The sequence below is a fragment of the Cygnus atratus genome, chromosome 7 (genome assembly GCF_013377495.2).
Source record: "Cygnus atratus isolate AKBS03 ecotype Queensland, Australia chromosome 7, CAtr_DNAZoo_HiC_assembly, whole genome shotgun sequence".
Classification (NCBI taxonomy): Eukaryota; Metazoa; Chordata; class Aves; order Anseriformes; family Anatidae; genus Cygnus; species Cygnus atratus.
The window spans coordinates 20,123,419-20,192,003 of record NC_066368.1 but is presented as its reverse complement, the minus strand read 5'-3'; the positions used below and the strand labels follow the sequence as shown (position 1 = coordinate 20,192,003).

Genomic DNA, 68,585 nt, shown 5'->3' with positions numbered 1-68,585 from the left:
CAAAATTTTAGATTCCTAGGTGCAGCTGACCCAACATCTAGTTGCAAAGACCCCAAGGGCACAAGCACCTCTGCCACCTAAAAGGAGCACGCCAAGTTAGCCTCATGCTCCAGCTTTCCCATCAAGCATCGGGTACTGCTCAGATGTCTGGAACAGCTGCACAACGTGGAGATGGTTGCCAATAACTGAGGATACCTCAGATTTTCCAGGAGACATGGGATGACCCAGGCCACTATAAGGATATTTAGCATGTGAACCTGCAGAAATTCATAGACACAGCAACAGTGCAGCATGAGAAGGGATTTTGATCATTCTCCCCTCCCTGCAGCACGGACATGTTCTGAAGTTGGATTCTGCACCCCTGAAGGCAGGGGCAATTTCTCCTTCAGCCTCCAGCTACCTGGGCACTGTCCAGCTTGTCCACCGTGTGGATCACGGCTCCCAGCTGCAACACCTTCCCATCTGCAGCTGGAAGGTCACTTTGCCACCCCATTGCAGCACACAGCACCCTGGCAGGAAGGTCAGCCCCTGCCTGAGGACAGGGTACAATTCACTCCAGTTGGCTTAGGGCCATGGCAGTGCCAGGCCGCAGCCTTCCAGCAGAGAACAAGCAACGGATTCATCTACACAGCGGCACTAATATCCCCATACAAGCTCATTTATTGAACTGTCTCAGCCTTCTACGGTACTGAGCCAACCCTCAGCATCGTGCTGATGTGGCAATGCTGCTTTAGGTCTGCAAACAGCTCTGCCTTCACCCTACCTCATCCCATCCTCTCTGGTGCATGGTATGGACACTCACTGGGGGAACTGACAAGAATCTGCCATGTGATGATTAAAAGCTCTCTATCAAGTATCATCCACCTGAGCCTGTCCTACTGGTGAACTCTGCCAAGAGACACAGTATTGTGTTTTGCTGCTGATGGCGTGAGAGGGCAAAGACACACGTTTTGTCACTGCAATGCAATGTGATTCAAAATCTTGAGTGCACACAACAGGCAGGAACCCTGAAAGACCTAGATACTATCTGGGCTGTTCGTGATTTAAAACAGTCTTTCTAGAATAACCAGCATTAACTACATTGGTTAGACTTCATTTCTGCTGATCTCCTGCATTCTCTCTGAAAACTCCGAGATAACTCCAACTGAGATAAACTGTTTAAGACCTTCACCATGTGTCCTTCTTATGCTACATTCAATAAAGAAACATTACTTCCTATTAATGGATATAAACAGTCCTGGCTATTTTCTGCTGGAAAAATAAAGCCCTACTACAAAACAACTCCCACCCCTGACTGCTCACAAGGGAGCACACAACTACCCTGCGCCAGAGAAGAGGCACTGAAGCCATTAGTAGTAACTAGCCTGGGCTCACAAAGCCAGTGTTCCTCACCATGGATACATGAGCACAAGCCAGTGGAAAGAAAGCCAGATCAACTGGCCTGGCCACCACTGCTCTGCTAAGCATTTATAGCCTTTTGCTCAACAACACCGCTTAGCATCACCAGCACAAAATCAATATTTCCTTAAGAATGCTGGTTTGGAGAAACTCAGCATTGACTTTGGCAGAGGTCACTCCCAAGACATGGGGCAGCATGTCTGTCACATGGAGTGCTCGCTGCCTTTTCATCTGCTGGAAAGTGCCTGTTAACTCTTCTTCTGCTCCAGTCTTCTTACCTTCTAGAGATCTGATGCAGTCAGCCGGTAAGGAGCAAAGACATTTTATTCCAGGTGAGTTCACTGCACTCCTTTTGGACTTGGGCTGTATCAGCTCTTAGGCCTGTACCTCAAGGGCAAGCTTTTTATAAGGAGGAACCAAATAACAGGGAGGTGTTGGAGTGAGGTTGGGGTTTTCCCTCAGCAACTTCTCTAAAGACATCCAGCCTGATACTAGTGGGCCCTGCTGACTTATGCCTATCATGTACGACAAAGACCCAAGCTCTCGTGGTGAATAGTGGGTATCAATGCTTCATAAGAGGGTGTGAGCTTCCATTTGACTCTGGGGAGCTATCATTTGCCTGACTACTCCTCCCAGAGGCATAGCTACATTGAGCTAGGGGTGGTTTTGAGCAAAAGATGGCGGCTTCCAAGCACAGACACCTCCTTCCATCTGTCCTGCTCTTTATTCTTCTTGAAGAGTTGGTTACCCTTCTTGAAAAGTTGGGACAGTCTTAGTCTAGGACCTTTCATCCACCAGGAGTCTGTTCACAGCCTTCTGGGCTCAGCTCAGGCCTTATTACTTGTCTAACAGGAACACGAGACTAGAGAGGATCCCTTAAGTCACTATATCTAGTCTCCTGCCTTATGATACATGACCCCTTTATGCAAGATCTTTACATCACATTTCATCTGACTACTAGTTTTTCTCCTTCACTACCTCCTGTGCTTCTGTAAAAGCTCATTTCAACGCTTTGCTTTGCACAAAGGGTCTTTAGACCTCCCCAGAAGTCCTAGGCAGAGTGGTCATTTGTGGGCTGCTCCTTCCTGCTGTGGAGGGTATTTACTTTCATGCTAAGAGGAGAAAAAATAACTCTAGAAGTATGGCATTCCTTGGTTCCATGCTGAGGGGATGGAGGATGCTGTAAAGCTTGATTATAGTAGATTAAAAAATATGTTAGGGAGCCTGATCCACCCTTTCTTCATTCTAGGTAGGTGGCAGAGCATTTGCAATAGCATTTGCAATAGCATGTAGAGTGGCCCAAGACCTTCCCCTCATGACAACACACTGCTGTAGGTGAACCAAGGCAGAGATACAGATGCCACTTCCTGGACCAGACAGAAGCAAGTTCCCCGGGAAGGCCCTCTACAAAATCATTCCCATTTGTTTTCCCTTGATAATCCCAGCCTACTAATCTTTCTTCTCCAACAGCTTTTCCCTCCAGCCTCTCTGTTGGAGGGTGATATTTTTCCGAGCAGCCTGATTTCTTCCCAACTGCCTTTGCAATGAAACCAAGATTTGAAGGGAAGCCTGGGGAGAGGGAGGGAGGAAAGCATGACACGTTCAAGCTATAGTGAAATGACATATCCATCACAGCTAATGGGAGCCCACATGGCACCCCAACTGGATCCTGCCCCACTGCCCGCTTTCCCAGCTGGATCCGCTGGAGTTTCCTCCCTCCCCGGTCTCCTCCCCACATTTCTGGTGGTGTCACTCCAGGAGAAGTGGCTGATCTGATTGGCGAGAGAACACGAGGGGTGTCAGGGAAGGTGCTCACAGACATTTCTTGGCTGCCTCAAGGAAATAAAGGCCATCGCTGAGCCTGTCAAAATGATTAATCGCTTACAGGGAATGAGGGGGAGGAGGGAGAGGGAGGGAGAAGGAATGGGAGGAAGGAGAGAAAGACAGATGGGATGGGGAGAGCTATAAACAAACAGCAAAAGCAGAAGACACAAGATTGCCTCTGTGCCGGGGAAGAGGTAGAAGCAAGGGCTGGGCTTGGAGTGGCTTGGTGGCAAAAAAAAATTGGTCCTTCAGAGCCCTAAACTCCACTTGGAGTTTCCCACCCCTGCTCACCCTGCAGACTTGCACCACCCCAAATACAGCCCCTAAGGGCTGTTCTGCCAGAGCAGTGTCAGACCCGACAGACCAAGTGACACAGCTCTGCAACTCCCCAGCTCCACAAGCATCCGCAGTTCACAGGAGCTTGCTGCCTCAAATGCCAAGGAAGGCCTTACTGACCCTACACCCTCCAGCCCCACAGCTAGTAGTGGCTGGCATTTGAACTAACCACCCACCAGTACCACTAGTTTTTTGCTGCTAGAAGCATTTTACCCCAGTGAAAGAGATGGGTAAGAGTAACTTCTGAGAGACTGCCAAAGACATGAGTCCTGGAAGAGGATGTTCAACAATCTGGGGACAATCAGTCCAGAACCCCTGGCACTAAGCCCTCCCACAGCATCCACCCCTTGGATGCTGCTACCCACCCCACGTGCCCTCCCTGCAGGCACCAGGACTGTCTGTCAATGCAAATCAACAATTTGACCTCACTCCTCCAGCTGCTTTCAGCTCAGCTAGAGCCCTGACACAGCTCCCCACATGAGGCCAGGGGGGCTTCAGCAGCTTAGGGAGTGCAGCAGATCTCATAACACAGCTTACCTCAGCACAGGATAGCATTCCCTCTTTCCTGGCTCTTCAAAGGGTTACAAAGCCAAACCCAAAGGTCCTACTTGTCAAAGCATTCAATGGCCAATGCTGACTGTTCAGGAAAAAACACAGCTGAAACTCTGAGATGAAAATCACACCTAAGGCTCTGGCCACCCAGTTCAGTGACACCTCTTACAGCAAGGGCAATACCTTGTCAAGTCAAAGCCTGGGCGTTCTCAGGGCTTACGGCATGTTTGTGAGGTATTCCGACAGCAGTCCCACATCACCACAAGCTACCTTACCATCTGCAAAAAACGTGAGGATGAAAAGAAGAGGTTGAAAATCCAAGTGCTATCATTTGTCTGAACTTGGAGTCAGCTAGGAGTGGGGTGAAATAGATTCAGCTCTCCCCTTTGGAAATATCTGCTTTGATTTCCAGTCACAGAAAGAATAATCACCCTGATGGAGACCTCTGCCTCAAGGGAATGACCCAGCCTTGCAAAGACAGAAGCTGTCACTGAAATCAATGAATCCAGTAAGCTCCAGTCTTGATAAGATACACCAAGCAACCTTGTTTGCCCCACAAATGGTCTGTCATCCTCCCTCCCAAGTTGTATTTGTTGATCTAATCAGACGCAGTGCCTCTTCCTATAAACCACACTAAAATATCTAACATGACAAGACTTTGAAATACATATACAACATGTCAATTTTTAGAGAACTGAGAATGAGAACTGCAGCTTTCCACTGCAATAACACCCACTTCAGCTCACATGAACCCTACCCCTACTGCAATATGCCTAAAGCTCCCAACATCTGCTGTAACACCATGATATCCTCATGTCCTTTGATTTTAGCTAGCCAGCCAGCCACTCACTCCTAAATACCCTTCCTGTGCTTAACCTTCACCCTGCTGTTTGCCTGGGCAAACACTGTGTGCATGTACGTATGCAATCAACTAGCTACTGCTTTTTCCAGCTGCTGAGTGGTGATTTTTCCTTGCAATCACACCCAGTAAAGACACTTAGCTTTCTCTACCCAGGCGCAAGTTACTGCCATGGTTCTACAAGTTGTGTACATTTAAGGTGATTTTCTCTGTGTGACAGTGTTTGGCGGAACCAGGAAATGGTTGTGGAGCTATAGGTGGAGATACTGATAGACTTATTGCATTATATATATTTATTTATATATAATGCACAACTATTTCTGTTTGGAGAACTCAAATACCTTACCCATTTTTCCCTTTTCTCCATATATTTCCCAATAGATTGAAAGTTTCAAACAGGTGCAAGCTATTGTGACAGAGCTGATGGAACAGTCTGGGCTATAATTCTGAAGGCAAACTAGCTTCTGGGTTGAACATCCCTCTGTGCCTTGCTGGCCACTGGCTTACTGATCAAGTTGAGCATTAGGTAAACTGATTACATCCTGCTTGTAAAGTCTAGCCTACCAAAACTAAAATACTTAGTGGCTGCTACGGGAGTTTTAGCTTGGATGTTAGGAAATACTTCTTTACCGAAAGGGTTATTAAGCATTGGAACGGGCTGCCCAGGGAGGTGGTGGAGTCACCATCCCTGGAGGTCTTTAAAAGACGTTTAGATGTAGAGCTTAGCGATATGGTTTAGTGGAGTACTTAGTGTTAGGTTGGAGGTTGGACTCGATGATCTTGAGGTCTCTTCCAACCTAGAAGTCTGTGTCTGTGTCTGCTAGAGAGGCATAGCTTTGTGTTCAGTAAGGAGAGACCCCAATACGTGCTCAGTATGTAGTGCTCTAAGTGCTGTTCTAGTGAAAGTATGGGGTTTTACGAAGATGCCATACCCCTACAGATCTGTTCAGCGTAAGCACTGCACCTCACCTATCCCTTCAGTGACACCTTGCTCGAACAAGACTATAAGCCTTCATCTGAGGGGTAGGCATCTGCTCAGTGTGAGGTAGGTGCTATTCTGTTCACTATACCTCTGTTTGTGCCTCCCTGCAGTAGCAGTCACACAGGACACCTTCAAGGATGACAGCTGTAGGAAAAACAGGTAACAAAGAAGCAAAAACCAAATACATATACTTTATTGTGCATAGCTGTCTGATGAGCTAAGCCAGCAAATGACAAACAAAGAGAGGTCACAAGTACCTTCTTTTATTTATCTGCCATGCAGCCCATCAGGTTCCTCCTTGCTCTTGTGGGCAATAGCATTATCAGAAGAGCTGGAACTGCTTTCATGTTGCTCATCCTACTCTTTCCATGTGCCAGTCAAGGCCCATTCCAGCTCTGCTCTACACCAGAATCTGCAAGGCTGCCTGTAAGGTTGGGGGAAAGGAGTCCGAAAAGTTTAACAAGTTGATTCTGTGCCTTCTGCTGGCAGTGTGCGGGCAGGCACTGAGAAGGAAGCACAAGGTGTTGATGGGGCAAGGAGAGGGCTCCAAGATACATCTCCCTTACTAAGCATACAGGTGACACTTACTGAGCAGCATGGGGAAGATTTTGCCCAGCTGCCTTCCTCCACAAGCCTTTCATCAGAGCTGAGACCCTTGCTGCTGCTCCACATCTAGGCGGAGGGGGCTCTGTGGAGCAACGGTAGCACTCAGTTATGCATCTCATGGACTTCACTGTGGCTCTTGTGGCTGCCTCCATTGTTTGAGGGATATTCTCCCCCCCCTTCCCTCCTTCTAACAAAGATTCTGATTAATGATCGCTCATTCCTAATTGTCAAATTTCTTTTCCTTCATCCTGTGTCTAATCACCAGTGACAGAAGCCATTACGCAAATGAGAGCAGACGACTTCTCACAACTGTTCTCTTTGGTAAAAGCCTTGTAATTTAAAGCTCTGATTTGTAGAGGAAAGCTGCGTTTCCCCAAGGCGTCCGGGCATCTGTTCCACTTACACTCCACGAGCCTCTACTTCCGCTCCCTCCCCCCACAATTAGTCCTCTGCTTGCAACAAATATTTGACTTTGCAAGGCAGTAATTAGAACTTACTTTGCATGTGTTTGTCACAGTAACGTCTCTTTTCCTTTCCTTGAACAGGAACTCCTTCTTCACAGCACCAATACAGAAAATCACCCAGGGATGTTGGTGCCTTCAGAACTTCCTGGGACAAGGAAAACTTCCTGGTGCAAGGAAACCCCTCGTGCACATGTGGCAGAAAGGAGTGCCAAGGCTGGAGTGTGCTGTCCCCATTCCAGGGCTTTAGAGCTGAGTAGCTGGCTGTGTTCAAGGTCAGCTTGCTCCTTGCTAGGAACTGCCCTAAAGAAAAGCAGCGGTAGCTTTGCCCAAGGCCTGCCTTTATTTCCCTCAAGGGCTGCTTTAAAGCTGAAGGTCTCACCCCTCCCCCCCGTGTTACACTGCCCCAGCATCAACTATTTCTGCACCTGGTCCCTCTGCACCTGGTCCTATTCCTTCTCATGTCTGACCCTGACCCTGTCAAGGCTTCACCTTGGACCCATTAAATGCCGCAGTTCGCATACCTGTTTCCTCTCTTTCTCTCCACGACCCAAGACACTTCTGAGCTTTGTGGTACCAGCCATGCACGCTACTCAAGAGGGACACGTACAAAAAAGACTACAGAATCAGACACATTCAGGCAACTAAGCTCAGAATAACAGAAGCAATTGTGTGTCAAAGAGATGATGATCCCAGCAGGCACGGCAGGGAAGGGTGAATGCCCATGGCCACAGAAGTCTTACCACTTGTCTTTCCTACTCCCTCCACATTTCAAACTATCCCTTGAGGACGTGAGGAGACTGCCAGTCCCGGTACCCCAGGGTCAGACAGCTGTCTGTCTCACCACCACCCCCAACATCCGTATCCTCTGTTCAACTTCTCCCCATTTTACAACACATTAGAAATTTGGGCTGATTTTGCCAACAATGTTTCACTGATGGTTAGATGCTAAAATTGCTGTAGTTATCACCAGCATAACATGATCTATGTCTTTGGTTTGTAGAGAGGACTCCACCACCCAAGGCTGCTAACAGGGAGCAGAGTTACACAAACAGGAAACCTCCCACCAAAATCGCCCTGACTAAAGCATGAATCAGATAAAGGATCAAACAAAGGATGAGATATTCCAAAAGAGAAACAACTGATGGAACTCATTAGACCTGACCATGTAGTTCGCTCCATTGGTTTCATCAGCAACCAGAGCATAGTGACAGCATTCAAGTCAGCAGGGAGAAGAATTTGTTCCTTACCTAACATTTGTCATTTAAAAAGTTCAAAGATATCATTTTATTCCCAGCTTTCCTTTCAGGCTGATGGGAGTAGTATGGGGAAAAAAATCATGAAGACACAGTAATGCAGTTGGTATTGCTGTTTTGAAGGCAGCTTTGGAGACCAGCAGCCTTCAACAGCGAATAACAAAGTGAAGTTAGGCTGAAAAGTATCTCCATACACACATCTCCTTATACTGCTCTCCTATACAGCCACTCACAAAACAGAAGCCACGCAGTTCTGTTGTTCAACATTGGTTGTATTTAAGAACTACACTTCAGAAGGTACCGTGTGTTTGTCACACCCCACCCCCTGCACACACACACCCCTAGCAGAGAACACACACAGCTTCCCAATACCATGGCAAGGGGCATTGAAAGCACAAGGTGAAAACGGAAGGGGAGAGTCAGTCCATCAGTGCATTGTAAATGAGCTTTCACGAAGTCAAGTGCAGCAAAAACTGTTCAGACACTTAAAAAGTTAGACCTTTGGCAAATAAAGATAAAAAGGATCCTAAAGTTCTGTAAGTACCATTCTCTCTCCACATGGGATGTGAACTCCCACCCTGAGCTTCAAGAGTTGATGGTGCCTAACAAGTAGTACTGGAGACTACTGTGTGCTGAATAAATAGCACAGAGACGGGATTTCATTTGAGCATCTTTCAACCAAGGCCAGAGACCGCACGTATACCCAGGATTCCTGGGAAGCTCTTGCTTTTGGCCAGTCAGCAGCCTAACTTTCTTCCCCACATGCCCAAAGGCTGAGCGTTGATAAGCATCCAGCTGAGTGACCTTCGTTTGGATCTAACCACAGCTCTGGATAGTCTGCAACAAATAACACGGCAGTCAGACTACTCGGTGACATGGACATATTTCTTAATCAAGGGCCCTGTAGCTGCCAATTACACTTAATTTGTTCTGACCTGTAAGCAGCCATAAAACTATCCCCCAGGACTTCCTGTTCAAGAAGTCCTTCACCTTTGCACGAGAGAAGCTCACGGCAAGAGGTGCATGAGCTGTCCCAGAAAAAGATGGAGCCTGAAGCCAAAGGCAGAGCACTTCTTGAGCACCATCTTCTCAACACTTATCAGAATACCATGTCAGGAAAAAAAAGGGAAAATAACGGGAAGTCTCAATAGAATGTTTGCTATTCTCTGCAGTAAAATACAACAGCTTCTTCCACCTCTAGCTCTTGGGACCCATTACAACTGCATCAAATATTCAAGTCCATTACACTGCCCCAAACCGGGAAGAGCAGTGCAGTGGACCATGGGGAATAAAAAGCCAGCCTCCATATGAGCCTAGGGCTTCTAGCGGCAGAGGTGGAAGAAAGCAAAATAATTTTTTACGATGATTGCCAAGGACTCAACCAGAAGCTCCTCTTGTTCCTGTGCCCTGGTCTTGCCACTTCCCAGCCTGCCACATCAAGCCCCAGAACACAAGAAGGATCAAGATAAACTTAACCACATTAAAACAGAAAGCCCTGACCTCTTTCAAGTGACTGTACAAGGAAGAGAACCACACACTGTCATGGATTAAACTGATGGACAGGAGTCATACAACATCACACAAACATGCGCACAAGTGCACAGCCACACACACTCGAGTTCTTGCAGTTTCAGTAAAAAGGGCACTTCCCACGTTAGTCTGAGGAGCCAGCACCCCTGGTGGGGAGAAGGGAGGCTCTGTACCTGTCTGACATTGTCTTGACAGTCTCTCTCTGTGCCCCTAGAGATTTTTTTTTTTTTTAAAAAACATGTGGCTTAATCATTCACGACTTGAAATTTGGCGTGGCATTTATGCATCTCCCTTCATAATGCTTCGTCCCCTTTTAACCACACTACAGCTCCACAAGAGTAGGAGAGAAGCCTTCACTCCCCAAAACTGCTGTCAGAATGAAGGAGGTTTATCTAGACTCCTACAACACAGACATTTGGAGAGCACGGGATCTGGTGCTCACATACTAGATGAATTCACTTCTCTCTCTCTACCCTGTGCAAAGTCCCAAGCACGAAAGTCTTGCGTTGAAGAAATCGAATCATTTGTCCAGTTGCTCATCACGCACAGGCCAGCTCACATTTTCGTTTCCACTATAGAAAAAGGTGCCAGAGTTGAGCATGGCTAGGTCCTCTAATAACAGAGAACTGTGAAACCTATCACTTTCCATCTTATATCCACTGCAGGCACCAACACATAAACCCAGCCAGGAGGCCCAAACCTTATGAGGCTGAGGAAACAAGATCAATCTCATTTCCCCTCCAAGCTCTTCTTCAAATGCCTGAAAATCCTGAAGCAACACACCCGAGTGCCAGAAGCCGTGCTCCTTGTTGTGGCAAACAGGGCAGAGGAAGGGAAAAAAAAAAAAACAAGTTAGTGAGCATGAATCCAGCTTCCAATAAGTGCAGACTCGTTCTTGGGAGGTTCTGTTAGATGACAGTGAAGGATGAATGGGGTACTAATGGTTTTGCAGTTCCAGTAGCCCCCTTCGTTGTAGTGGGGCAGGGACAGGGATGGGCCAGGAAACCCATCAGTCTGTTAAGTGCTGCGTGCAATACTAGCGCTCAGTATCTTCCATTGCTTGTGAACAAAGCAGCTCCAACATCAGTCACCCGGGGCAGCCAGGCATTAGTCATACCGTCCTTTAATCATCATATTCAACAAGGGACCGACCTGTTCAAAGCAAAAACACAGTTAGCCAGAACAGTTACAAGTGGCAATTGCACAGCCTGCTTCTCCCACATCAAGACAGCTTACGAGCTGAATGGCCCAGGGCAGAGGATGTCAGTATGCAAACTGGTCCTAAGGTACACTGAATCGGTTTCTAGGTATCTTCTAGATAACACAGTAGGGCACCCAGAGTTCTCAGTCAACACTCAACTTCAGTTGCCACCAAACATCGCGTGCGCAGCATTGGTTTGAAATGTTTTCACTTCCCAGCACAGATTTATGATTTCTCAGTAGATGCTACTAAAAGGAGCCAGTAGGCATCGGTTGCTTTTTGCAGGTGAAAGAAGGAATATTCTTACCCACTGAATCCTCTCTGGTCTTTGGGGTCACCTGGAATGAAGATTAGTACTGACGGCTGGAAACAAAACCTTGCAAATCTAAGACCACTCCTATTTCTCAGCACTGCCTGAAGGAAGAACTTCAGCATGCTATGGTGGTAAGATAACTGCGGAGGAAAGGCCTGACCTCATGCTACTGAACTAAAGAATAGTTCCTGCACAGTGGTAAGGGAAATAGACCACAAAAGCATTTCTATTCACATCCAGTATTTCCACTTTCAGAATAACATGAGATCTTCAAAAGCATGTATTAGTACTGCAGCGTACTGTTTTTCTGAAATACCAGTTGGTTAAAATCGCAGAAAACGCAGAGATGACTGGGATGTGTTAAGGGGGAAGCACATGACTTTACTGAGAAGCTGTTTTCCAATTCAACAGATTTGGATTCAACAGGTAAAATGGTTTTAATTTTCCTCAAATACTGGGCATCGCTGCTGCATAGGAGACTTTTGACAGTTTGAGAGCAACACTTCTCTGGCAGCGCCCAAAGCAAAAATACACCTTCCCCCATATATGAAAACAGTTATTCCACTGCCTGTAGTTTTTCAGAATTTCAAGTTAAGGAGTTTGCTTTTTTTCTAGCCAAAGGACATTCTGAATACAGCATGAAGAACCAGTCACAGCAAAAGAGGAACACTGCTTTCTCCTACCCACGCTGTGACAATGCCTGCAGAGCCAAATAAGCAGGCATCTTGAGCTTTGCACTAACCTACAACCGTTTCAACAGCAGCGACTATTTAGTTCTCTTTTGTACCTCTTGTGGATTTCCTAAGGCTTCTCCCAACATCTTCTCAATGTTCCTCATTATCGCCACTTTCTGATGAGCCTTTAATGGATATTCAATTCTCTTAGGGGTTGGGGCACCCTGAAATACCAAAAGCAACTCATTGCATGCTTACTGAATTGACAGGTTATTCCACCTTCTCCCAGACACCCAGCTCTTTGCATACCACAGGAAATACAGAAAGTAGCTTTCAACTTTCAAGCACGGGATTTGGAGCAATTAAGTTATTGCAATGACAACATGCGCCAATACAGCTCTATTTGAAAAAGTACACTGGAACAGATCTACCCAAGCTGCACAGGAAGGTGCTTGCACTCACCTTGTACCAGAAGTTCACAGTGATGGTAATCCCGCCATTCAGGAGAGACTCAATATGGTGCCACCTGCACAGACATAGCAGGGGAAAAAAAAAAAAAAAAAACCCTATTGCTACAGCTTATAGGCAAATATTTAGCAAACATTATGTGTTCAAACTGCATTGGACAATCCTGGCCCTATACATCCACCACAAAGGCCACAGAACTTCTGGAGAACTCTCCTTATTTAAATACAGACCCTCTTCTTGCATGTCAGTAGAGCACACACACAACAATGTAGTATCAGGGAGAATTACCACTCCCATCCTAAAGATAGGAAGCAGATTGGCCCAAGTTATCACAGAAAACATCATACTTGCTGGAATGGCAAAATTTTCTTAAGAGCCATACCAAGAGTTTAAAGAGAAGAACCTCTGTTAAATCTGTTTGCTGGTCACAGCACTGTTCCCACCATCCTTCTTACCAGTACATAGGTATGTATAGTACATCCCCCGGCCCCACCACCGTCTCATAGCCAACCACGCTCCGGAAATTTGGAAACTTCTCATAGTCAGGATTGTCAAAGTCCACCTAACACAAGAAAAGAGTTAGAAACTCAGGAAAAACTTCCTGCAGTGAGAGCCCTCCTTATTAGGTCTCAGTATGAAATCGTCTTGATCTTTCCTTTATGGTTTTTACATCCCCATTTTTCTTAATTCCATAACAAGTGCCTGCAGTATCCTCAAAGTGCCACCACCTCAAAAGGAGTCCTGAAATTTGTCTACAAGCAAATCTGTCTTTGGCCAAGTGATCAATGAACCAGAACAGAGGAAGCAGCAGCTGCATACCAGTTTTTTTTGTTTGTTTGGTTGGTTGGTTGGTTTTTTGTTTTGTTTTGTTTTTTTAATCAGTAGGAGACATTTATAATCCTAATGCTTGCAGGTTAGGAACTGAAACAAACAGAAACTCCTCCAGTTCTTCCATCTGTTCTCAATGTTAACAGATCTGAACTCTGGTGTTGCCAAAGTTCAGAAGTGGTATGCAGCTTTAATTCTAGCATAGCTTCTTCCCACCTAGCATCTTCATAAATGCCCTTTTTTCCCCTGATGAAGCCGAGAACAAATCTGCTACTCTCACCTGGCTCTGTCTGTCACATGGATGGTGCACAGGATAAGGGTAGAGGCATTCAAACTGATCAGGAGGGAAAAGGATACACCTCTTGTAACCCTTAATCTGAGCAAAGAAGTTCTGCTGCTCGTCGTAATGAGCTGGCGTCACATTCCCTACACAGAAAGGGCAGAGGATAATCAAAACAAGACACTCATGCAGTTATAAGAGACTGAACCAAGTTATATTCCTTGGTAGAGTGAAGACAGTAAATATACTTCCATATATCAAGAAAACTAAGCAATGAAAATGACCCCAGAAATGTTACAAACTGAACATGGCATCAGTCAGCCTTTATTGAGCAGTTGCTACCCCACTTAACAATTGCCATTCTAAATCCATATTCAGCAACTTGTGCTCCGCAGGACTAGGATCTCCAGCTTGTCTCCATGAACAGCAGATGGCAAATGTTGATGAGAAGTTTTTTCATAAAACAATGTTTAGCAGATAAGCTGTGGAATGGACTTTATAAAATTATTATTAGTCTAGAGGAGTCTAATAGTCTGATTTTGAAAAACGTCCCAGTAGTTTTGCAAAAAAAAAAAAAGACTAAACAAATCCAGTCATTGTGGCTTCATAACACAACTGCCCCTGCTCAGCCTAAGGCACTGATTATGAAGCTTGACTATCACCACTAGACGTTAAGTTTAATCAAATCTTAAAATACAGTGAGTCATTTCACACCCCTCTATTGTTTTCAGGCTGTTTGCCAATTCAGATATTGCTCATTTGGCTTTTTTTTTTTTTTACATGTGTTTTCTATTAAGATATATTTTAGAATTAAGATAACGGTTAACCCCATAACTTCATTAAATAGATCACTAGTACACACTGGTTCACAACAATCCCTTGTGGTTTTTTTTTGTGCAGAACCTGCTGATAATAGGATTTTTGTTGATCATATTATGACCTACATGGAAGTGTTGATGCAGTACTTTTAAATGAGGTTCTCTCTTCTCAGCTAGAAAAGCACGTGTTAAAGACAAACTGCTGCAAGCTGAATATGACTTAATGCAGAGGGGAAAAAATACCCGCAGTCAGAACTGAACAGCCACGAATTGCAGGGTAATTATAACTGGACATACGGATATGACGGCCACATGGATTATAGGCCAGCCCACTCCACAAAACTGTGTGCATTCCTGGCGCAATTGTTGAGATTACTTTCTACTGGAATGCTCTCCTTGTCAAGTGCAGTAGTACCTCTATCTCCCAAGGCACCTGCCTACGAATGAGTCTCCACAGGGATTTGGAACTCTACTTTATCCAGTTATATTAGGGTTTATCCATCTTCAAGTTCTCCAGCGCCCTCTATTCAGTTCTGAATTGACGGAGAATTCCTTTTTAGCATGGTGCACCAACTCAATTTAGAGCAAATACCTCATGGAAGAACCAATGTTTCCTCCGGTGGAGAAAATCTCGTTGGGTAACTGGTCACTCCTAAGAAAGGCCCGGAAGGCTAACTTTGCTCAATTTGTAAACTCCGACTCCAGGCATTTAAAATCTACTGTATCTGAATTGTCCAACCAAAAAACAGGTTTCAAAGTACGATCAGCTATCACTGAAAAGCCAGCCCCGAGAGCATCACGCAGAGCCTTTCCAGGAGCAGGAGATTACCTCCACGCATTCTCAGCAAGCAGGCTATTCCTTTGGGGTTCTTCTCTTTTCAACGCGCATTGAATTGTGGCAACAGTACCCTTCCAGCCAAAAGCTTTAAACTGCTTGCTTGGAAGGAACATTTAGAAACTAGTGCAAAATTAACTTTAAAGACAAACTTTCTCCCCTTCTCTAGTAACAGGAAGCCGCTTACCTTCCATACCAATAAGAAGCAAGTTAGAAGTCAGTTGACCCCAGCCACGTTTCCCTTGCTGTTTGTTAATCCAATTCCAGTTGAAGCCAAGGAAATCCACCACAATCTTCCTTCCAACTGTGTCATTCAGGGTTTGCTGCAGATATAGCCTATATTTCCCCAGAGGAAGGCAAGAATCAAATGTTAAGCATTGTAATGAACATAAAGATGCATCTCTGCATCTCTTCAGAGAGACTTTAAAAACAGAGAGAGAGAACTTCTAGAGATTCTGTTCTATCAGCACCATAAACAGCTGTGGAAAGGAAGAGCTTCCAGAAGTCCACAAGCTTTGCCGAATGATTCTCTGGTACAAAATGGAACAGAACACAACCCCGCATGAACAATCACTGGGGAAAAAAAAAAATCAGAATTTTAGATCAAGAACAACACCTCACGGTGCAAGAGGAGGAATCCCTTACCAGACTGGCCACTATCCAGTATCAAAAACACCCACGAATGATCCCCAGATAAATGTCACCGCTTCCAGTCCCCTGCAATGAGTTACCTCATCTACCACAAGCGTGTGAGGGCAAAAAAGCGCTCAGGAAACACAGCATGTTTCCATCAAGCCTTTCGATCTGTAACTAAGCTCCTCTACCAATAGCATAGTCTGCCAAAACCAAGGGATGTGTAGAGCCTTCTCTATCCAAACCCTGCCATGGACAGAGAAGAATCTCTGTAAATATACAATTTGAACAGTTTTGATTATTTAAGTGCATGGCTTTCTTTAATTGGATAATACAGTTGTAGCAGCTATGCAGGAAAAGCTTATACAAATGAAAAGTTTGAGAGGTTTTAATCAACAGTCACTGAAGAGAAACATACCCAGTACATAGACCTGCAGAAACGGAGAAACTTCCACATATCACTTACCTCTCAGCACTCCCTTTTTGTTGTATTTCCTGAAGTCTGTCCACGAACTCAGCAAACTTCATCTCTTCCCTGCTCGACTTGGGTTTGAAATTCTTAAAGTTGGCCATCTTCTTCTCATCGTAGTACAAAAACTTGTGCGTGCTGGCACTGTACACTGAGAAGTCCCCATTGCCAATGTTTTCCTGGAGGTAGTCCAGGTCCCACTTGAGAGCAGGATAAACCAGATTTGTATCTGTCAGCACCACCGGCTCCTGGAGAAAAACAGGAAGTTTATCAATTCAAATACCTTTTGAACTCGAGAACGATTGTATTTGTTACTGCAACCCCCAAAATTCTCTTTGGATGTGGGCAATTGGAAAAGGCATTTAGTGTGATGAGATCCTTTATCCGGATAGAAAAATGCAAAATATGCTAGGAAGTTTTAAGAGAGTGGTGGCCTGCTCCTGCAGCAGGCTCCTAGTAGCAATGGGACAGGTTCCACTATCTACTTGGCTCATCTCTGACACGCGAGGTTAGACAAACACCGTCTGGGAACTGTTTTAGGGCTGTTTGGTCCTGCCACGTAGCAAGGAGACATCGTAAATTCTGCCTGGTCACTTTCAGCTACTAAGTAGTAAACATTGGCAAAAAGATGTTTTTGAAGATGGAAAAGGAGACAGCGCTCATCGCTGTTCCTAGAGAATCACAGATAACCCACAGCCACCAAAATCGGAAGTTTCCTCATCGCTCCTACATTAAAACAAGAACCACTTCTTTTACACAAAAGTAGCCACCTGCCTCCTCGTGTGTACCCGCTGAGAAGTGAAAAAGAACAACAGCTGCTCTGCTCCCAAGCTGTACACTCGCAACCTCCCTTCTCGCAGGTTTGCCTCCCCAAAACCTGCCAGCCTTACCAAAACCAGACTGCGTTTGTCCTCCGGAGCCACCAGAAGCGCAGCTACCGCCATACAAACTCCACACCTGCGGCCGCTCTCATTTCAAAAAGCGCAGACGGCAGCCCGCAGCTCCACCTAACGCTTCCCTGACTTCCACCCAAAGAGAAAAGAACGCGAAGCGCACGTTTCCCGCAGCTCTCACAACCCAGCGCTACCGAAGCGGCGGCGAAACGCTCGTTATAGCTGAGGGGGACGGGACGGGACGGGACGGGACGGGACGGGACGGGCCCCCCGGGCCCCGCCGCACCTCGTTCTCGATGAGCTCCTCGGCGCGGGGGTCGCTGTGGCTGAGCCGCGGGATGGGCCGCGTCTCGAAGGAGTAGCGGCGGAGCTGGGCCTCGCTCCAGCCGGGCCCCGCCGCCGGGCCCTCCCGGCACCCCGCCGCCGCCGCCGACGACGAGGACGAGGCCGCCGCCATCGCCGCCTCCCACCGGGAAACCCGGAAGTGGACGGCCGCCGGAAGCGGAAGTCGCCCGCCCCTAGCAACGCCGGAAGCGAGCGCACGGGCACCATGGAGACGGGCGGAGGGAGCGGCGGCGGCGGCGGGCAGCGACCCCAGGCGGGCAGGGCCGGGCCGGGCCCGGCTCATGGAGCCCGGGGCCTGCGCTCGTCAGCGCCTCGGCGGCCGGCTCCGCGCGGGGGCAGCCGAGGGAGCGCCGCTGCCCTCGTCCCGTCAGCGGGCCCGCGATTAGCGCTGCTCCCAGCACCGGCGGCCTGAACGAGGGCTGGGCCGCGATGGGTTTCGATCCGCTGAGGCTCCTCGCGGAGGTCGTCACAGGGACGCTGCCCATCGTGGGAATAACCGGGGGGGACGGGCCCAGCCACGCCGGGTTCGCACAGCGGAGCGGACCGCAAAGCCTGCTCGCGCTCACAGTGGCGTTATGCACGGCAAGGCGCCGCTCGCGCCTGCAAACCCGCACCGCTACACCCACGCCGCGCAACCTCCGCCCCGAGCCTTTCTGGCCCCGCCGGCCGCCGTCGGCGGCGCCTGCGCGCTGGGAGGAGGGATGATGGCGGCGGCCGGGCTCGGCGGTGTCCTCTGGCAGCGGGCGGCCGCCCGCCTGCGGGCGCTGAGGGTGGCAGCGCCGCTGGGAGCCCGGGCGGGTACGCGGGAGCTCGGGGGGGAGCCGTGGTGAGGCGGGAGGTGTCCCTGAGGGCTGCGGGGTGGTGGTGTGGGGCTGGGAGGGCAGCGCGGCCCCCCCTTGGCTTGCACCCACCCCGCCTCGGTGCTGTCCCGCAGCCTCGGGTCTGTCCTCGGAGCTGCTGCCTGGGCCCTACCCGCGGACGCCGGAGGAGCGGGCAGCTGCTGCCAAGAAGTACAACATGAGGGTGGAGGACTACCAGCCCTACCCCGACGATGGCTTAGGGTGAGCTTGGGGGGTTTTGTGCCCCTGGGGCTGCCGAGGCCTCAAAGTCTTCTCTGTTGCGTACTGCTGGATGCCGTGCTGTGAGCTTACAGCTTGGAAAGAAATGCTCAAAACAGAAGCAAAACAGAAGCAAATAGAATGAATGGGAGGCCTGTGTAAATATAATACTGTCTGAGAGACTTTGTATGCTGTTGTAATGAGAGGGATGAACCCTATAAATTCCATTTATGGAATAAATATTTCAGGAGAAGTTTAAATTCTGGGGAATATTCAGACATGCCAAATACCAGACAAGAAGGGTTCTATATTTCAGTGAAGTTTACATTTTCTTCCCTGTACCATAGCCTGACAAGCATGCTTTGACGTATGCCATTTGATATAATAACTTCTATCAAGGTGACGATTGTGCAAGTTGCATGTGAGTTGCACGATTCTTCTTTAAAGAAAAGCATATATGTATAGTTCAGAACCTATAGAAGCAAGAAAGTGTTCTTCCATTTTCATACATCTATTTTATAAAGTCTTACACAATATATATATCAAAACTTAATACAGTTCTCTTGGCTGTTTGTTTTCTGTGCGCCTGTTTCTCACAGGTATGGTGACTATCCCATGCTCCCTAAACGCTCTGCTCATGAGAGAGACCCCTGGTACCAGTGGGACCAGCCAGATACCAGGCATAACTGGGGAGAGCCGGTGAGAATGCCAGTAGCAGTTTTCGTGCCGTTAATGCTGCTGTTACTAAATACTAAGACATATGTCTACTTAGTGCTTTCTTTGTAATTCTTTGTCCAATTGCATCCTGGAGTGCAGGGGTGTGTTGCCTATGCATAACACAGGGACGGTCAATTAAAAGTAAATTTAGGCTGTGGTCATCAGGCTAAACAATTGCTGTGGAAGTGCTGAGGAACGTTAACATCTCATTACCTATAAGAATAACTTTACAAATTAAACTTTCTCTGTAGCAATGGGAAAGGCTTCTCCATTTTCTTTGCCTGATCTGGCTCGGTGTCGGAACTTAGTTCAGGTTCCTCTAGCTAAGAAGCCCTCATTTGTGTAGAGGTCAGTCTAGTCCAATGGAAGCAGCTATCGCTGTTTTATTACTCCAGGATTCTTTTGGGATAAAATAGAAATAAGGAGGCTTTCTCTGAAGAAAGTGTGCAAGACAGCCTTAAGAGAAATGGGCAGACAGAACATGTACATTAACTTGCAAAATCTAAGTTCTTCAAGCTCCTTGTCAGGAGTAACTTTCAGTTAATACATGGTCTTTCTGTGAAGGACTGAAATCTAGCTGTGATTACTGAATCTGGTAATTGACTTGAATACTTTTTATTACAATTAGAAATTATGTAAGCACGTGTATGTCATATGTCATAGTATAAGCATGCAAGAGCACCCTATCGTGTGTACCACAGTAAAATTTTAAGTCTATGTTGTAATGACTGCAGAAGCAATTACATGGAAGACCTTGCAGTGATTCTGTGCTGCTTGGAACAGGAATGCTTGTATAGTTACTTGTGCCCTTGAGGTGGGATAAGATCTTTACTTGTAAGAACTGACTCTTGCTTATAATTCATAGCTGTAATTTAGGTTTGAACAAGTGCTTGAAAACAAGGCCTCCTGCCCCAAACATTGTCCTTAATATCTCATTGCTTTTTAGGGATGGCACCGTAACGCTCAGGGCAGGATTCAGTTGCTTAATCTCAGATTTCTGTGCCTTTTCAATACCTGAGGGGGTCTGAAATTTCCACGTGGAGTTGGCAGCTGGGGGCCTAGTGGAATATACTGGTGCGTTGCAGGTGTTGGCAGATGCTTCTGTCTAGGCAGCTGAATTCTGTTCAGTCTGCCTCTCGGGGGTTGACAGCAAAATGGCTGTGTATGAAAATTTAAAAGTAGGGGATCTAGAGGCAGTACTTGAGCTGCAAATTAATGAGTTCTCTGCTTTCCATAATCTGATAGGAGCCTAGGCGGAACGTGCTTAGGACTTCCCTATGTATGTTTTGAGGCAGAAGTCTGAATGCCCTTCTGTTTCAGTCAAGAAGGGCATTAGCTTGCTACTGCCCCTGCTCTTGTCATGAAGCAGCAGCAGCAGCAGGTGCTCTACCTGTTTTGAGGAGCCAGCTTCCAAATGGCAGGTAGTTGCTTCTTTGCTTGAAATAAGTGCTACTTCTGCTGAGGTTTGGGACTGATCTTCCATAAACAAGGGTGCCAATTTGTGCCATGCTTTCTCAACAGCACTGGGGAGCAAATCTAAGGTGGAGTGATTATGCAGATAAATAACAGCTGCTGGTATGTTATAATTAAGCATGCGTGTCTGGTATAAACATATAGGTATAAACATGGTATTTGGAGTCTTGACTTTTACTGTAATCAACAACTTGCCATGACTATAGGTGACGTATTGCCTCTGCGAAACATGAAACATAGCTTCTGGCAGCTTTGTGAATGAGAATGCTGTAAATACTTCTCTCCTAGTTAAGAGCAGCTTGAGTACTGCTGGTAAATGTGTAGTCTTTTTCCTTTGTTCTTTAGATGCACTGGGACTTTGACATGTATATTCGGAACCGTTTTGATACATCCCCCACTCAAATTCCATGGCATACTATGCGCAAGCACTTCTTCATTTTTTTGAGTACCATGCTGATCATGTTTGGCATCGGAGGGTTCTACCCATCCTACAGGCCTGTGGTGAGTTACACCCTTGGGTAAAGGGCGGAACAGTAGCTCTTGCTCGTCACTGCTGATGGCCAAAAGGGTGTTTTTGCTGAAGCTGAGTGAGTGTGCGTGTGAAACCCTGCTGGCAGCAGGGAGGCCTTGTTCAGGCTGAGTTATTCTGTTAGCTGGCTTGGCTCAGCTCACAGATTGTCTCAGTGAGCAGTTCCCATTCTTGGGGAACTATTTCTTAATTTTCTTACAGGATCCTTCCTTTGGTCTGGGCATTCTCCTCTGCGTGTGTGTGCATGAGATGCTTTTTCCTCTTCTTTTGCCCTATGTTTAAGTTGCATCATGATCTGCATCATTTGAATACTTTTGATAAATAAGTCTAAACATATAGAGATGAGCTGTTGGTTGATAAAATGTTTGATGTTTCTGTTAAAGGACATAGATTTATAAAAAAAAAAACAACAGTCTGAATATTAGAGTACAAGGAAAGTCTGGAATGTTCCTACTGAAGCACTTAAATATGAATTTAAGTTGTAACTGACAAGCCTTTTTTTGGGGAGGTAAGGGAGGAAGCAGGGGAGATTGATGGGAACTGGATGGGACGTTTTCTCCTTACCCCTTAAGTTGATTATTTGAGTGTCATATATTTGCTGCTATTTTTCTGTTTTTATAGGGACCGAAGCAGTATCCGTTCAATGACCTGTATCTGGAGAGAGGAGGAGACCCCAATAAAGAGGCACCGGTGGTGACGCACTATGAAATCTGAAAGCTGCTGGAAAATCTGAAAGCTGCTGGAAGTGTTTCTCCTGCATCAGCTCTGCAGGGCGTGGCATCTTTAGTGATCACTGTGACATACGTTAATGGTTGTTCGTTTGACCACTAACTGCAGTGAAATATATCAATAATACCTGTTGTGCTAGTTGTCTTTTATCAATTTGAGAAGGTTAAGCAATGACCAATAAAATTAAATGATGCCTGTCATTTTTCTAGGCAGGCTACTATATGGGGCTAAGTTCTGAGAGCAGTCCTAGGACTGCTGCTAGGTTTACTTACCTCATGCAAAAATCACCCTTTGCTAAGCCTGTCTGTGTAGGAGGTGTTGCCTGTTATGAAGTGGCTTACTGCAAGTGCTGCTTGGAACTGAACTACAGCGCAGGCATGTCACGTGAAATGACAGGTCCAAGAGCACTGATGCCGCAGTTGGCTGCTACGTGACCTGAGCTCTGCCACCAGGTTTAGGGTTAGCCTGACCCACAAAGTGTGCCCGTCTGGCTGCAGACCACAGCCTCCTCCGGCTTTATCTGCAGGTTGATTGCGAAAGCTATGCATAGTTACGTTTGATCAAGCTCCTAGATTTTCTAGTGCCACCCTTCCTTTTCCATAAGCTCTTCCCTTCTGTTGCTGGAGGGGGCGATGCCTTCAGCACTGATTTATGGTGAAAATTCAGTTCCCCTGTTGCTCTGTCTGAGACCCTGCTCTTTGGCTACAGGAGCAGGTGATCACAGGAGGCTAAGGGCTTGGAGTGCTTCCTATGAACCCCGTGCTGCGCTTTGCTACCAACACCCTGTCATGACCCAGTTCGGTGCTTTAAGGGAAGCGCGTATTTAAAGGAAACTATATTATTTAAAGGAAAAAAAGCTCCAGTGAAGGGGCCGGGCCGGGGCCGCGCAGGCGCGGCGGGGCGGGCGGGGCCGCTCCTGCGGGCGGCGGGGCGGGGGCGGCGCCTGTTGGGCTGCCGGCGGCCACCGGCGCGAGGGCTCAGCTCGGCGGGGACGGCCGGGAGCCGGGGAGGGCCCGGCAGCCGGTAAGGGCCGCGGCCGCCCCTCCCTGACCCCCCCTGCTCCGCCCCCGCGCCGCTCGGGCTGGGGCCGAGCGGCTGCCCCCGGCCCCGCTGCCGGCTTCGCTGCCCTGCCCCGGTCCCGCGTCCCCGGCCCCGCCCCGGTTTCTGGGCGGCGGGGGGGGCTGTGGGGTAGCCGGGGGACACCCCAGCCCTGTCGGGCACCATAACGCTCGGTGCGGAGCCGTTTGTCCCCCCACGCGTCGTGCTCGGGCGCTTGGGGCAGCCCTGGGGCGTGAGGAGCTGGTTTCCGTGCCCCGGTGGCTGTCAGGGAGGAATGTGCTGAGCTCTGCCCCGCGCCAGCCCCGCCTCGCGTGATCAGCTGGGATTAGCGCTGCGCCCTTCTGCCTCCTGTAACCGGGCTTGTAGCGAGTGTTTAGGGGAGCTGGCTGGGGTGCTGGGGAGCTGGGGGATTGGGAAAGGAGGGTGCCAGGCCGTTGCGAAAGGAAGGGGCAGTGCAAAGGTTTTAATCGATGCTGGGGTGTGGAGAACGTAGGGCAGTCTGCACCTTAACCCTCGTGTCGTGGCTGAAAGGCCCTTCTCAGCCCTTAGGGTGGCTGCTTTCCTCCTGGGTGACCTTGGACGAGTCTCTCCTGTTCTGCTGCCAACGCTTCACCCTTAGCTGAGGGGATCAGATCAGGCCCTCAGCTTCCTCTGCCTGCTGTGCTGGAAGGCTGGGGGCAGCAGGAACCCTTCAGAGGTTGGGTGCCCGGCTGGGGGAGGACTGGAAGAGTTAGGGCTGTATTGGCAGAATTGGGGTGGTGGAAGAGAGAGGAGGCCTTACCAGAGTGATACCAGGGTTAGTTATCGTGGCAGGTCTTTTACAAAGTACTCCAAGCCACAAGCGCTTCAAGTCAGCGTAGGTGAGGAGTCCCGCCTCTGTCAGCGTAATCCGTGGTGGTTCCAGAGCGTGTGCCCTCACTTGTCGCTGCTTGCTGCGTGCTCCCCGGCGCGAGGAGAGCTGGCACGGCCGGGTTTTGCTGTGCACTGTTACCTTTTAAGGGCACCGTGCAGGAAAACACGGCTTGGGGAGAGGCTTTGGGGAATCGCTGCTCCCGTCCTGGGGCTCCCACCGGGGCTGCGATTCGCTAATACGTTAGATCCGTGATCGGATGTTTGGAGGAGGAGTTGTCATGATTAATTAATTAGAGCTCCTGAGAAAAGCATGAGCTTTCTCGGAAGTCTTAGATGCTATTTTGGAGAGATGACAGCAGGTGGCAATCTCTCCCTAAACATCTTATGGAAGAATCCAATATTGTGCATTTCTCTCAGGCAGCCACAAGAGGTTGCTAAAAAGCTGCTTTTTTTTCTTTTTCCGCCCCCCCCCCCCCCAGCATTATGAGTCGAATCCTGGATATAGACATATTCATCGTATAGAAGAGTAAGACTCTTCTCTATTCTCAAGACTCTGGCGTTTTTTCCTTCCAAACTCAGAGCCTAGTGATTTAAAGAGGTGCTGCTGCACTGAAGCAAAACCTCAGCTGCAATGGAGCTGGACTGGTAGAAGCACAGAGGCTAAAAGGTGGGAGCTTGTACCATTCACCTGCCCGAGCTTGTGATGGCTGCAGGCTTCATTGCTCCCTTACCAGAGGGAGGAGGTCTCTTGGCCATTCTCTAATAATGATGGGCTAATAGGGGAGCTGTCCTCTCAAAAGTCAAGCGGCAGTGAGGCCTGGATGTGCAGCCGGCAACAGCCAGCCTACAACTGATGGATTGCAAGTGGAGGAGGAAGAGGCAGGTAGGGAATGTACTGGCTGTCCTGCTCCCCCACATCAGTGGAGTCAGGCAGCGCTTTGTGCAGTAGGCCCGTGCTAGCAGGTCCCTGCGACTCCTTCTGGGGATATTTTCATTCCCCACCCCTGATAAAGGGAGCAGACCGGGACAATGTTTCTGTGCTAGTGTGGGACACAGACAAGTGGGAGCTGGGACTTGGCAGAAGGGGTGTGATGGAGCCCAAATGAGTACTAGGTAAAGCATACTGGAAGATAGGAAAATAAGCTTTAGAGGTCTGTTATGGTGATGAGGGGGATGTGGCTTTCCACCTTTGTTCCTGGGCTGCAAGAGGAAACAGTTGCACTTGTTTTATTGTGCAAGAGTTCTGTTCAGCTTCATCTGGGCCTCAGCTAAGCTGGGATAAGGTTAATGTGAGAACAGCAGGTACTTTGAGCTTTGGGAGACACTGCTGCAGGCTAATGCTAGAAAACATCCAATTCTCATTAAACAGCATGTCCTGACAGTACATGGGGGAGAGAGAGTGTGCCCTTACCTTCTGATTGGTGGTAGAGAAGAAACTAAATAGGGTGTGGAGTTACTAGGCAGGAGGTCCAAGTCCAAGAAGCAATGCTGACTGTATTTCCCTGTGTGTGGGCTGCTGGTAATTGGAGACTGTAGCTTCATACAAGCCGCAAGATGATGGAAGACTTTTTCAAAACTATTTTTTAATATGGTTTGGCCAGGCAGTGTGCTGGCCACAGCAAGCTACCTCTGTGAACTTGGCTAGGAATGAACAGCCATGTTTTGGTCTAAGTAAGGCCAAACTCTCAATCACTGGCAGTTGTAGCCTGCATCTGGACAGAGGGAGCATGTGAATGCAGGCTGTGGTTTAACTGCCAGCCTGGCTAACGCAAACAGTGCCAAATATCCAGGAGAGGTTAATCCCAGCAAGCTGGTGAGATGCGGAGTGTTTTGCTGTGCTGCCTGCTTCCAGTCATATATTATTCAGCATGATATCATTGGTATCATCCGAGTGCATAGTTAGCAGCTTTGCTTAGCTAGAATTAAAAATTGTACTGCAGCTAAGCTCAAAAGGTTTAGGAACTGCTCACAAGAGTGATGCTGCTAGCTTGTGAATGATATCTCCACTCATTATTTATGTCACTGACATGCCTAAAAGGCCTGGGACGGACATGGCCTGGGACGGACATAGCCTGGGATTGAGAGGTGCTGGGTTCTTTCTTTTCATGTAGAACGGGATCCTACATTGAACAACAATTTGTTTGTATTTATATTCAGTGTGTTGCAGTCTCCTGGCTGTGTATTGTTTATGTTTGTCTTTCAGTTATCCTGCCAAATTATTGCCCAACTAGTCTTTCTTTGGTGACATGGGGAAGTTGTGTTGCCGTTTTACAGGTGTTAGTTGATCTATCCAGAGTCGATAAAAAGAATTATTGTCAGAGCTGGGCTTGAAACCCAATGGTTAACTTATGGATCACGTCCTCTCACCTTCACCTGCCATTTACAAAGTGAAGCAGAAGGCAAATGATTTTTTCCTTTGGCTTCTCAGAGGAGTGAGAACAAAGTACGTTAACTGAATTGGCACATGATAGCATTGCACTTTGTTTTCTGTTGCCACATCACTTTGCTGCTTGGAATTTAGCCTGTCCTGAGATTCCTTTGGCTCAATTTTTTTCATATGCATACACTGACATCGTCTTGTTCAGAGGGGGCAACTAGTGCTTTGCAAATACATTTAACTGAATTTCTGCAGCTGATTTAAACCAGCCTGGACTGAAGACTTGAGTATGTTGTTTAATTTAGATCCCCTTCCTTTAACTGAAACTTGCGTGTAACTGGGGTATATGAAAAAGAGCTATGTAGGAAAGAAAATCAGGGATCAGATAGCTGGGATTGTTGTATTGTGTTTTTGTTTTTTTCACGATTTCTGAAATACCCAAATTCATCCCTGTAAAACTGTATTCACCAACTCAGGAAGTAGTAAGTAACGTCTCTCTGAGAACAATTTGTTCTCTTGGTACCATAGTAAGGGGGATATTTTGTTACTGGTATGATTATTTTCATGTTGGCTAACTGCTATGTGAAATTACTTCTAGAGCCCAGAAAATGAAGCTAAAGGAGATTGAGCGAACAGCTGTCCAGGCATGGAGTCCAGCAAACAACCACCCCATTTATCTAGCAACAGGTAAAGTTTTTCAAATTCAATAAAATTAAAGTACGAGTCACAGAGAGACTGTTATGTACAGTTGTATTGGCTTTAACTTTCAACAATTCCCACTTTAATAACCTCTGGAAAGCTTACAAGCAACATGCTGAAAACATTACAGTGTTTTCTTTTTTTTTTTTTTGACCTCCAGAGGATTACTTTCATGCCTAGCTTTGACAACTTAAAGGGCTGTGATTTTTCAAAGGGTGAATACACGTTTTTTTTTTTAATTTAATTTCTATTTAAGTTTGTATGACCTCCAATACCTGCTTGCTGTAAAAAATAAAACAAAATAAGGTTACTTACTTGGAATGTCACAAAGTTCACTCTTATCATATTCATTTCAGCTTACTTTCACTTTGATGGTTTTCAGTGATCATCGTGTAGCTTGGCAGCCAAAGAATAAAATTTTCTTCTTCCTAATATTGCCCGTTTTGATTTACATTCAATTTTCAACATTTTCAAAACCTTTAATTTCCATTTTTTGTATTAATCATTATTCGCTACTTTTATAATCAGATTATTTCCTGAAACATGAAGTCAGCCTGTTCACTGAGATGGCAGTAGGTGAATTTAGTGCTCATGTGGAACTGTCAGCTTGGGTTGTCTACCCAGCACAAGAAGTAATCAGGCCTGTCTCTTGTCTGGGTTTTTCAGGGCTGACATATTGTTCTGTTTTGTTTTTTTGTTTGTTTTTTTTTTTTGGGAGTGACTGTCAAAAAAGTGTCTAAAGTTCAGCTGTGGCCTTAAAAACAACATTACCACTTTTGGGATAGATAGGCTATTTTGTGTTTCTCTAATAAGGCCACAGTTTTGGTTGGACCAAATGCCTTGGCTTCGATCTGCTTTAGATCAGAGGCTGCATTGTTTCATTATTTGTACTGCTTTTTTATAGTCTCTTGGGCACTTCTCCTGCCATAGCCAGTTGCAAAGCATCCCTGTGGCAGCTGGGTGACTATTTGTATGGCAGTGTTCCATTAGGCAACGTTAGGTCTATTTTTAGCTTTTATTCTGTAAGCTAGGGAGAAGGAAGGAAGCCATCACTATTTGGCTGCCAGATCTCTGTGGGTCATCAAGGAATGTTTGGTTGGCTAAGGTTGAAGAACTTTTGGCATAGACTAGGTTTAGAAGTTATGATCGTGACCTCGGGTCAAGGTTGAGGGAACAGTATACAGAAGTATTTGGGATCATAATTGTTTCGGGTTTCATGATGCAGCTGTATTTGTAATTTAGGTAAAGGCTTAATATCAGAAGATTGGGCTGTTTGGATAATGTATAGGAATTATATCTATCCCAAGAGGGGAAGGTGTTTGTACAGCAGCGACCCTGGTGCCCAGAATTTCTTGACGTTCTAATTTCTTTCAAAGCCTTTGTCATAATAGTTGGTTCCTGATTCTGAGGTATTCATCCATACACTGTCTCTGAATGGGCACAGTATCAATGTTGCGTTGACTCTCAAGGGTAGGTTGGTTACCAGAGCCTTGCTCTATTTATATCTTGTGCTCTTGAAAACAGTGCCCAATTCTAAGTATTACCCTTGTACTTCTGCTAGGAACATCTGCCCAGCAACTGGATGCATCCTTCAGTACAAATGCCACCTTGGAAATATTTGAGGTTGATTTCCGGGATCCCTCCCTGGACATGAAGCAGAAAGGAACACTTCCTGCCTCAAACAGGTATTAGTGTCTCATACTAACATATCGATTAGTGGAACTGAAAAGGGCTTTTCTGGTACAAGAAAAGAAGAGGGGGGGGAGAGTGTTTTCAGGGTGTAAAGTGAACTTTGAATCAGTTTACCGCTGTCTTCGAGGACTGACTATTTTTGGCTTTATACAAGTCATGCTGGGTGTTTGGTAATGCAGAATGTCTAGTCTTCCACCAAATATTGTGGCCTATGCCAGCTTTATTTTCTTCTTCTTTAGGTTCCATAAGCTGATCTGGGGTAACTTTGGAAATGGGTCCCCAGAGTCCTCTGGAGTGATCATTGGCGGAGGTGATAATGGGGTACTGACAATGTACAGTGCACATCGGATCTTGGCTTCGAAGAGCGAGCCTGTAATTGGGCAGACAGAGAAGCATTCAGGGCCTGTTCGAGCTCTTGACTTTAACCCTTTTCAGGTATGCAACGTAAAGATACTTATAAACAAATGAAATTTAACCCCCATGAGCTATTCCCCTTGTGTATAGAGATTTATTAACTGAATACGCGGCTTTTAACCTGAAAGAGGCATGGTAGCTGTGACACAAGACTGACTTAGAACTCTGATTTGGGCTCTGTTGACAACTTTGCCACTGAATTCCCCTGTGACCTGGATCAAGTCACCTTACTTCACCGTAAAACACGGCTTGTAATGCTGTTATACATTAGACCATGAACTGTTAGAAATCAGAACGTCTTTGTTTATTTCTTCAGTTGGTGTCCAGTTCAGTGGGTTTCTGATCACACTTGAAGGGACTACAGAATAAGCAAGAAGTGAACAGAACGCAATTTCTTATGGTAAAACAAAGGCAAATTAGAATTTGTCCATGGACCCTTTTGGGAAGCCTGTACCTTCTCAAAAGGAATGTTCTTGATGCCAGGATGCAGGGCAAAGGCTCAAATAGCCAGAGGCTGGCTTTCAGACCTGTGGTAGAGTTTCATGATGAGTAACACTAGCTGACGACAAATCTAGCTTGCTAGACAGATTTTAAACAGGTTTCTGCCATGGCACAACTGAAGACATGGGAGGCCAGAAACATGCTCGGTTTATAATCCTGTTAGTATCTTCTTAGCATTGGCTGTGAAATGCAGGTCTTATCTGACTTTGGAAGCTTTGGGTTTTTTTTAAACTTACATTTATTTTTAAGAAATCTGTCCTCTTTCCCAGTAAGTAGGAGTTTCAGCTGAGCTTCTGTTTTTCCTGCAGAATAATCTCTTGGCTTCTGGAGCCAATGATTCTGAAATTTTCATCTGGGACTTGAATAACTTCAGTGTGCCTATGACTCCAGGGGCTAAATCACAGGTAAATTGAGTTTTCTTCCAGGCAATACCCATGCAGTTTTAATATATCAGTAGGCAAAGCAAAAGGTGTGAGTGTGTGGAGTCATCCTGGTCTAAACATCCTGAAGAGAGAACGATCTTGACTTTTGTCAGGAGAAAGATGAAACATAACTGAATGATGGGTTTCATTCTGGGATATGGAAAGAGAGTTGTAAGGGGAGGGAAGATAGGCTGGCAAGTTGCAGTAGAATGCACATTGTGTGGATGGGTAAGATCTTTGAGGATTTGAATCAAATACCTGACCAGTTTATCTCGTGATCCAGCTGTGGCATGTGTGATGGATTAAGGACGCTTATTGGACCCATGATTTATGATACACACGGCCAATACAGAATCCAGCACCTGCTCCCAAAATGCAAAGGTGCTTTTCCGAGTGACATTCCCCCGCAGAGTTTGATTTTCCACTGTACTCTCTGTGGAAAGAACTTTGCCTGCTCCCTAGTGATTCTGGACCGTGCTGCTAATATTTACAGTTGCTTGATCAGTGATGGAAGAGAGGAATCTATATATTCTCAAATCCCTGACGTTAGTCAAGCTAATGTCAGAATCCTGTGATCGGTGTTTTCCTCAACACAGGGATAATGGAACTATGGCCTTTCCTATCTTGGCAGCCTCATGAAGACATCAGTGTGGTGTCCTGGAATCGACAAGTGCAGCATATCCTGTCCTCTGCTCACCCCAGTGGCAAGGCCGTGGTTTGGGACCTCAGAAAGAATGAGCCTATCATCAAAGTCAGTGACCACAGCAACAGAGTGAGTGAAGACCATCATTCTGACTTGCTTACGACATGCCACCACCATAAATGCAAAGCAGTGGCACAGGCTCTTGAGATCAAATGCTCATAGTGTGGGAGCTGTTGTGACTGGTTTTCTTGGAGCTACAGCATCAAAACATCTCTTTTTTTTTTTTTTTTCTTAATGAATTGCAAAAACAATACCCTTACCTATTCCTAAAGTACAGGGCACCCTTGTTTTACATTTCTGTCTTCACAGCTCATTTATGAGAAGCCTCCTGTGTTTTAATCCTGTCTTCCTAGATCAACTTTGAACGAGTCCTTCAACTTCTGTATGGTTAGAGTTTTTTGGCTGTGTAGAGAAGGTAGAAATACTTGCTTTCCACAGCAAGACATTGCTATGCTTGCTTTGTGTCAAGTATTCTAAGCAAGTTAATTACAGAATGATGTGGCTCCGGGCCATTTGCATCGTTGCAAGGTTGCATTGCTGAATTTTCATTCTGTGCTATTTTTGTCCCTAGATGCATTGCTCAGGAATGGCCTGGCACCCAGAAGTTGCAACCCAGCTAGTCCTTTCCTCTGAGGACGACCGCTTGCCAGTGATCCAAATATGGGACTTACGTTTTGCTACCTCGCCTCTGAGCCAGCTGGAAGGGCACGCTAGGTGAGGACCCGCTTGTCATGTTGCATTTTCAAGGATCTCCATTTTTAAAAGGCCAACATCTGGGAGACTGGAATTTAGAGAACTACAATTATTTATTTATTTCAGGCTGTTTTGTTTCACAGTTGACTCTGGTTTTAGCTGGGATGAAAACCAGTGTTCTGAACTTAAAGCAGCGTGTACCAGCACCTCTTGTTGATAGGGTGAGAGAGAGAGCAGGGCGTGAAATCTGTTTTCTTTCTCATCTGTTTTAGGGGAGTTCTGTCCGTCTCTTGGTGCCAGGCTGACCCTGAATTGCTGTTGAGCAGTGCCAAAGACAACCGGATCTTGTGCTGGAACCCCAGTACAGGGGAGGTACATAACAGCAGCTATAAGTACACGTTATCTGCTTTATACAGAGCTGTGTGCTATGCTACGTGTGTGTCCCTTTTTTGTATCCATGTGGAGTGTCAGTATCATTTTTGTAGTATGTCTTCTGCATTCTTTCTGTCTGGAGAAAATGAGAATGTTGTGAGAGGCTTAATGAGACTAAAAACAACAGGGATGAGCAGATTTCCTCTGACATATCTGCGTGCAGAAGTTGTACAAGGAAGAAAGCTTTAACTATAAACTTAGTTTCAACTAATTATAATTACTCCCTCTGTGTTCACCCATGTAGTGTTCTCTGTTTTTGTCTCTTCTTCCTCTTCCTCGTAGAGTACTGAAAAAAAAGTAGTGGGGGTCGAAACTTGAATGAGAATGAGGATCATTTGTTAGAGTCACTGAGAGGAGAACAATATGCCTGCAAACTTTATTTGTAGTACAGTGTTTTCACATATAGTTGCTTACATAGTCACGTATCTCAAAGTTACCATCTTTGAAATACGTAAATATCACAATGGTTTTAAACATTTTAAATGGGACTATGTAAAAATTTCTCTGCACACCTACTTGTTCAATTACGAGTTTCTGTATAAAACTGAATTTTGAACTTTGAACAAATTTCACTGTGTTGATCTTGATGATAGCACAGGGAAAGTACTCTTACCATACGGAGCAAAGTCCAGCTGTGACTCCCAGGCTGGATTCATCTTATGGGGCAATTTGCCTAGCTGACCACCTTTGCCTTGGAGACATAAAAAGAAAGTAAATTAAACTATGTTTGTAAAAGACATGAAATGCTGTTGTGGTTTCAGGGGATTTGAAGCTCACTGTGTACAAATGTGTAGTGGTTAGAAGAGAATCAGACTCTGAAATGTTCCTGATGACTGATTTTTACTAAAGCCTTTTCACTATATTTTAGAGGAAGAATTTAAAAGCCAAATTTACTGCAGCTGGTTTATCTTTATGCATGCTGATGTAGATTTGCAGAGTTCAAATTCAAGTTGGGCATCTATGCACGTATTATTTTTAGGAGGTTTTCTTGACTTAGTGCCAGTGATTAGAAAATTTTCAAGTGATACAAGACTTAGGAGAGTTTTCAATAGTAACAAAAGGGCATTTACAATGCTGATCTGGTAATTTGGGGGGAATAGTTGGTTTGGTTTGGAGGAGATTTTCTTTTGGGGAGGATTATTTGTTAAACTGCTTAAAAATAAATACATACGTTTTATTAGAGGTAAATGCAAGGTTTTATACCTAGGAATAGAGAGCAGATCATGTTCTCACACAGAATGAAGCAGTGATTCTGTGTGCTGGAAAGCATTGTGCCTGTGAGGCATAAAGCAAATCTATTCGTTTTACAAACTGGAGGCTCAAAGTCAAGGTTGTGTTAGTGAGCTGCCCCAAATCAGGCAAAAAGTCTGTGACTGGCCATGAATTGAACTTCAGATTTTTGAGTGTTTGACTTGTCTGCAATAGCCTTCATAGTTTGTCTGCAGCTATTACAGCCCTCTTTCTTTCGTTCTACTTCTTTTCTGTAGGCTTTTATTTTCCCTGTCAAATGTGTTCTTCTAGACCATCCTTTCTGTTTACACATTCTTGATCACGACACCTTCTTGCCTATTGGCTTCTGGTTTTCTTGCATTGTTTTCTGGTGTGTCTCCCGTGGTTAACAGCAGGTGCGACAATGCTGTTGCACTCTGATACAGTAGTACTTAGAAAGCAGAACAAAATCCCAATGTAACAAGTCAGTTTTGCTCTACAATTAGAACCCTATTGTTCAGCAGCTTTCTGGGGCCTTCTGTTGTTTGGGCTCTGTGCGTTACAACTCTGTTGCAAATGCATCCTTCAAGCTAAAATATAAGACTTGTATACAATGGTGGTATGTAAATAAGTCTAACATGCTTGTTGTGGGCAAGTAATTTGGGGAAAGCAGAGGGCTGTTCTTATATTGTGTGTTTCTGTCTTCTCTTTTTGTGATAGGTGGTTTATGAGTTACCTATTCAGAGTCAGTGGTGCTTTGATGTCCAGTGGTGTCCTAGGAATCCTTCAATCTTCTCTGCTGCCACTTTTGATGGATGGATCAACATTTATTCTGTTATGGGTGGGAGCTTAGAAGCTCAGCAGAAGACACAGGCTGACAAGGTAAAGTCCCGTGAACGTATTTTGTCTTGAGGGATCGGCAGTTACTCTCCTGACTTCTGAGAGCATTAGAAGCACACCATTGTAACAGTATGATTTTTAAGGAATGCAGTCAGTCACACCCACTGGGACATATAGCTGTATGGTACAGGAATCAGAAGCTACCTGTTATGAGGATTTAATACCCACCTAGACACAAATGGACTGTGTTGCCTTCTGACAAAGAGGTATCTCAGTGTGTCTAGTAAAATTCATTAGTGTGTAAAGAAAACAAAGATCAAATATAGTTTTGATGTTATATATATGTATATATATATATATAATGATTATTATTGCTAGAATAAAAATCAGCACAACTGTTAGCGCAACAAGCTTGTCACTAGGTTAAAATTAAATACATTGATACTAATTAATACAGAACATTATTCTTTATTAGTTCATAAGAGAATTTCTAAAAGTGGCTTATAAACCACAGTTAGCAACTCTCCTTAAGTCAATTAACTATAACATGGAGCAGGTTAATGTTTTGATACTGAAACCCGTTATTTAGACATTGAATTGATGGGCAAACTCTGAATGAATTAAATGTCAGTAGCCTGAAATTTTATTTTTAATCTGGTGTCTAGTCTTTCAATTCCCACCCTCTCTCCCAGCCAACAAATTCATTGCAATACAGGTTTTAAGAGAATACCTATGAGCTGGATTAATTTTATTTATATAGTCATTTACAGCCAATTGAGTTCAGTTTCATAGGATTTGCAAGAAGCAAAGAATACTTTACAAAGCAACAGCAGTAGGAGATTAAGGATTTATTTAACCTATGGCAAATTTTCTTTCTTTGCATTTTCCATGTGCATGCATCACACTTCCACACTTCACAATTGGAGAATAGTAGGGTAGCATAACTCATAGATGAACAAAAGTAGGAGATGATGGTAGTTATGGAGGCTGGAAGTTCATGACTAAGAGGTCGTATTTTTCCTCTGGATTCCATGGTATCAGGGCAGAAACTCTGAAGACCTGGAGGTGGATGGTACTAGTACCTTGTTAGTTTTGTGGTGTCGTTGGCTTGTTTGTTTTAAGGTTTAGGATGATTGATCTGTAAGTTTAGGCTGTTCTCTCAGGAAATACTTTTTCTTTGGAATTAGTTTCACGTTTTGACTTAAAAGACAAAACATGTAGGTCTTGCATGGGATCCTTTGTTTGGCAACCTTAGCTAGCCCAGCCTTGTGTTGCTTCCTTTCAGGTATGCCAGTCAGAGGTCTTTTGGAGCTATGCCATGTGAACCTGTCAAGCTTGAACAGGGTTATCCTTGGCTAACACCAAATCTATGCCAATAATGTTAAAAATAAAGAATGCTTGTGAACAGCATTGTGTATATGCTCACCAACTCCCTAAACGTCAGAAATCCAGATCAGAGGCTACTTCTGACATACTCTTGTCTAGGCAATAAAGTCTGGAGAGGTTATTTCACCAGCCTCACTAAAGTCCTATAAAAGCTTGAGACAGTCCTTAAAACTAACTAATTTGAAAGATTCAAGCAACAGAAAAGGAGTCAGCATTCCTTTATGAGCAATACAAGAAATAAGTTGACAACTTTTGACCATATTTTGTCACTGTCTTGCATAAAACAAGTAATTTTGTAATTCCTGTTTTTATGAGTTGAGTGCTAAGCCAAGCAGTATTTGTTAGGGAATTCTTGTCTTGCTAAGGAAACTTGCTTGAAAGTCTCTCAAGGTGAAGTTTTCTTGAGAAATCATTTCTAGGACTGTTTGGAAATTCCGTTGTCTTACATTGGGCTTGGTAATATTTCAGGAAGAGATGCTGTAATAGTCTCTTTCTTCATCAGCATGGTGCGTAACTATTAGCAGTATTTTTTTGTGCTTGCTCCATACAGACCAGAATCAAATTGTATCTTATCACTTTCTCCATCTGATTCTAGATCTCTTCCTCCTTCAACAACCTGGATCCCTTTGGCACAGGACAGATCCTTCCTCCTTTGCAGGTGCCTGAGCAAGTAGCTCAGACCACTTTGATTCCACCATTAAAAAAGCCACCAAAGTGGATTCGCAGACCTGTGGGCGTTTCATTTGCAGTAAGTGAATAGAACATGCTTAGCTGAAAGTGCAATAGACTGTCTTCTAGTAATGCAGTCCCTTTCTTTCTCTGTGAAAACTTGTGATCTTCCTGCTGCTAGTTGTTTTAATGCCTGTTTGAGGCACTGTGTGGTTTCCCATATAGGGGAGCTTTTTTGCTCAACATTCAGGTACATATCCAACATGAAAGAGTCCTGTAGCAGAGAATGCGAGGTTATAAGGAGGAGTTAACAGAGCTAAGAGACTCATACTGGCCTTATAAGCTGTGGCATACATTTCCATTCTCCTGTCTTTCTCCTCTCTATCCAAGTATTTAATTTTCTTCCCCTCTCCCCTCAAAACTCTGGATTTTTCTTTTAGCCTGTCTTTACTTGTTTTCTGTCCGTCTAGTACGTGCTATTTGCATGATGGCTTTCATCATTGCAGCCTGCCTCTCCATGTCAGAAAAGAACAAACAGTTCCAAATTGTACTTTTTCCTCTGCCTTTCTGGCATTTGCAATTGGCTGTGCCTGACAGCACATACACAAGTGTCTTCATTATCAGTGGGAACTATGGCTTCTTCAGCTTGAAGGGCTTCTGATGGGAACTCCCTCTGTGTTCCTGCTATCTATGCAAGTGAAACTTTGGGTTCCTGTGATCACAGCTGGAGTTTGAGTCTGCCTTGCTAAATGAAGAGCTAAGAGAGGTGTTTTTACCTTTGTTTATAAAAAATTTACTTTGTCTGTCTCTCTTTCTTTCTCAGTTTGGAGGAAAACTGATTACCTTTGGTCTTACCAAAGCTCCTGGGCAGCAAATGCAGCAGACTTACCCACACCAGGTTTTCATCAGTCAAGTCACTACTGAAACTGAATTCCTGCTCCGATCCAGAGAACTGCAGATGGCTCTGCAGTCAGGAAATCTCCTTGATTACTGCAAGGGCAAGATCCAGACAGCCAAGTTGCAGTTTGATGAGAACCTATGGAACTTCTTGAAGGTAGAATGACTGTGGGTGAAGCACAGAGGTTATTTCTTCCACATTCCTTCAGTGAAATGTGCTGGTTATGCTCCTCTCTAGTCTTTTATATTCCTGTTCTTTAAGATATAAAATCAAACTGAATTGGCTAGTTAATTACTTGTCTGAAAGAAATTTTGGCAGTTGAGGTTTTGTAGGTTGCATTATTTTCCCGTAGGAATGGTCTTTTCAGTGGATTGGTTTGGGCTTCTTGTCAAGATGCTAAACAGAATTTTCTCGTCTCGACCCAAGTCCAAGTTATATCTACTACCCGTGGGGTTCTACCATTAATATTTCTCAAGGCAAAGTCCAGATGGGTAATGATATTCCCCAGTAATGAGGCAAAGATCTGTGGCAGCATGAGGACTACCTGTAGCACTACATAGGATGATGGTTTCATTGGCAATTTCTTACTTATGAAAGAGTTTGGTGGTGAGGAATTACTATCTTTCTAGAGAGGCTGGGCTTATCCTTGGTAGTTTTTTTTACAGACACTCACAGGCAGCCTGCTTGTCTTTGTGGAAATACTGGGATCTTTTCCATAGCATAACATTTGGATGGAGAATCTGGGCTCTTGAATAGAGGGTGCAGTTGCTGTTTAGGTGGTCGCAAGGGTCTTTCCAACAATGTCTTCGTCAGCATTGGATGAGAGACCTCAAACCGTCATTCTGCTGAATTCTTATAATTCAGAATGCCCGTGGTCCTACGAGACAATTCCAGGACAGGCAAGACCCACTGCTATTGATTTTCTTAAACTACAAACAAAACACCTTAATTCTGTACAAAAGATTGTCCTGCGTGAACATTTCTGCATCTGCAGGAACAGTTTCTACCAACTGTTTACAAGTGTCTTATCTATGTGCAGATTGTTCAGTTCTATAGTAGGAACTGCCTGGAAGACTTAATGAAACAGCCAGGTTCTCCTTACAAGACATTAATCACTCATTAAAGCATACAAGTAGTGTGTATGAAGCGGGCTGTGTACAGCTTGTGGGTAACTCTGGGACTGTCTGAAATCCCCACCCAGAGACCTTCTGTAACAAATAGTTAACTACTTTTTTTTTGTGTGAAGCCAGCTAGGAGTTCAGGCAACCACTCAGTTTCATCAAGACTCAGATCAGTCCGTTGACTCTGCACAGAGATTAGCCTAGCAAATCCTGGACCGTCCAGAGAATTAATGACCACGTGTACTAAATATGCACAAAGGCATAGCCCTGACTCTTGGTTGCACCTAACTGTAACTATATGACAGAACTTGAATTTCACCCTTTTTGTCACCTTAAATTCTATAGACTTGCTCACGGTATTCACTGGGTGTACTTGTCATAGTTGAGTTCTTTGTCTATAAGCTGAGCTGTAGACCTTGCTGCTAGAAGTAGCCAACCGTTGGCAGTGTGTAGATGTCTCGGATTTTACACTTTTTCCTTGCGTTTTTCTTTGTCCTTTGTGACTCAGGTGAACCTGGAGCAGGAATCCAGGACTAAACTCCTCAAGCTGCTGGGCTACAGTAAAGAGGATCTGCAAAAAAAGGTAAGGGAGTCTTTCAATACAGAGAAACCTTTACAGGACTAAAGCTGCTTCAGGAAGGTTGTAGGGTCACTGCTGCAACTGAGTGAGTGCTCTCGCAGCACACAAGGAACCAAAATGTATGAAATTTCAGCTGAGGGGCACCTGAAGTCCCCATTAAAAAGTGAATGTGGGAACTTGTAAGAGTATAACAGTAGCTTCACTGGATCAGACCAAAGGGATCTTGAGCCCTGTTATCTTACTGCCAGTCACTGGTGCTCAAAGGAGCGTATAACAGCAGCACAGTTGTGAGAGCTGCTTCTAGTATCCAGCTCTCTGCGTCTCAGAGTTCCTCAGCCAGAAAGAAGATGACAAATGAAGATAGTCTGGCATAGTGCTGTTGGAACTGCAGGGGGTGCCTCTTGCAGCACCACGGGCAATGCTCTGAAAAGGATAAATGACCTCTGCTGGGTGGCCAGCGAGGAATAGGGAGAGGTGGAACTTTTCAAACAGGTGAAAGAGCCAGGGGAGTTGTCTGGGACTTGTCAGTCACTTGGTGGCTTTGCTACTCATGCGTTTAACTTTAACAAGGGCTTCACCCAGTGAATGTCTGTTACTTTTCTAGATCGCCTCATGTTTGAGCAATGGGATCCCAGAAAAACAGCCCCTTCCTGAGGCCGATGAGGCAAACACTGCACAGTCAGATCAGGTATGTCCTGTACATCTTGCCAGTCTTGGAGAGCAGCGGAGGGCAGAATGAACAGGAAAGTTTAATTCCAACCACAAGTTGTTGGGCTCAATGCAGGAATCGCAGAGGGCAGTTCACAGGCCTGTCTGACCCTCACAGGGTCAGACTAAGCGATCATAGTGGTCCCTTCTGGCTTTAAAACAAATCAGCGAATGATGAAGACGGACTCCCGGCTGTTAACCCTGCAAGAAGGCTTGCTTCAGCAGTGCTGATTTCTTCAGTGATAGACTTAGCCTCAGCCCAGCTTAACTTCATGCTACAGTTCTGGATTTCCTCTGTGAAGCTTCTGCTGTGGTATTTCTTTTGCATTTCTTTCCTTTTCACCTCTATCCTTTGAAATGTATTTTCATGATTTCGGGATGTCCAGCTTCACATGCCTTCCGAGGCCTGGTTCAGCATCTTCTGTAATTTTGTTCTTCTAAGGAATCTAAAGCTGCTATCCTCAAATTAGTAGTCTTCACAAGCCTTAAACACTTGTTGAAGTATTCTAGTGGTAACACTTGTATCATGCATTCCCATCAAGCACCAAGCATGTCTGTGATCCTGCCTATTAATTACAGGTGTCCCTTGTTGGGCTTGTCCCTGCTCCATGCAAAATTGTACAGCTTGCTGGCAGTTGAGTAGACGAATGCTGGCCAGCAATACTGTTGTCATTGCTTGTCTTACACTATCAAGTCTTCTAAGCTTTGTCAATAGCCACGCTTCTCTTGTTGCTACCTCAGTGAAACTGTGCCTGTTGGTAGTGCATTGACAGGAGGCATGAAGGATTTCCAAGTTGAAATCAGATTTATATGAGCATTGTCAACCAAATGAAGAGCAGCCCCACCCCACCCTGTAAACCATTAAAATGTTTTGGGCAGAATCTGTGTTCAATGAATAAAGTAACCTCTTGCACTCTTTGCACAGCTTTTGATAAATACCAGTGATGATGTAGCTGCTGTTTCCTCCTCTTCAGCCTTTTTTGACAACCTCATCCCACAGAATATGAGCGCATTGGAGATTCCTGTCACAGAAGGTATACTATATGAAAGTTTTTTTCTGCTGTCTTTAGATAATGGGAGGAGGGTAAACCATAAAATTCTCTAGGGACCAGGAAGAATTTGGTCCACTCCAGCAGATGGATACCTTTAAAACACATGATGCACCCTACTGTCATGCAACATCTCTCAGCATTGTGCAAAAAAATACTTTTCACAGATAAGAGACCTGTTAAAAGTGGAGAATTGTCTAGATGATGGAAGAGTTACTGTCAAGTCGGTGGGTCTGTTTGTTTGTTTAACTGCAAAACCTGATTTGTGTTTCCAGATCTTCCTTTAGCTGGACTTCCATATGTTTTATTGTTTTTTACTGTCTGCTCTTTAAAATGCATGATCAATTCATCTGGATGGTGCCCCTGTGGGTTGACTCTGCTTTCTCGCCTCTGTAGATACAGATGGACTCATCAGCCAAGCTCTGTTGTTGGGGAACTTTGAGGGTGCGGTGGAGCTGTGCATGCGGGCAGAGCGCTTTGCTGACGCAATCATCTTAGCTATAGCTGGTGGGGAGAACCTCCTAAAGGAGACCCAGAAGCGCTATTTTGCCAAGCGGAAGACAAAACTCTCCCTGGTTAGTGACAGTTTTGTTTACCCACTGAGCAGGGGAAGGTGTGTGATACTGTGGCAGATGTTTGTCTGAATATATATGGAAATGCTTTGGCGGGAAGTGGAATGTCAGCAGAATCTGTTTATCTCCTCTTGGCTAGACATTTACTCTGATCTCTCGATAGTTTTTATGACATTGTCTTGTTACCCACCTAGAATGTCTGTTCTCTGTTCCTTTCTTTTCATTTACCAGTTTCTGCCTCAGCTTCCCGTGCCTGTAACCTGTTGAGCATATTGCCCCTTTACTCCCCTAGCTCAGCTAGGAGAGTCCTGGCTTATTAGTAGCCTAATGGGATTGGAAAAGGAGTAATAAGGGTTGCCAAAGTCCAGCACTGTATTCCCAATCATCAATACTAGGTGCTCTGAAACAGGGCATGCAGATCTTTAGTCTTGCCTAGTGTGAATGCTTTCATCTTCAGTGCTTTGTTGGGCTTTTTTCTTTCTTTGGAGGCATCAGGTATCAATTTGTGTTAACACTGGAGTGCTGGGATTGGTGGAACTTAATGTGCAGTGAGGTGGTTGCTGCATACTGGGAAGTGTGTCTGGAAGTGAATTATCCCTGTGAATACACTTGTTTGAGCAGTCAGTATATCTTAGTCTTCAGTCACTGACAGGCCTTCTTTTTTCCTCACAGCTGCTGTCCTCCATTGTGCAGCAGAAGTGGCAAGATATCGTTTGCACGTGTGATCTACAGAGCTGGAAGGAGGCACTGGCCATCTTGTTAACATACGCAAAGCATGAGGACTATACCCAGCTCTGTGGTATGCAGTGTTGCTATCTTTTGATAAGACATTCCTTAGGGGAAGGCATTTCTGGACTGCTTACCGTAAGAAGCAGACACGTTTGAGGAAGGACTCTTCCTCAAGAGTCTAAGCACTTCTACTCATTACAACTAGCTGGAAGTCTTAAGTGTGGACTGTTAAGTTAGAAGAATGAATTATGTACGCTGTAGCTGACAGTCATGGTTTAAAATGATACGTGCTGGTATTTCCTGTCACCTCAATCCATAACTTGGAAAAAAAACAGAACAGGCAACAGACTGAGTTACTAAGAGCGTCATATTTATTATTTTATTCTGTGGAGACAGGGATTTCCTTGACAGTAGAAGGTCAGGTGGCTTCACTCCATCTGGAAGGGGTTTTTCTGTCCAGCAGGTTCCCCTCCCTTTTAAGCTCAGAGATGGGTTAATGACTGACAGCTTCAGTAGTTTTCTCAAACCTGTTAAAAGCCAAACATGCTCAGCAGCGGGTTGTTCTGATAAGGTAAAGTTAAGGGGCAATCTAGTGACTGAACCTAAAGAAATGTTACTTAGCTGGCAACTAGCACCTGGCTGACAGGAATGGCTCAGCTCTGTTGGAGAAGTGCCAGCACTTCATACGAGTAAGATGACATAACTTGAAATGCAAGAAAACAGGTCATCTAGTACAGACCAAAGTATAGGGCAGGAAAGTTGCCCTGGCAGTGGCGATAGTGAGATAGCTCCAGATCACCCTTATCTCCTAGCTTTTGCTGAACATTGATAACTAACAGATTACTTATGGTCTCTGATACTGGACACAACTGTTGCTGGGAGTTATCCACACCTTACTGGAAAAAGAGCGTTGGAGATTTTGCCAATTTAATCTGTTATTTTTAAGGGTTTTCCCTTTTATAGCTCAGACATACAAGAATCGATAGATGTATAAGAAATAACTTCTCTTTTCAAACCAATTGACTTTGGTATTCCTTAATGATGCCAATTTTTCTGTGTTAACCCAGAATTAGGTTCAGATCAAAAGCTGGCAACGTCTTTTCATGCCAAGCCAGAGTAAGAGAGGAGCCTTGGTGTTTATGAGCTCTTCAAAAACTAAGTGTTAAATGTTGGCTGTGTTTCTTCCTTTGTAGACATGCTGGGTGCCCGCCTAGAGTCAGAGGGAGATGCAGCCCTGTCCAATGATGCCTGCCTCTGCTATATCTCATCAGGAAATGTGGAGAGGTTGGTGGAATGCTGGGTAAAAAACCATGAGACTTCGTCACCCCTTGCCCTGCAGGTACAGGTGCTATGATGTTGGTTTGACTTCTCTCTAGGCCAGTCTGGTAATCCTAATCTGTTTGCATCATCACATCAAGTGCGGAGTAGCTGGCTTCCAAAAGAAGTAGCTGGCTCCTCCCAGTCATCAGCCAGCAATGCATATATCGTTGTATAGATACAACCATTACTTTGATTTCTAGGAGTTGGAGGAGCTTTGAATAACTGAAAACATTCTGGTCTGTTTGTCAGCAGTAGTAGTTTTTTCTAGTGAATTTCTTCTGGTATGGTTTTAATCCTTTCTCTTCCAAGCTGATATCTCGTAACTCCTAGAGTTACAGGAATAATTTCTTAGTAAAAAGATCACAACTGATTGGAACTTCCTTGTGGCTTCTGATTTTCTTTTTTCCCTTACTGTAAAAGTAGCTGTGTCAGGATTTGTGTTCTGGATTGTGTTTTTCTCCATAAAGTGCACCTGAAGAAATGGTCATCAGTGGTAGTGTCTGGTGCCAAACGGAGTAATTTCTGTTCATGTTGGACCCGATTTCAGCTGAAAGGGAAGAGCCATCTGGCATTGTCTCAGTGTGAAATGGGCCAGTAAAGCAAACCGGATTCTGAATGGTCCATTTCTCCCCCTCCCCCTGCCTGTTCAGGATCTCGTGGAGAAGGTGATGGTGCTGAGCAGGTCCATTGAGATGCTCCGAGGCACAGCAGGACCAGCGCCAGGCCCTGTCTTGGCAGAGCGAATCACTCAGTATGCCAGTCTTCTGGCATCACAAGGATGCTTGGCAGCCGCAATGGATTACCTACCCAACAGCTCTAAAGAGGTAAGTGAGAAACAGGTTGTTGTGTGAAAGGTTACTACTATAAGGGGAAAAATGATACTTTCCACAAGAGAGCTTTGGGGTTTGGCTTGCATCAGGACTTAGGGTTTTACCTTCATTATGGTAACTTGAGAGTAGAGGTTTGGTTTTTTTTTTGTTTTTGTTTTTTTTTGTCTAAGACCATGGCATTTGACATCTTTTGTTTGTTTCTTTGTAGTGCCTTTGATTTGGGGAAAAGGAAGGAAACTTAAAAAATGTAATAAGGATCCTGGAGAGCACTGGTGGGAAGTAGCTTTCCAGGGAAGCTGTGTCTATTTCTGATACTAGCTGGTAGAAGGGAATGGGGAGGCCAGCTTGTAGTTTGAAGCAAATCTGTCCAGTGGTCAAATGAGAGTGGGGGTTGGGGAGAGAACACCCTAAAGATTGTGAGAAGGATCAGGGAGACCTCATCTGTGAGGGGATAAGTCCCAGAATTTGTCACTTGTGGGTTTTTTTTCCTGGTGGCTACTGTGGAAATGGCTAGCTTTGCAGGCTGATGCTCAGTGCTTTGGATCAGGGTCTGCTTTGAATACCACCCCAGTAGCTTCCATTTGAGGCTCTAAAGGCACTTCTCCTAATGCATAGTTTGTTCCAGCTCCTGATCGAACAGCTCCGAGACCGTCTCTTCCACGCTCAAGGAGGGAATGTGGGTGATCAGCAGCCACCCCCCTTCCCCTACACTCGTGTCAATGTAGGTGTCATTAAACAAACATCTCCAGCAGCCAAGAGGGGTTCCACCCCTGAAGGAGTGGCCCGCAAAACAGGTCCCAAACATCCAGAGAAGGTAGGCCTTAAATTCAAGTGCTCATGGCTTGGGGAGAGGGAGGAAGGCTGCTGGGTTGGCGAAGGCATGTGAAGTAATATGAGATGGTGCAGACTGCAGGCGTTGAGGATCTCATCAGTGATATTCTTCCCTGAAGCAAACACAGGCTCTTTGATAATGCAAAAGTGGGCTGTATGGCTTCTTTTCACAAAGTCCTGACCCACATCTAGTCACTGAGGGAGACTGCTACAAGTGCAGTGATCCACTGCAACTTCTAATGGAGTCTGAGATCTCACATACTGAGGGAAAACAGGGCTGTCATTCACTCTCCTGTGCCACCTCACCCTCAGATGTCAGTAAAATTAGTGCAGTATGGCTTCGTCTCAGTTCCTTGCTCAAGAAAACTGTGTTCAAGAAGTTTTGCGTCCAGTTTCCTTTACTTCATTATTTCTTCATTATTTCCTCTGGTTTTACTTCCAGGAAGTGACTATGTGGAAGTTGGTTCCCGAGGGCAAATCCTTGTGAAAGCCTGGGAATACTCTGAAGAGTGTGTTTCCCAGCTTCTAGAGCAAGCTATGTGATGGGAAAGGAAGAGAGGGTCATCAAGTCGTGTGCCAGCAGAGAAGGAAGCACCCAGACTTGTGCTCTTTGCCTTCTCCTGCCAAACACAGTGATGGTTTGAGGGAGGTCCTTTGTGGTCCAGGTAGCAGTCAGGCCTTTGATCCAGTCCATCCAGAGCACTAGCAGAAGCAACAGCATCTCTTGCCTGAGAAGTGACAGGGATAGAAAGTACATCTGTTTTGTGTATGTGTCCTATATGTCCTTTAGCCATTTCAAAGTCCTTTGTTTTGTAACTGCAGCCCAGCTATCAGTCACTTACCCCTTCGGCACCTCCTCAGCCTTCAGTGCCTTCCCTCTTCGCGCCTCAGCCAGTGCCAGCGTTGTCCGTGACACCTCATCATGCTGCCGCCCCCCAGGCCAGCGCTGGTCTGCAAACAGGAGTCTATTCCAGAGGGCCCCCGTACCCACAGTACAACTTGGGCATGGTTCCAGCGACAGCTTCAGGGCCAGGTAAGCATTGTCTGATAGTTGTGTCTGTTCTCCAGGTGTTCTGTAAACTTTCATAGACCAAAACCTTCAGCAGAGATGGCTGCTTTACCTTTTTCTCACAGGTCTGTCATACTTAAAAAGAACAAGTCAGCTGTCAGAGAAGCTTCTCAGTGCTTCTGGCGTACCTAGTTCTAGTAACTTGCTGCACTGCCACTGTCGTTAAGCATATATAGGGATCCAGGAGCCACTGCTAACTTTTTGGCAGGGTTTTACTGATGTAGCCTGGGTTATGGGGGATACACTAGGGCATGGCTTGGAGAAGGGAAGACTTACTAGGATGAAGGAGAGCACCAGGAGTAGACTGAACACGGAACGAGTGATGCTGATGCACTCTTTCTTATTTGTAGCTCTGTCACAGTCTCCGCCATACAGCCCAGCGGCAGCCAGACCTGGTGGTCCTGTTTCCTTCCCCAGCCAGCCTCCTCTGTCAGGACAGTCCATGCCCATGACACCTCCTGGTGTTCTACCACCTGGACCTGCCCTCTTCACTCCAGCCTCAGTCCCATCGTCTCAGCTTCCTGCAGCTTCTCCTTTCCCTGCGGCAAGCCAGTCTCCTCTAGGTTTCTCTTCAGCACCGTTCAGCTGCCCCATGAACATGGGTTACCCTCAGGGTGGTCCTGGAGCTCCATCTACTAAGCCCCTGCCAGCAGCCAGCCTTCCTCCTCCTCCCACAGGTAAGTACTGCTTGGGTGCCTTGCGTGTCCCGAACACTCCTGGAGGCAGTTTGTGGTACATAATGGACACAGGCCTTCTGAGCTCTGGTCTGTTGCCTTAAAGGCTAGATGTGGGATTCTCTGAGGCTAACCTTACAGGCTCATTGTGCTGAGGCTTGCGGTGGTGGTGGAATACAGCAGTGATGACAGTTTCAGTCAGGCTGTTCAGCTTCTCTGTCCCCCAGGTTGTGGTTACAAAATGCTGTCTCTTCAGGTTCCCAGTGCAGCCTTGAGTCATCATTCACTCCAGAGGCATCTGATCTGACTGAAAGGGTGGTAGTTCCTGGGGAATTATTGGCGGAAGGCTTGTCGATCTTATCCTTGCTTATGTAACTTAAATGAAAAGTACATTTGAAATGCTGGGGTAGCAAGGCGGTTCTTCTTTGTCCATAGGATGCCGCTTGCCTAGCTTCAAGATAAAATTCCTGTGTGCTGTGCTCTGATTCTCCTCATTGTTTCCTGTTGCGATAAGATGTTTGCCAGGGAATCTCTTCTGGTTTCCTCTCTACAGTGTACTAAGGCTGTGCAAGTTCCTTCTGAAAAGCTATCAGGGATAGTAGTCCAGGGATGTTACTTGCTGAGTAAAAGCTGTTGGTGATGATGACTCCCACCCTGCCTTGATTTTCAGGTTTCTTCCCTTGGCTAGATCCCCGCATGGATCATGCAGGTAGTACACAGAGAAGCCTCCAGAGCTGTGGGGGAGGCAATGTTGCTGCTTCCAGTGAAATGTGGGGTGTGTGTGCATGTTTAGTATGCATGCATGCATGCCTGCTCATTGCTGTTTGTTGTTTCCTTGCATGTCTGGAGAGCTGTGCAACTAGGGTAGTGGATATACTTGTCCTGAGGACTAGTGACAGTTGAGGATGTTGCAAGTGAAATGAAAACACTGTGCTATTACCGATGAGTTTGGGTACATAAGACAGAGACTTCTTCCTTCTCTACTTGCCTCCAGTCCTGGAAGGATTAGAGTATTCTCAGTCTCTGTGTCCCTTTGCACAGCTGCTGGGCCAGCAGGATAGGGGAGCAGTCCCTGCTCCTTTCTTGCTTCTTTGGACAAGGAACAAGCCAGTGGCTGTAACTCATCTCATGTTTTTTCCTGTTACACTCCCAGCCTTGTGCATGGCTTTACTTGTGCTTGTGCTCTCCCCAGGTAGGCTGGAAGAGGTGAGGCTCCCACATGGGCAGTGATGGAACAGAGTTTCCCAAGCAGAATCTGGGGGCTCTATTCCAAGGGGAAATAGAAAGTGCTCTTGGCTTTTGTTACAGGACAAGGTTTGAGTGTCAATCTCCATCTTCTGGGGAGAAGTTGGACCGTAGAGCTTTTCAGACTGGTGCTTTGTACTGATATATCTCCTTGGGGTTCACTGATGGCAGAAAATAGGCATCTGCCAGTCTGTGCTGTCAGTGGGTAAGGCTTGATGTCTTAGTGGGGTGGCTCTGCACAGTGGCTGCTTGTGCCAAAGACCATCTGCCAGGCACAAAATAGTATCCAGGGAGTCTCAGCTTTGTTTAGGAAATCTGAATACTGGGTACCCACTTCTACCACCTAGCAAGCCTCACTGTGTAGAATAGGACTCCAGAAAGGGAGTTGTCCATTCAGCAGGGAAACAAAAGGCCTCAATGCTTGTTAAAGCATATTCCGAGGCAAGGATATCAAACACTTCCTCAGGCTGAAGATGCCCTGTGGGAATGCACTGCTGGGAAGTTTGCTTCTCCTGGCAACGTTTAGCCTCAGTTAGTTTTCATGGGGAGTATATGGCGTGCCTGGATCATCAGTGCAAATAGGCTTCCCTGAGAGTGCTTTCCTGCCTGCTATTGCCCTGGTTTTGGTGGGTACTGGTTTTAGCCTGGAAAGGGACTGTAGGATCACTCAATCTAGCCAGACTTACTTCCTTTGGAAACTCCTGAACATGAGCTTGTCGAGAAATTCTCACTAGCACAGTGAAGAGAGATCTTTGCTTGTAGAAATCCCATGCTCTCGGTGAGCATCAAGGGCAGGGTGAAGGACAGTAACGTGTTGGCTGATCTCCTGTCTGGCTAGGATAATCCCTGACTTCATCTTGTGACAGTTGTTTTTTTTCTAGGACAGGCATGGCTGGAGACTGCTGCTATGGAGTGTTCTTTTCAGGGTTGCTGAGAAATTGTCTTTCACAAGTAGTAGAGGCAAGATAGCCAGGGTTTTATCCCACCAAAATGCAGCAGGTTCCTGTTGTCTCGTGTCTGATGATTAAGTGCCTGGCTTAAAGACTATAATTTAAATAGCTGTTTCCTGTGAGGATTCAAAGTGCCACTGGGCTGGAATAGTGCCAGGGACTGCTAGGCCACAAGCTCGGTGGGGGCCAGCAGAGTTCTAGGGCACAGAATCCCCAAGCTAGAAATAAGTGCCAACTTAATTAAACTACTGATCCAAACTCATCAGAGAGTGAGTCTTGAAATCATGGGAAAAGGGAGGGCAAAAAGAGGCTGCCAGAGTTTTAATAATATAGGTAATTAAAGTAATGAAGCACCTTTTGCATCTTTCCCCTGTGATTTTTTTAAAGCTCAGTTGAGGATCAGTGGCTCATTAAGCGTGGCACTGAGCTCCAGCAATTTTGATATTGCCCCATAGAATTATGCCACTGTCTCACAGGTTCTTCCCGTCTTGTGGGCCTGAGGTTATTAATACTGGTGTGACAAAAGAAGCACTGGAGTTTTGTCTAGAGATCCAGGTACCCTTACAAGACAGCCATAGACAAGGTAGTTGGAATTTGGCTGTAGCAAAATGAAGTGTGGTTGAAGGTCTTCTGATGTTGTGTGGTCTGATGGATTTCTAATCACCTAGTGTGAGGTTCAGGGCTAGGTACCACTGACTCTCTGCTGAGACACCCTTCTGCTCCCAAGAAATTTGCTGGCCAAGTCTGTTCCTTTCTAGGTGGGAAGCCAGCAAATTTTGGTAAGCTGTGTTTCTGGGTATCCTTTTGGAAAGGGAAAATTTCAACCCACCTCTAAAGTCTTCCCTTATCACAGTAACCTGCACCACTGTGGACTTCCACAGTGAGGCACTCCTGTAAGTGTTCATGAGAAACCCTTTCACCCATAGAGTAGCCTTTGCTACATAACCACAGCACTAGATTCTCTGTTTGGGGAACCCCAGGAAATCCCTGATCCCACATGCTGGTCCTGACCAACGTCCAGCCCTGACTCTGAGGCTGACTTCTGCAGCCTATGCAGAATGTGGAAGTCTTCAGGTAGTTGAAGAAAAGGCTTTCTGTGTGGGTGTAGAGGTGTACCAGGACAATCTGATCAGATGTCACCTCGTGAAGCCTGTGCACATATTGAGATGCTCAGAATGTCATTAAGAAAGCAAAAGGAAATCAAGAGCAGTTCTTGGGTCTGTGAGCTGAGCCTCAAATACCTCAGCTGAGATGGTCTGAAGGTGCAGTGATGGGGGAGTTAGAGACATGGGCCCTTTGCTGATGGGAGTTCCGAACCATGAATTGCAGCTGTGGCCATCTTCTCCAAGTGTGACATCTGTGTATTGTTCTCTCTTGACAGCTCAGGAATCTTGGACCGATCCATCTGTAAGAGGAGGCCTTCAGAAGAAAAAGGTAAGCTTTCGACTAGAATATGTGTTGGTTGTCTTTTAGCCAGGGAGCTGCATGCAAAAGATGCATTCCTATAACTGCTCCTTGTCACACTCAGCACCTCTCATTCCATGTTGATCTGCCCAGTCCTGCACGATACGCAGTACTCGGATTGCAGTCTAAATCACCTTGACTCTTTGCCATCCAAAATCACATACCATTATCCAGGGTGGCTGTTTAGTAGCATGATTATGTTGTCTGTGGTGCTGCATCTTCTCTCAGTACTTCCCAGGCTGACTACAGTCACCTGTTGCTAGAAATACAGATTTAATCTTATCCCCTTGCCCACACACCTTTTTTGATGCAGCTTGAAAGATCATGCTAAATTAACACCTGACTGTTGGGGGCAGCATTTCCCCTCAGCATGGGGAGACCCACAGTGAATTTCCTTAGGTGCTGAGATGGCACCTTCTGAAAGAAATTGGGACAGGTGTAGCTTTGAGCTGTGTGCCACGTTTGCCTTGCTGCTCTCCACCTTGTAGTGAATGTAAGCTGAGCTATTTTGCAACAAATGCTCTCAATACCCCATTTCTATTACTGCTGCCTGCTGGCAGGTGCAATGAGAAGCTTCTTTGGCACCATTCCCGCCCCCCACTCCTCTTCTTTAGCTTGGAAGAGACTTCTCGCCCTTTTTCTGGCAGCATAGCTGGGAACCTGCTTCAGGCTGTGCTCACTACAACAGGATTAGCCTCTCGTTAAAGCCATCTCCTTTTGATCTAGCCCTGTCAGAGTGAATCTATCCTGACTCTCTGGCTTAGCAGGGGCATGATGAAGTGTTTGCAAGGGGATTCTCCCCCCATGTCGTGGGATTTTCTTCAACACTTGCTCTGTTGGACACTTTACTGCTGCTAATCTCTACATTCAGGACTCGTGCCATCGCAGAGCCAAGGCGGCTTTCTGAGGACCAGTGCTTTCAGGGGCAACGGATCTCTTTGATTGAACAATTCCAGAGGGGTTTTCTTGCTGTTGCTTTGGCTGTTCATCTAGGATGCAAGAGGAAGGGCCCCATGCTCTTGAGTCAGGGGGCTTGAAAGAACAGGGATGTGTTACACATCTTGAGAACTGGGCTCTCTGCAAGTTAGAAAGGATGTTGAATTTGACTGTTGAGAGTGTAATCAACCCTTCTTCCTTGGATTTGTTTTTTTGTGTGTGATTTTTTTCTTTCTTTTTTAATCTTTCTTTTTTTGCTGACAGTTGCCTGAGAAATTTACTCCTCCAGCCCCCATCACAGCTCCAGTAATGAGCCTTCCCACCGAGCCCCAAGGGATCCATCCTTCGCTCTCCAGGTTGCAGGAATCTGGCCAGTCACCTCCAGGAGCACCGAAGGAAGGCAGCCTGCAGGTATCCAGGGAAAGCGTGGTGCTCCCCAGCCACCAGCTCCTTGTCAAGTAGAAAAGCAACTTGGCTTTTTGAGATTCTTGTTGCTTGGCAGCTGCAGGGCTTATGCTTGCTCCTTTGTCCTTGTAACGTATCTCTGCCTGAGTGTTAGAGGAATAGTTAGAATTGCTGCCAGGGTGGAAAATGACACCTGGGTATGGCTGGGAGGGAGGGAGGCCAGACAGGCTGTCAGCCTGCTGAGAGTTGGGAATCCGCAGGGGCCTGAAGTTGCACTGCAGTCTGAAGATGATGATATAACTCAGTGCTTCCAGGTATTCTCTGGATTTGCCAAGGGGTGAAATTCTTTCTGTTCATAGTTGCAGAAGGGGAGTCTGTCTGCTTCAGCCTTTCATGCTCCTGTTGTATTCATTCAGCTGCTTCTGTCTCTGGCAGTATCACCAGCTACCTGCGGAGAGAGTTGAGAAGAAGGAGTTGCCTCCTGAGCACCAGGGACTGAAGACCACCTTTGAAGGGCTGGTGCAACGCTGCTCTGCTGTTGCCACTGATCCAGTAAGTCCTCCCTTTTCTGGCCTTCGGCTTTTTTGTCCTCACTGATGTTTGACTGCTATGTACTTTCTTCTTTGGTCACAGTAAGAGAGGGAGAGTCTTTTCCATTTAGCCAGTTAATCTCTATCTGCCTCTTTCATTTAGGCCATAGGATTGTCCATCTCATGGGATCTGAGATGTATTCTCTAGTGTTTATCCAGTACTTCTCATTGCCTCTTTGGAACAATGGTTCTGTCCTCCTGGCTCTTTTCTCTGAGGAAAGCAGAAGGAATGACCCAGCTAATTCAGCTTCCTTTTTCACTGGCTTGATCTGCAGATAGTTTCTGCAGAGCTGGTATTGCCAGCCATCCTCAGAGCTTAAAGGGAAAGGCTGAGATATCCTGGCTGAGAGAGAAAGCCAGACAATCTTTGTGTCTGAGTCACTGAAATTTCTCCATCCCAGCTCCTGGAAGGCTGTTGGCACGTGTGCTGCATAGCATGAATGTGTCAGGCCAGGCTGTGTTCAGAAGCAAAACGGTGTTTAACACATCATGTTATGTTAGGCTGTAAGGTCTTCCCAGACCTTGGGGCTACCATGAAGCCTTCCAGGTGACTTTACTTAGTAGGTGTTGGGAAAAGCACTGAGCCCTGACTATCAAACTGCCCTGGAGTCAGACAGCTTGTGTGTAACAGTAGTTTCAGCATGTTTGCTGTGTGCATCCTGGGAGTGCAGTGTGTGTAGCAATTTCTGGGAGATAACCTAAAGGTTCCCTGTAGGGATGGAAAGACCTGTGGTTTGGGCTTAATATTCACTAGCTCTAAGTTGACATGGAAGTTGTGTGGCTGGATTGGTACAGCAATACAATGCACCTGAGCTCCTAAGCGTGCCAGGCCTGTCCCAGCATTGCCCAGAGACAGGTATTTCTATCCACAGTATAATGATAACGTACCTGTGAGTGGATTATCCACGGTGGGACCCCAATGTGGTCAGTCCCACCAGATCTTCAGTACTCTTGTCAGTACTCAGATCCTTTTGTTGGTGGCTGCCTGGAGTAGAAAGTATATTCCCTCCTTTCTAATAGTTGCTCTGTCCTGTAGTCTGCAAACACTGTTAAAAGGGAGAAATGTCTAGGCTGGGAGATGAGAAATGGGAACAAATTCCTGTCTTGGAAAGAGAACATGTGCATAAATATGTGCACAGTGAGGTCGTGGCTGGTTGTATCAAAGTCTCTGGCTGTGATCTGTCTGGCAGAGGTTGTGATGCCGCTGAAATGCAAGGTGCTGTGCGAAGAATAGAGGGGAGGGCTGAGTAAGAGCAAACTGATACTGGAAGCAGTGGGTTTTAATCCCCGGCAGAGCTAGCATTGCCTATTTCACTTTAGAAAACTCGAAGAAAGCTGGAGGATGCATTGCAGCGGCTGGAGACTTTGTACGAGAAGCTCCGCGAGCAGGCGGTAAGTAGGTGCCACCATTCCCTGTGATTGAATTGGTTTCCTGATCCCACCTCTGTACTGGGCTGTGGGCCTTGGTGTCCGCCTCAGTATTTCCAGCACATATTCTCTTAAGAAAGCTAGGGGTTGCCGAACCTTACAATGTTCCTTTAATCCAGCCTGCCTTATACATTTTTTTTTCCTTAACCTTGGCCCAGAGATAATGTAAGGAAAAGCTGGGGAGGTATTTGCAGGGTGCTTTTCCCTCAGGAAGTGTACTGATAAATAGACAGGTTCCAGATGGGAATGGGCAGTTGTAAAGGAATGTTTTGGCGGTGGTTATTAAGTGCGAATCTAGTGTAACCTCCAGCTTGGAAAACTGGAACAGCTGATGCCAATTGCTGGAGGCTTATCAGTCAAGGGAAGAATCCTTATAACATATATTCTTTCCCTGAGTGTCCATATTATGCCTGAACAGAGACAGGATTCTGTGCTAGATGGACCTTTGACCTCCACAGATACATCAGATATTCAGTTAATGCTGAAATGTCATTGCTTAGGACTTGCATTCACTGTAACCCAGCCTGGGTATTGGTTTAATGTTTGTTATGGGCTGGGAAACTGAGGGAGGGAGCAGGCTATTCCTCCTGCCCGTGTTTGGCTGTGTAGGTGCTGTGTTTCGCGAGGATTAGGTAGAGAGCAGGAGGGAAGGGTATGGAGGGAGGTGGGGGCCTGTGTAACAGTGTTGGGCATTCTGACTCATTTCTACTCCCTTCCCACAGCTCTCTCCAACCATCCTCATGGGTCTCCATGAGATTGCCCACTGCATTGAAGCTAGGAACTACCAACAGGGTCTCCTGGTTCACACCCAGGTGGTGAGCAGCAGCAGTTTCAGTGAGGTGTCTGGTTTCATGCCCATCCTGAAAGTCCTCATGACCATTGCTGGCAAGCTGAATGTATAAGGTGCGGAGCAGCTGGTGCAGTGCACAATGAGAGCTGGTGGACTCCCTCACCTGTCGATGTGCTGCAGGTTGTGGACTCTCCTTCTGACTCTGGAGAAATAAGTCTGTGCCAGCGCCTGGAACTGTGCTGAGCCAGCATGCCTGGCCCCATTTGCTCTCCAGACAGCCCACTGGACTGTGGGTCTCCTGGAGGCTGTTCTCTCCCTGCTATTCCCCCAAAGCTACTTTCCAACCCAGGGCTCTCAATTTCAGGTTTTCCAGGTTACACAGATTCCCCCCAGAACTGCTCTGTGTAGTCTCCTCTTCCCTGTTCCCCCAGCACAAAGGGGAAACTTCCTCCTTCCCAGGTTGGCGCTGCTTTTCAATAAGAAACAAACAGGGCTGGCAACCTCGGGCTCTATTCCCTGCTGCCTCAGTGACAGCTGGGCTCCCTTGGGACCTAAGCTGTGGTGTCCCTGCTCCATTGGGCTGCAGTCAGGATCTCTCCTCTGGTTCCTCCTTTAACTTCATTCTAATCTTTGACTTACCTCTTGCCCCTCTGTTCCCATACCTGCTACAACTACGGCTTACTACAAGCCTGCTCTGGGCTAGCTTTGGTTCTCTCTTTCTTCTTCACCCAGCCCTCTCTTCTAGAGGGTAAACAGGAAACCCAACTGTCCCCACACTATCCAGTATCCCTTTTCCCCCCATAAGCTGTAGGCTTGAGCCTTTGTTTCAGACCCAGGACTGGTTTCACCCTTCCAGCTCCTGGGACTCCCATTCAGGAATGCTGACAAGTTGGGCTGCTCTGTGTGCTCCTCCCCTGAGCCAGCAGCATTGTGTGTCTGGGCTAAAAGCTGCGCTGGCTGGCTGGCCTTTTTCACTTCCTTTATGCTGGCACGGTTGGCTTGTTGCCAGCTGGTGTTATCTAAAGGCTTCCTACATTGGGATTTCTGGGCAGTCTAAGGGCTTTAGAAGCAGCAGAGGTTGTACAGGTCCCTTTAAGTATCCCCTTGAGCTACTCAGACTGACCTAAACGCAAGCAGGAGGAGACAGCTCGTTGTTCCAAGCGTGGTGTGTTCATTCTGCCTCTGGCAATGGGTATTTGTGAAGGTGGTTCTCAAAGGCCCCTTGGCACCATGCTGGTAGAAATGTGCTGCAGGAGGAGGCATTGTCAGGTCCCAAGGACGTGGCTGTACTGAAGCTTCTCCTTACTGTGGCATTTCCTCTGGGGTAAAATAAATGAATGAAGCATATCTGTCCTGCAGAAGAAATCTGGGAAGGTAGATGGGATTTTAGGGCACATTTGTGTCTTTCCCTCTGTTCCTCCTCCCTTGTCTTCCTCTCTCATCCTCTTTCATGCTAGCTGGGCAGCGCAATCCTTGGACCCTAGCTGGGAGCGAGGCTTCTTCCCAATGTTTGGCTGCAGCCAGCCCCTGCTTTCCTCTGCTTGCTGCTTGAGTGGTAATGCCATCATGGGTCTGTGGTTCAGTGACTTACACGGATCAGCCTGCTCTACCATGGGACTTAGGAGGGAGGGGAATCAGAGAAGGGAGGGAGAGGGTATGTCTCATCCTCTCCTTTCCAGGTCAAAGTGCCTCCTTGTTGCTGCTGTGTTCTGTTTCTATTGCTGCACTTTGATGCACTGAGAGATTACAGAACAGTGAAATAAAAGCTGTGTTTTGTGATGCTTCCAGCTTTTTTCATAGGCTTGGGCCTAAAGGCAGTTGCCTGTCATGTCTGGTTACAGGGGGACTTCTCTCAGTCTTCAGGGCCTCCCACTGAGTTCTCAGCTCAAAAAATAATGGCAAACCAGATCATGGGCTCTGCAGGTGTGGGCAGCAAGCATCCTGGTTTGAGACTTCAGATCTTACCTGCTCCACCGGGCTGCAGGATCAGAGAACTGTTCTTCAAGACACCTTCCTCAGTTGTTACTATCCTTCCGCATCACATACAAGAAGGTCCCTGGGATGCTGGGGTTCCCCTGGGGAGTCACAGTGGTGTTGGGGATTTTACACTTGGCATCAGAAGTTGGAAGGAAGGAAGTAAAGAGAGCCCTTGATGAGATCCTTTTCTGTTAGAAGCCAATGTTATGCCACTTGAACTAGCAGGAGGATCTGACCTTCTTTGTGGAAATCAAATTTATACCGTTGAATTGGCAGTTCTTGCCACCAGTTAATAACTTCTGAATCTGTTAGCTGATTTCACCTAAGTTTTTAAGAAGGTAGGAAGGCTGAGGTGGAACGGTACTGAGATAAAGAGGGAAGAATCAAAAACAAAATAAAAAATTGTTGCCAGCTGGCTAGCTATTATGTTTGTACAGGCCAGCCAGTCAGAAGACATGAAACTGAAGTACAAAAGACTGTATTACCTGTCTTGGGATTGGGATGACTTGGGAGGAAATAAAGGTTGAGAAACACTGGTTGGCTGGGGGAAGATTTGGCCACTGTTGGGAAGGGACCATGGTTTATGAGGGTTCTGGGCTATTAGGGACACAATACACACATTCAGGGAAAAACAGCCTTTTTAAATTCTGCTTGCAGGGGCAAATGCCAGGTGTAGGGGAGCCTTGCAGTGCTGTGTGAGCAGTTAGCAACCACTGTGGCCTCCTAGCTCTGCTTCATCGGGGGAGATGCAAGCTGATCTTCAAGGGTTGCATTTGTGTTGTGACCCTTGGATTCTGCTTTTCTGGATCTAGTTGTGGTACCCTGTGCAGTCCAGCCTATTTGCTTTAACTCAGGCCACTTGTACCACTGAGAAGTGAGGATTTTTTCCATCTATTTCTCAGATGCGTTTGACTTCAGTTTCCTCCAGCACGCACTGCACCTGCTATCCCTGGGTTCATGCAGAGACTGCCTACTTACCATGCTTTTGCTCTAAGTCCTTCCTGCTTGTCCCCTTTGTCCCGCCGTTGCTCAGTTCTGTTTCAGGTTTATTCCAGTGAGCACTGTCCCTAAAACTCTTGGTATGGAAACCAAGCAGGTGGTACTGAGGGGACCTACTCGAGGGGCTCGGAGAGGCTGGAGGCCAGGCCTCAGTCTCTGTGGCCCTAGTGCTGTTTGCTGCCTCGGAGGTGCAGTTGGAAAGCACTGCTCCAGGTACGGCACTGTCTGGCTGCTAACAGCTTCTGGTTTACAGACAGCAGCCCGTCGGCCGTGCCTCCTCCCATGTGGGCACATGCTGCTGCAGCATCCCTGCGCTGCTGTTTCTGTTGGGTGAGAAGGCCTTCGGTTTGACAAAGAACTGGGGGGCAGGAGGAAGGGATCCCTGGGCATGGAGAACAGAGCTCTAATCCCGTTGCAGATAACATCATGTCTGTAGGCTAGGCTTGTGTGTGTTTGGGGGAGCTGGAGGGGCAGAGATTGTTAGGCAGTATTTGTTTGTAAAGCCACTTGCTCTGAAGATAATGCTTGCACTAACTTCTATTGAGGGAGCAGTGTGAGTCCCCACAAAGTCCTTTCCCAAAGTGTCTTTGAAGCCAAGAACCCATTGAAAGGAAGAAAGGCCAAGAGAGGGGATTAGTTTGTTCAGCAGCTGTGAATTTCAGTGGGAGGCTGATGAACTCCAAAGTCTTTGTTGAGATTTTTTTTGTAAGGAGCCCTGCTGGAGGGAGAGACCCACACGGGGGCCGCGGCCTTAGACAAGAAGGAATCCGAAGCGGCAGGGAGCTGTAAACGGGCCACAAGGACTTTTCCCAAACACTTTTCGGAAAAGGTGTTGTGAAGAGAGCGGAGGGGGATTAGCATGTGAAATGACACTTTCCATTGACTCCACAGAGGGGAGGGGAATAGGGCTGGCTGGCTGATTTATTAGCATTTTGTTCCCTTCTCTTTTCTGCTCCCCCAGCAGCCCCCCTCCCCTTGCTCCCCTCCTCCTTGAGCCCTCTAAAGAGGTTTGGATTGGAAAAGGGAGCGGGGGGCTGCCTGTTTGTGTGTCATCTGGGCGAAGGTGACCACCTGGGAAGCTGAATGTAAATATTTCTCCTCTGAGGAATGCGCCTTCATTAAAGCGAAATGAATACATGGAAGCATCCAATCCTGCCACACAATGGCAGCAGTGCCTTTACTGCCTAGGGCTGCTTTTGCTGGGGAGGGGGACCCCTCCGGGCCCCGACCCGCTGCTGAGGTCAGCACATTTTGCAGCTGCGGTGTCGCCATTTTGTCCCAGAGAAAGAAGCATGCGGCGGTGGGGCCCCTGCTACTAATGCTCCCTGTGTGCCCCCTCGCTCCAGCAGGCCTGGGGAAGGATGGGGACGCTGTTCCCCTTCGCCAACAGGCATCACCCTGCCCGGTGGGCGCATCCTGGCCTGCGCCACAGTCTTCACAGGGCACTTGTGTGGGGCAATAGCACACGCAGGGGAGGGAAGGAAACAGCTTCCACAGCTTCCCCTTTTCTTGCTTTTGAAGCTGGCTGTGGAGTGGGGGAGCACGGAGGGACAGCGGGTAGAAGCTGTCCTCTGCCTTGCGGTTGTCCTCAAGCTAGCCTGTGCTGGAGCTTTCCTCTGCTAGGTGACAGGCTCTCTGCAGCTCTTTGCTTTCCTGCCCAAGGATGTGTCCCCACCCCAGGGAGCAGGGCAAGGTGGTGGAGGAACTGCTGCCAGAGATGCAAGGGAGACCTGGGGCAAGGTCCTTGTGTTAACAGGAACTTTGTGCATACAGCTGGTGGCTTGTGTCTGGAGTAGAAGTGTTTCAGCTTTTCCTGAGAATTGGCCAAGATATTTTTTTTTCAGTTTTTGAACTGCCAGATTCTTGCTTGACATGAATACTCTTGCTCTGGTGGGACCTCAGCTTGCCCTAGGTCTGAATTCCCACCCCCATCAAAGTAGCCCTGAGATGAAGGGGATATTTTATAACTGAGACACACATACAGACTGCTGAGTGTCTTTAGTGTGTCACCTCTGAAATGGGCACTTGGGCCCCTATCTGCTCCCCTCTCACCTCCTTTTCTTCTCACAGCTGCACCACAGTTTGAGCTTGCCTGAGGCTGCATCCAAGAGAGCAAACCCTTTCCTGTCATGGTAGGGGTGGAGGTGGAGGGAACTGGTCAGCTCTCCTTGTGATAAACAGATGAGTAAGTGGCTGTGTTGTAGTCTCCAGAACTATAACTACATACATCTGCACATGCAATTGGACAAACAAAACACCCAACACAACAGCATTTTGCAAGCACTTAGCTACTGATTTATTGCATTGGCTATTGGTTTACAAATATTGTCTACAAGACAGATCTGATGGCCAGTAACTTAGCTCTGCTGGCTTCTCGTCTGTCTAAAGGACACTTCAAACAGCAAAGTTGAGTATAAATTCATAGCCTGAGGGAGATCACTTTGATGGTGCAGAGTCTTCTCAGATCCTGCTTCTGATAGCCTCTTCCCTGCCTACCTCAGCCATGGCAAGGGAACAGAGATGAATCAAGCAAATCTTCCTGCTGCTTGCTTAGCCTATAGAGTATATACAATATGCCGTGGAGGAAAAAATGTTATGTATACATCACAGTAACTGTGCAATAAATTAAACTTCAAAGTGCTTCACTTTCCTATTTACAACACCATTAAATAGAAACTGACATTTTCTCAGACTATGAGGAAGTATTTAGTTAGTTAGCTGACAGGGTAAGAGTGCTCAGCAAGTACACCAAGAACTGGGGAAGGGGCTCAGCTGGCAGCTCCTCTCTGGGGGAGATTGGGATGGAAGAGGGACTGGAGAAGTGTGAGGGCATCATTATGGCACCAACCAGTCAAGCACTGGGGCGAAAAGGGAGGCCAGACCTGAAGGCATTGAAGATGCAGAGCAAGCATGTAAAAAAGCAAGTGACGTGACCCCTTCTTAGGACAAATGTTTAATGGGCAGGTCAAGCAGCAGCTTGAATCTTGCTGCTGCTGTCTCAATTGCAAAGCGAAGCATTGGAGAGTTTAGCAAAGCTGTGAAAGGGTGGGAGGCGATACTGTAGGCTTCCTGGAGGCTGGCTCACTACAGGAAGGAGTTGCACACCTTTTCTCTTTCCTCAGTGCAGGGCTTAATAAAAGGCAGTAACAATTTTCTTTTAGGGCCTCTTTTTTTTTTTTTTTTTTTTTAAAACAGTACTAGAAGCCTCTTCTGTTTTAGGGTATACCACTCTGAGTGGCCCACATCTAGTGGTGCCATCATAGCTTCCTCATGTTTTCCTGAGTGTTGATCTTGCTTGCTTAAAAGCCCAGAGCAGCGTGAGCAGCACTTGCCTGGGGAACAGAAAAGCTGAAAGGAGCAGGAGCCACGGAGAGCAGCTGCGTTTTCAGCAATAAAAAGAGTCACTGGATAGAGTAATCCTGGGCTGAAGGGACCAAATCTCACCTGGTTTTGTCAACATAAGTGTCCCAGAGGTCATCAGCCACTGCACTAGCAGGAAATGCCCGGTATGGCCAAGGCCCAGGGGAGCTCTTCTGCCTTGTCCAAGCCCCAGTGAGGTGATGCTGGGTTAAGAGGCCTTGCTTGGGAATGAGACAAAGCTAACCCAAAAGGAAATGGTGCCAGGGGTTGCTGGGGAGGTGGGGAGGGAAGGAGAGGGACAGAGAAGGCCGTGGAGAAGCAGGGGACAGTTAGAGCTTTCTCTTGAGTTTGCGGCTGGCCCCACCACTCCCGCTCCGCTCCCGCTTCTCTTTGCGGACGCAGAAGTACTTGGTGACCCTTTTGCGGCACTGCTCGCACCGCACGGCACAGCACCAGTGGAACTTGCAGTTACAGCTGGACACCATCTCAGCCCGCCTCTCCTCCACCGCCAGCCCGCAGTCCCCACACAGCCGCCGGCAGCTCCGCTTCTCCCACTTGCTGAGCGCCTTGCCTCTCTTCAGGCACTCCCTCCCCTCTGTGCCGAGCAGCCCTAGCGTCTTGTTCTCCAGGCAGTAATCAGGAGAGTCTTCCAAGTGGACCAGCTCCTTCTTGGAGATGGAGCTGAAGGTCTCGGCGATGGCACCCCGGCTGGCAGCGCTGTTCCCTGCCCCCTGCAGCAAGTCCACCTTCAGGGCCTTGTGGTACCTCTCCTTGAGGTAAGTGCCCACCTCCCGAAACTCGGGCAGCTGCAACCAGCAGGTCTGGGTGGTGCAGCTCCCCGACACGCCGTGGCATTTGCAAGTCCGCTTCATGGTTCCTTTGACAGCCTGCAAGATGAGGAGAGAGAGGGGATGCAGGAAAATGTCCAGTGGGCTCACGGGGGTCATTTCTGTGCTGCAGCTCATGGACAGGTCTGGCTCCAACCTTGTGGAGGGGTCTGCCACGGCCCCTCCTTGTACAATAGCCCTGACCAGGGATGGTTGGTTGAAAGTTCAGATTTGCTTCTCCAAGGGACTTTACTACTTGAAGAGGGAGAAAGGACAGCAAGGAGGAGTTAGCAGGGTAATCACGGAAGGTTTGCTATGTTAGAACAAACACTCATCATGTCAGTACTGCTACCCTGCCTTCCCCTCTCCTCAGCAAGGTAATTATTTCTTCTGGGCACATGCTTTTAGCCACAGCAAGCAGTGAGACACCATAGTGAATGGCCAGAGCACATCAGGTATGTGCTTCCAGGTCTGGTGGGAGGGAGGGGGCTCACCTTTCTACCTGCCTCATTGTTGTGCAGGTTCATAGCAGCTCTGGCATCTTGTCCAGTCTCCAGGGCATCCACAAACTGCTTGGAGATGGCTTCCCCGAAGCCCACGTTATCGCTGCAGCCTCCCCACAGCCAGCCTTGCCCACCTAGGAAAGGAGATGTGCTGTGCACTGCCAGGGGACCAGCCCCTCACCGTGCTGTGGCCCCAGGGATGAGAAAGGGTGGTCACCAGAAGCGATAGGATGGGGAATGGAGGCCGGGGGACAAAGCCAGCCATTTGCCCAGTGGTATTCCCAGTTTCCCTCCCCTTGGGTTTCTGCCATTTCTGCTGAGGCCTGGGCAGTATATGGCTCACGCAAGAAGTGAAGGCACATATAACAAACCCAAGGATTTCCAGGCTTTCTATAGAACAGGATTCAGAAGCTGTTAATTATCATATATTAGCAGTCTTACGCAGATGAGGCTTTGGGTCTTTAATCACCTTCCCTCTAAACATGACTTTAATCAGTCCAGTCTGAAACCATACAGCAAGATGTGGTGGGTACTTTTGCTAACCTAGTGTGGGCTTGGTAATTTAGCTCAGCTGCCTGGAAACACATCGTGCGGTTTCTTCTTTTCCTCCTAGAGAAAAATACCAAATTCTCTGGGAAGGTTTGAAATCTGGAATATTCTGACCCTTGTGTGCCTCAGTGGTACATCGTGGGCGTTGTGGTTTAATGGCCTTGTGCCTCTTGTCCCTGAAAGGCCTGGCCCTTGCCTGGGTGCCCTCTCGCAGGGAAAGGCAGTGGTGTCTCACGGGAGGTGGATGATTGCAGCGGATGATGAAGTCCAAATCAAGAGCTGGGGCCGAAGGGAGAATGGAAACATTGAACCAGCGCAGAAACAGCAACCCAGAGTCAGCGTGGCAGCATGTGGAATTGAACCGTAATGTTTTGGACAAACCCAAAAATTTCTTTTGCCTGCCAAGTTTTTAAGTTCGCAATGGAAAATTTTCATGAAAAACAGACATGTTTTGGGGAAAGGAAGTCTAGCTCAGTTTTCCAGAGAAGATAAAATTTGTTGTGTCGTTGCCCAGAAGTCTTACTCTTCTAGAGACGGGCCATCCCAGGCCTCAGACACCTATGAAATGGTGACTGTTTTAAAAAGTATTAGCCAATAAAGCAAATTACTCAATACTGGGCACTCCAGTGGAGTTAAACTGACACGCACCAACTGCCCAGTACAGTTAAACAAGAAAAGGCTTTTAAAAGATCTTGATAATTTAAAAATCTCACTTTTTTCCTTTCAAAACAAAATGCCCAAATTTCACTGTTTTGTGTGAGAGCTGAGGGGAGAGCCAGAGCAGTGAAGCCCTGGGTTTACACACCAAGGGTCACACAGCAGCTAGAGGCTAGGGACAGTGGGGAGGGGGATGGGATGAAGGCTGGGCACTGCCAGTGTTTCTCCTGACTGTGCTCTCATATATCTGCTATGCTGATGAAAGCTCCTGAGGTCTATAAATGCCATCCTGCATTCCCCAACAGTAGTTCTGGTGAAATTGTGGAGGAGAGGAGGGCTTCCTCCTGCAGTCTGGGGCGTGACAGAGGGACCCCAGCTTGTCTCTCCTTACCGAGCTGCCCATTGCGGGAGTCGTCACAGCCGCAGTTGTCGAAATCCCCCAGGCTGCAGTTCCGGGTCAGTGTGTACATGACGCCTGCAGAGCTGATGGCATGGACAAAGGCGGTTTCTCGGTTTGCTGTCAAGCGGGAAGACAAGAAGAGCAAATGTGCTAAAGATTTCATGGCAAGACCAGTGGTAGAAATTACTCTTGCCATGCAGGAGACTGGGTTGGATGAGGTTTGCAATGAGCAGGGCTTTGCAGGGCAGAGAGGAAACCCCATATGTTAGATTAGCTTCATCTTGGCTTGAACCACATGAAGATGGAAGCTTCCAGGCTTGATCCAAACTGACTTGTGCTATTCCAAGGGTGTGGATGAGTTTATCGCTTGGCTGTCGTGGGAGCTCACCAGTGAGTATACAGCACAGACACCCAAATGTCCCCTACATCTCACTGATACAACCCAGGGCGGAAGAGGCCTTCTCCAGGGGTGGAAAGGCTCCTTCCCAACAGCCCCCTCAATCCTTTTCTTCTGCTAGACACCAGCCCAGACTGACAGGGGCTGAGTGCGGTGCCCATACCTACCCACCAAGATCTGTGTGGTGTTTATCAGTTAATGTCACTGGGCCTTTGGCTTTCATTTAATATCAGCAGGGTCTGTATCTGAGCAGATAACCTAGACAGGAATGGTTCTGGGACCCTCTCCCAGTCCCAGCCAACACTGGATTTCTGCCCAAGGTGTCTCTGACATCTCAGTCTCCTGGAAGCCACGGGGAGATTTTCCTCCCTCTCCTGCTCCTTGGCCAGAACACAGGCGCCGCAGAGCTCTGTCTGCTCACTTCACCCCCATCCCTCTGTTCACTGGCCCATGCTGGTTCCCAGCCCTGAAGGCAAGAGGCCCATCTTGGGTATGGTGTGTCCAGCAGCCCACACGGGGCTTGGTGGGGCACTCCTGCACCAGCTGGGTCTCCGCAGGTCCAGAGGCAGCACTGGAGTTGCAAGGCTGCCTTGCCTTGAAGCTAAGTCCCAGCACGTCTGACGTGTGAAGGGGCCTCCTGGAAGATCCCTCCTGGGCTTTCCCAGGAGAGGGACAGCCCGTGTGGGAACAGGGCAGGAAAGGAGGCACATGGGAAGAGAGGAGGGGCTGCTGGGCTCTAACCTGTGGCAAGGGGGTCCCGGTAGTGGTGTCCAATGCTTTCCTTACCGCTGCGCAGCCCGCCGTGGCTGGAGAGCTGCAGTGCCCTCTCAGGGCAGTTCCAGCGGTCCCAGGCGAACTGGAACTTGCACTCCTCGATGCCGCTCTGCGCCCCGGCCGCCACGCTGCTGGAGTAGATGAGATAGGCCTAGGGGCAGAGCAGCAGGTCAGGAGGGGGATGGCATCACCTTGGCACTGCATATTGAGGGTCCTGCTGCTTTGGGGTCTCGGTGGATGGAGGAGCATGGTGCAGAGCACCAGTCTCCTCAGGAGGCTGGCATTCAACTGCAAAGGACTTGTGTGCCATCTTATTGAGACAAGATGTACAGAGCTGAAGGGCTGTCCTGGGTTTGGCTCCCCTGGGGTCTGGCAGTTGCCAGCAGCCGCAGGAAATGCATTTTCTGCTGTGCCGGGTCAGAGGCTAAGCCTCTTGCAGGGAGAAGGCCAAATGGAGCTGTTGGCTAGTAGCCACATTAGGAGCAATGTGCTGGCCAGCCCTGGCAATGGGGAAACCCTTATCTCTCCAGTGTGAAAGGAGATGGTTTCTAAAGATGAATTTATCAGGAGGAACAAAAATCTGGGGGTGAATTTTACAGCTGGTCCTGGTTAGGGAAGAATAGGCCTCTAAAAGAGGGGTCTAAGGAGAAGGGGAGTCAAAAACACCAAACAAGTTCCTGGCAATTCCAGCTGTGCTCCTTGAGGAAGCGTGTTTTGTAGGGCCACAGGAAGTGTTCTTCCAGCTGGATAACCATGGGTCCTGATGCTGACTGGATCAGCAGGAAGCAACAGATGGCAGGTGAGATCCTCACCTGGTGTCAGCAGACCCATCTCCAAATTCTGACCCCAAGCAGCTTAGGAGCCCAGGCTCCTTTGCTGACAGCCCATGGAGCTGCAGCTCTTAGGAGGGTATCCCTGGTCCCTCCCCTGCCTTGTTGCTGGAGTCCTGGGGTGAGGGGAGCTCTGGCTGAGGCTGGATGGAGAGGAGTGGGAAGGAGGAGCCACCCCCCACCCCCTTTCCTGGGTTTAGTGGAATCAGGGACAGAGATCAAAGGGATTTCTCTTACCTTGGGGCCCGTCATCAGGAAATTATTCACTGACCTGGAAGACAGAGACAGTGTCAGCAGAGAGGGGGTGACGGCGGAGGGGCCTGGGGAATGCCTGGCATCCCAGGGCTCTCCTCTCAGCCCCGCAGCCTGCCTGGCTCCTGGCTGCAGGCACCTCTGGTCTCTCGGTGTCTCCTCCTTCCCCCTGCCTGCTCCCCCCTCCAGGTTGGACCCTCTCTGCCTGCCCAGCCCCAAGGACCCATCTTCCCCAGGTCCCCGTGACTGCACTCTCCTCTGCCCTCCTCTCCAGAGCAACTCCCCAGCCCTGCTGTCTGCACCCCTCCTTCCCTCCCCACTGCTGCAGTCCCCTTGCCCTCTATCACCACTCCTTCTTTTCGCTCTCCTCCTCACAGGTGCCTTTCATACCAATTCCCCCATCTTTTTAGTGCTTCCTTGCTCCCCTACCCTTGCTTTTTGCCATAACCAAATGCTCCTCAGCTTAACTCAGGGTAGCGTGCACCCAGCCCCAGGAGATGGGCCATGCCCCATGGCCTCCTGCATTCCTACGATGCTAGCTTTGGCAGCCCATGCTCTTCTCTTGCTTGGTCCAAATTAATCTTTGATGTTTTCCAAGTGAAATGTGAAAAAATTGAGACGAACAGTTTCCAGAGCTGCCTACTTGTAAGTATTCCTGTGAAAATTTTATTTCTGCTACTGTTTATGGAAAACTGCCACTATTCATAGAAATTCATTTTTCTACTGAAAATGCACTAGGTCTACTTCAGTAATCTTAAATTTTGGGCTTCTAAAATCTTTAGCTCTGTGAGCCCAATGATCCCCCTGCTTTGTTCCATAGATCAACAAATTCTACTCCTTTTACAGAGGGGAAAAAAATGTGGGCTCTCTTCCTAAGGATATTGCAAAATAAAGGAAAGGAACTCTAATATTTATTTTTGAATCACAAGTTTTTTGCTGCCAATTTCACGCTCTTTTGGCATGTGGCTTTTGTTTGTCATGGCACAACATTTTTAACCAGTTCCTCCTGCCTCCAGGTGGGACGGGAGGGAAAAGCAAAACAGCAGTCTCTTCTCATTGCTCCCACCTGAGACTGCCCTGCCCAAAAGGCCACACTGTGCCCAGTGAGATCTGCTGCCTGCCAGGGCAATGCACAGGTGACTGCAGAGCCTGAGCTGAGAGCAGCTTCCCCCTTTCCTTGGGCAGTGGTAGGCTATGACCTGGCCACCAGCTGATGTGACAGTGTCCTCAGCAGGGACTGAGAGTGTCCTGAGCTGCTGCTGTTGGTGGGTGGCAGCTGGGGGCTGCTGAAGCTGAATGAAGGATTTCAGCAGGTCACTGTAGGATCACCAACCCCTCAGCCTGGTTACTGCCTGGCCGCAGGCTTGCTCACAGGCTAGCATTCAGCTGGGTATTTCTCCACTGGAAAAAATCCCCACCGGCCTCCCCCATTCCCTGCAGCCTTGAGCTCCTTCCCCTGTACCAGTACAACGATTTGCAGGATCGTGCTGGAAATCAGGGTCACTGAAACCTTCCAAGTCTCTTTTTCCACCAAGAAAGGCTGTTTCAATGCAAGTGGTCTGTCAGTATCAAGACCATGTGTGGTGCTGTGACCACTACGAGGGATCTGGAGGATGCAGCTTAGCTACGTCTGGCAGAAAGGACCAACAGCCAACCCCGACAATCCCTAGCCAGAAATGAAGCAAGAGGAGGGAGGCTTATCCTACAATCAGCTCGTTCCAAAACTCCAGGTTTGCAAAATAACCCTCATGACTGTTTCTGGTGACTCTGTGGAGAGCCTGCCCTGCAGGCACACTGTAGCTCTAAGATGGATGAGTGCTGTACCCCAGTGGAGGACACCGAGGCCGGGGAGGTGATGTGAGCTGATTGAGACCTTGCATTGAGTAATGGTGCAAAAGCTGGAGCATACGCTGAGAGAAACTGGGCTCTCACAGAGCCTCAGCGCTGGGAACCCCAGGGCTGGCTTGGGTGTCCCAGGAGTGCAGGCAAAAGCAGACACTAACACCCTAAGGTGGGGGCAGAAGTGCAGCCATGCGGCAGTCCCCTCAGCTAGAGCTGCCTTGACGGTGATCTCTCAGAGGTACACCACAAAAAGGAGGGCTAAGGAGGGCTAGCTGCTTTAGCTCAGTCAAAACCACAAGAAACCCGATCATTCCTATTACTCACAGTTGAGAAGGAGTTCGAAGAGCTAGTTTGCAAAGTTTCATTTGGCAAGTCTACTTTTTTTTTCCTTTTTTTTTTTTTTTGTGGAAATGTATCCATATGGATGAAGATATGGGAAAGGCTCCCCCGGGTCAAGGTGGGAGGGGGCCGTGGCCACGGCACAGTGTGAGAGCAGCAGGCCCTTTCCCTTTGTTTCAGGCCCAGGATTCAGCCCCAGCTGTTCTTCAGGCCCGGTGGGTGCTTCGGCATGAAGCTGATGGCTATTTTGCAGAGGAATTTTCCTCTGGGAGCCGCTTCTGCATTGTACAGCTAATTAAATATTTCCTGGGACTTGGAGAGACGGCATCTGTAGCCGGGTGATTAGAGCATCGGGTGACCTGAATCACACAGGGGCATGAACCTGGGGCTTTTCAGACTGTGTAAGCTCTGTGGGTCCCCATCCTCGCGCAACTGGGTAGCAGCATGAACAAGTTATTTTCCATCTGTTTTCCCTCCTGTCCTTTGCCTTTTCCTTAAGAGCTTTGCCATGGGGACCACACTAGCTTGCTTATGACAGTGTTGGTATGAATCTGAGCCCCTGGTAGCAGCTGTGAGAAAATTCTGCTAAAATGCCCTCGTGTAGGCAAGATCTAGGGAATTACAATTCCTCTCTTATCTGGCCTTTGTGAAACGAGATACATCCCATCTGCACTG

The 68,585-nt window shown here is 47.1% G+C and overlaps 4 protein-coding genes across 6 annotated transcripts; 2 read left to right on the top strand and 2 right to left on the bottom strand.

Annotated features, from left to right (window-relative positions):
• Window positions 1–8,525: 8,525 nt before the first annotated feature.
• HIF1AN (hypoxia inducible factor 1 subunit alpha inhibitor) lies at window positions 8,526–17,727 on the bottom strand. Its single transcript, XM_035551462.2, has 8 exons — window positions 17,503–17,727; window positions 16,321–16,571; window positions 15,409–15,557; window positions 13,569–13,714; window positions 12,916–13,022; window positions 12,455–12,518; window positions 12,106–12,216; window positions 8,526–10,956 (listed from the first exon to the last, which is right to left on the bottom strand). Exons 1-8 carry the CDS (start codon window positions 17,671–17,673, stop codon window positions 10,912–10,914), a joined length of 1,044 nt encoding a protein of 347 aa, XP_035407355.1. The 5' UTR covers window positions 17,674–17,727; the 3' UTR covers window positions 8,526–10,911.
• A 394-nt stretch (window positions 17,728–18,121) lies between these two features.
• On the top strand, window positions 18,122–22,198 carry NDUFB8 (NADH:ubiquinone oxidoreductase subunit B8). The gene is made up of 5 exons (XM_035551593.2): window positions 18,122–18,359; window positions 18,496–18,622; window positions 19,219–19,318; window positions 21,155–21,310; window positions 21,960–22,198. The coding sequence occupies exons 1-5, from the start codon at window positions 18,137–18,139 to the stop codon at window positions 22,050–22,052; spliced, it is 699 nt and encodes a 232-aa protein (XP_035407486.1). The 5' UTR covers window positions 18,122–18,136; the 3' UTR covers window positions 22,053–22,198.
• Window positions 22,199–22,991: 793 nt separating this feature from the next.
• SEC31B (SEC31 homolog B, COPII coat complex component) lies at window positions 22,992–59,813 on the top strand. Of its 3 annotated transcripts, none has more exons than XM_035551724.2 (26): window positions 22,992–23,090; window positions 26,954–27,042; window positions 28,616–28,739; window positions 28,986–29,181; window positions 29,970–30,065; window positions 30,715–30,855; window positions 31,358–31,500; window positions 31,752–31,851; window positions 33,841–34,002; window positions 35,942–36,094; window positions 36,839–37,069; window positions 38,543–38,617; window positions 39,219–39,302; window positions 40,248–40,356; window positions 40,768–40,946; window positions 41,616–41,742; window positions 42,866–43,011; window positions 43,643–43,816; window positions 44,448–44,636; window positions 45,476–45,686; window positions 46,073–46,399; window positions 49,973–50,025; window positions 51,256–51,402; window positions 51,832–51,948; window positions 53,307–53,378; window positions 54,137–59,813. In XM_035551724.2, exons 2-26 carry the CDS (start codon window positions 26,964–26,966, stop codon window positions 54,314–54,316), a joined length of 3,615 nt encoding a protein of 1,204 aa, XP_035407617.1. In that variant the 5' UTR covers window positions 22,992–23,090; window positions 26,954–26,963; the 3' UTR covers window positions 54,317–59,813. The 3 variants fall into 3 exon arrangements, with proteins under 3 accessions (XP_035407617.1, XP_035407696.1, XP_050567789.1); XM_035551803.2 differs by lacking the exon at window positions 22,992–23,090 and adding an exon at window positions 24,551–24,645; XM_050711832.1 differs by lacking the exon at window positions 22,992–23,090 and adding an exon at window positions 24,846–24,861.
• Window positions 59,814–60,869: 1,056 nt separating this feature from the next.
• Window positions 60,870–66,106, bottom strand: WNT8B (Wnt family member 8B). The gene is made up of 5 exons (XM_035544461.2): window positions 65,715–66,106; window positions 64,660–64,798; window positions 63,468–63,593; window positions 61,862–62,004; window positions 60,870–61,427 (listed from the first exon to the last, which is right to left on the bottom strand). Exons 1-5 carry the CDS (start codon window positions 65,727–65,729, stop codon window positions 60,870–60,872), a joined length of 981 nt encoding a protein of 326 aa, XP_035400354.1. The 5' UTR covers window positions 65,730–66,106.
• Window positions 66,107–68,585: the final 2,479 nt, after the last annotated feature.

What these genes read in the sequence shown, in the direction of transcription:
- HIF1AN (XM_035551462.2), bottom strand. Translation starts at nt 17,673, where the DNA reads ATGGCGGCGGCCTCGTCCTCGTCGTCGGCGGCGGCGGCGGGGTGCCGG. An exon ending in CAAAAAGGGAGTGCTGAGAG is followed by an intron (nt 15,558 to 16,320) that starts GTAAGTGATATG and finishes GGGGAAATATAG; the next exon opens with GCTATATCTGCAGCAAACCC. An exon ending in CATGTGACAGACAGAGCCAG is followed by an intron (nt 13,023 to 13,568) that starts GTGAGAGTAGCA and finishes TTCTTGTGTTAG; the next exon opens with GTGGACTTTGACAATCCTGA.
- NDUFB8 (XM_035551593.2), top strand. Translation starts at nt 18,137, where the DNA reads ATGCACGGCAAGGCGCCGCTCGCGCCTGCAAACCCGCACCGCTACACC. An exon ending in TACCCCGACGATGGCTTAGG is followed by an intron (nt 18,623 to 19,218) that starts GTGAGCTTGGGG and finishes TGTTTCTCACAG; the next exon opens with GTATGGTGACTATCCCATGC. An exon ending in ACCCATCCTACAGGCCTGTG is followed by an intron (nt 21,311 to 21,959) that starts GTGAGTTACACC and finishes CTGTTTTTATAG; the next exon opens with GGACCGAAGCAGTATCCGTT.
- SEC31B (XM_035551724.2), top strand. Translation starts at nt 26,964, where the DNA reads ATGAAGCTAAAGGAGATTGAGCGAACAGCTGTCCAGGCATGGAGTCCA. An exon ending in TCAGTGACCACAGCAACAGA is followed by an intron (nt 30,856 to 31,357) that starts GTGAGTGAAGAC and finishes TTTTGTCCCTAG; the next exon opens with ATGCATTGCTCAGGAATGGC. An exon ending in CGTCACCCCTTGCCCTGCAG is followed by an intron (nt 43,012 to 43,642) that starts GTACAGGTGCTA and finishes CTGCCTGTTCAG; the next exon opens with GATCTCGTGGAGAAGGTGAT.
- WNT8B (XM_035544461.2), bottom strand. An exon ending in CTCCCGCAATGGGCAGCTCG is followed by an intron (nt 62,005 to 63,467) that starts GTAAGGAGAGAC and finishes CTCCTTTCCTAG; the next exon opens with GTGGGCAAGGCTGGCTGTGG. An exon ending in ACAATGAGGCAGGTAGAAAG is followed by an intron (nt 61,428 to 61,861) that starts GTGAGCCCCCTC and finishes CTCATCTTGCAG; the next exon opens with GCTGTCAAAGGAACCATGAA.